Consider the following 72,089-nt stretch of genomic DNA (forward strand, 5'->3'; position numbering starts at 1 on the left):
AGGCTGAGTAGTGTGATGCCCCTGTAATTGGCACACACTCTCTGGTACCCCTTTTTAAATATGAGGACCACCACCCCAGTTTCCCACTCCTTAGGCGCTGTCCCAGACCTCAACGCAATCTTGAAGAGACGTCTAATCCAAGACAATCCCTCCACACTAATGAATACATTATATAAAACATGACAATAGATATGTTACAGCTATTGGGTCTCTTCAAATTACCAAACCATATTTAGACATGTACAAACTTGTTTATGAAATTTTTCCAGCTAAAAGCCTTAAAAGAGGACTGTATACAGGGTAACCAGACAATTCATAGACACGGACCATTCATAGACAAAAAAAAAAAAAGACCATTCATAGACAGATTTACTGAACAAAGTCAAGCCATACTTTAAGAGATCATACCTGTGTTACACGCGTTATAAATATTATGTATTCATTAGTCAGTATTTTATATATATATATATATATATATATATATATATATCCTAATATATTGTCTCTTCAAATTACTAAAATAGTTGACTTTACTGCCACTATCTGCCCTCCCTCCTTTGTATGTGTGTGTTTACAGTGTTTGCAAAATACCTGTCTACAGTCGAGGCTATATCAGAATATTTTATTACTGTTAATTCCAATATGCATCAATAGGCATTAGTCTTTAAATCAGTATGGTGCTGGAGCTAACACCATGGAATTGATGTTTTGTTTTAATAAATAATGAATAGTTCTTCATATGTCTCCGGATGGTCCTTGTCTATCAATAGTCTTTTTTTGTGTCTGCGAATGGTCCGTGAAGAACCATATACAGAGTTCTCTGCAGCTCTCGCCTTATTATAATACTAATTAATAATGCATTATATTTATATAGCGCTTTACAGAGTGCGAAAAGACACTTTACAGAACAGACAAAATAAAGAACAAAACAGCTTTATTATAGAAAGATAAAAAATAAAATAAGAATATAAAATCAAAACTTCACTGTGCCTTGTGATGGAATCACGACAATGACCGGTCCAAGATGGCGGCCCATTTCTTGTGCCTCAGTAACAAATGCGGCGTCTACTCTATAATGTCTATGTACGTCACCGCCCACTGAAGCAAAAGTGTCGCTCAGGATATGCTAACTGAAACTCTGAGGGAGTGTTGTTTCTTCATTGTTAGACGCGAAAGGTTGTCAGTGAGTATAGGTATCCTTTTCTATAAAGCCGAAATAATGTTATTAAAGCAGGTCGGTTGAAATTGTTTCGCAGCGTGAGTAAACCGAATAGTGTTAATTTTTCTGGCCTGCTACACGATAGCTTTTCATAGCTAACAGCTCGCCTGCTAGTTGAAATCGTGCTGCTTGCCGCCCCAAGAAGAGACGGGAAATGACACAGCATACAAGATAAATTATAAAGCAGAGGCATCTCTACAGTAAGTTTATTGTCCTGTTCTTTTGCTTTGTTTTAGCTGTTGGGCCACGAAATTCACGCAAGCTGTGGTGTGAACCAGTTGTGACGAGTTACACAAAGTACTGTAATGTTTTGCTTCTGGGTTTCAAATGCTTTCAATAGACGGGATGCATGTTTTCAGTAAGCTAATACAGGTCGGTTAAAGTTTTGACTAAATACTGAGGTGATGCAGCTTGAGGGGGAAATTTTGTCTTGAAGAAATACTTAAGGCCTACGTCTTTAAATGGAAGGAGTTGCTGCTTACCACGCCCCCTTTCGGACCTGTGCAGACCCCTTAGTATTGTGTCAGAAAAACAGGAGTCTACATAGGCTCTCCTTTTATATATGTTTTAAATGTGCTGTTTCAGGCTTTAAGGTTTGAGGACCTTTTAGGTTTTTTTCACAAAATTGACAAAGTTTATTAAATGCTGTAAACTAGTTATTTTACTGTATCTTTATTTTTCTTTATAGGCCGTTTCACGGATACCGCCATATTGAGTTTGGCATGGTGCAGAGATCATTTGGGGACAAACAAAGCATCGTCTGCCTACTCCGTGTTGTAGAAATCGTGATCCTCAGGTGTGATCTAGTAATTAAGCAACACAGAATCAAATCAACAGGTACGATCTGATAGACCAGTCATTGTAGCAGCACTTGTAAATTTGCAGCCACTAATAGTAACTCTTTCTACGTGTTAAATTCTGCTGTTTATGATTTCAGTCATATACCATAAAAATTCCAGCACCAAGCTTAGGTTGGGCTGTTACATTGTTTTTGAGTGTGCATAGTGGGAAAATGATACAACCCCAGTTCCAACGAAGCTGGGACATTGTGTGAAATGTAAATTAAAACAGAATACAATGATTTTCAAATCCTCTTCAACCTGTGTTCAATCGAGTATACCACAAAGACAAGATATTTAATATTCAAACTGACACTTTTTTTGTTTTGTGCAAATATTTGCTCATTTTGAAATGGATGTCTGCAACATGTTTCAAAAAAGCTGGGACAGGGCAACAAAAGGTTGGGAAAGTTGATGAATGCTCAAAGAACACCTGTTTAGAACATTCCATAGGTGAACAGGTTAATTGGAAACAGGTGAGTGTCATGATTGGGTATTAAAGGAGCATCTCCAAAAGTCTCAGCCGTTCACAAGCAAACATGGGGCAAGGATCACCACTTCGTGAACAGCTGCGTGCAAAAATAGTCCAACAGTTTAAGAACAATGTTTCTCAACATTCAGTTGCAAGGAATTTAAGGATTCCATCATCTACAGTCCATAATATAATCATAAGATTCAGAGAATCTGGAGGACTTTCTTCACGTAAGCGGCAAGGCCGAAAACCAACATTGAATGCCTGTGACCTTTGATCCCTCAGGCGGCACTGCATTAAGAACCGACATCATTGCGTAAATGATCTTACCGCACTTCAGAAAACCATTGTCAGTTAACACAGTTCATTGCTACATCTACAAGTGCAAGTTAAAACTCTACCATGCAAAGCGAAAGCCATACATCAACAACATCCAGAAACACCGCCGCCTTCTCTGGGCCCGAGCTCATTTGAAATGGACAGATGCAAAGTGGAAAAGTGTGCTGTTGTCTGATGAGTCCACATTTCAAATTGTTTTTGGAAATCATGGACGTCATGTCCTCCGGACAAAAAGAGGAAAGAGACCATCCAGATTGTTACCAGCACAAAGTTCAAAAGCCAGCATATGTGATGGTATGGGGGTGTGTTAGTGCCCATGGCATGGGCACCATACACATCTGTGATGGCACCATCAATGCTGAAAGGTGCATCATGCTGCCATCCAAGCAACGTCTTTTTCAGGGACGTCCCTGCAATGCCAAGCCACATTCTGCACTTTGTTTTCGGAAGTCTCCGCAGTTTACTGTGAATGCCTTATACTTTGAAACTGGTCACAGAAGTGTACAACGTAATCCCAGTGGATCATTGGATGGTCAGGAACAGCCTAAATCTAAATTATGATTTCAGTGCGACATGTCGTTTAATTACTAGATCACACCCGAGGATAACCACGTATACAACATGTCCGTGCGCATGGGATGCTTTGTTTGTCCCGCACCACGCCAAATCCAAAATGGAGGTATCCGTGTAATGGCTTATTGTAAATTTACCTTGAAATTTATTACTAGTAAATTATCAGTTGGGGGAAATCCACAGCAAATAGTGATTTCATTCTGAATGCCAACAGACGACATGAAGGAGGAAGTGCATGTGCAAGATTCACTGTTCAGGAGGGAAACTGGGAACTTGTAATTTCCAACTTATATCATTGATACATCCACTGATATTACACAGTGATGGTGTATGTACACATACATATTATCAGTTCACCACTTCACCTAACCTGCATGTCCTTGGAAATTAGATAGAACTTTATTAATCCTTTGGGAAGATGGGAGGAAGCTCGAGCATATGGATGGAACCCACACAAACACAGGGAGAACATGCAAACTCCACACACAAAGGACCGGGTGGGAAGTGAACGCTCAACCTTCTTACTGTAAGGGAACAATGTTAACCACTAAGCCAGTATGCTGCCTGTTTAGACTTACAGTGAGGGAAAAGTATTTATAGAATTGAGTAATAAAGTTTGACAAAAAGTTAGCCTCTGCACTGACCAATTTATTCAAACCAAATCAAAGCATTGTAATTCACATTAGTATTGTCAACTGATAAAGGAAACCTGTGAGTGTTGTTTTTCCTTTCCACCAGATAACCAGTAAAATTTGCATGTGTTATTTGTGTAGGTTCTTTGCAACGGGGTCTCTGGTGTCCTTGTTTGTTTTTGTTTAAGCTGTGCTTGTTCTTTGCAGGTTTAGTCATTGTTGAAGGTTTGTGTTTCTTCTGCTCTATGATGTTAGCATACAGTGCTCTGCAAAAGTATCAGAGCACTTGGTATTTCACACATTTGTATTTGTTTATACCATTTCAAATACAAAAATTAAAATTTCAAATTATCTTCCTTGCATTTCGTATTCCCAATTACACAGCTTCCTAATGAAGTGATATACGAGGTCTGTTAGAAAAGTAACGGACCTTTGTATTTTTTGCAAAAACTATATGGATTTGAATCATGTGATTGCATCAGCCAAGCTTGAACCTTCATGTGCATGCGTGAGTTTTTTCACACCTGTCGGTTGCGTCATTCGCCTGTGAGCACGCCTTGTGGGAGGAGTGGTCCAGCCCCCTCGTCGGAATATCATTGTCAGGAAATTGGCTGATCGACTGCTACTTTGCTTCATCAAAATTTTTTCAGAAAGTGTGAGAGACAGCCAAGTGGAAACCATTTGGAAAATTCAGATGGCTTTCGGTGAAGTTCTTATGGGGATCACACAGATTAAGGACAATTACAACTGGATTAAAGATGGCCCACAGCGGCCGATGGCGTGCCACGCACCGAGTGGCGATCGACAGGCTCAAATGACCAGATCATTTCCAAAATGAAAGCTTTGTTGATCCGGGACGTCGTCTGACTACCAGAGAAATGGCAAGACAGCTGGACATAGCACTTTTTCGTCACTTTTCCACTGTTACAGGAGTTTTTGTAATGGAAAGAGGAGCGGAGCAATTCGCCACGGAGCCGCTCATGGCGCGGGACGAAAGCACCTCCGTGTTGGTCTCACAGGACAAGCCCTAACATGCCCAGCTTGCACCATTTGGAAGATTCAGACGGCTGTCGGTGGCTTTTCAGTCTTGTGACTATCCGAGAAATTGTGGACAAGCTGGACATGCCACAACATGTCCTGTGAGGCTTCATCACGGCGTTGCTTTTTGTTCTGTGCCCTGCGCCTCCGTCCCGACGCGCGAATTCTCCGCACTTTCATGCCGAAAAAGTGCTGATGTCAAACTCTTCTGCCATTTCTGTGGTAGTCAGACGACGTCCCGGATCAACAAAGCGTTCACTTTGGAAATGATCTGGTCGTTTGTGCCTGTCGATCGCCGCTCGGTGCGTGGCGCGCCATCTGCCACTGTGGGCCGTCTTTAATCCAGTTGTAATTGTCCTTAATCTGTGTGATCCCCATAAGATCTTCACCGAAAGCCATCTGAATTTTCCAAATGGTTTCCACTTGGCTGTCTCTCACACTTTCTGAAAACATTTTGATGAAGCAAAGCAGCAGTCGATCAGCCAATTTCCTGACAATGAAAATCCGACAAGGGGGCTGGACCACTCCTCCCACAAGGCGTGCTCACAGGCGAATGACGCAACCGACAGGCGTGATAAAACCTTCATGCATGCACATGAAGGTTCAAGCTTGGCTGATGCAGTCACACATGATTCAAATCCATATAGTTTTTGCAAAAAATAAAAAGGTCCGTTACTTTTCTAAAAGACCTCGTAGAATAGGATTTTCTTAAAAAGGCCTGAAAGTTCAGCAGCAATTTGCCAGAAGGTACATCTGGGGAGTTGATGGTCTAGTGGTTAAACGTTGGGCTTGAGACCAGAGCATCCTTGGTTCAAATCCCAGCCTGACCAGAAAATCACGATGGGCCATTGGGCAAGGTCCTTAATCCCCCCGTTGCTCCCGGTGTGTCGTGGGTGCCTTGCATGGCAGCAGCCTGACATCGGGGTGAATGTGAGGCATTGATGTGTAAAGTGTCTGATGCAGATGGAAAAGCGCTATATACGTAAATGCAGTCCATTTACCATGATCTGAGATGCAAGCCTAGATTTGATGTTTAGGTGGAAGAAAATCCTCCTCTATACCCCTAATTGATGTAAATAAAGTCCAAGACATATTCAGTAACTTAGGGGGTGGATACATGAACATTCCCGACTTGTCTGAAGGAAACTGGCAATAAAACTGATTTACAAGTATTATACTAAAGTGTTCCATTACTTATGCAACTCATCATCTTGGGTTTTATATTTTTAATTAATTTATGTCAAGTTGTAGAGATTTGCTTTCCGTTTGAGTTTAAGGAAGATAATTTTAGACATTTTTATTTATTTTGGTATTTGAAATGGCAGAAAAAACTTATAAATAACAATATTTTTGGAGGGCATTGTATGTAGTATAGCCATGGCATTTACCCTTCAAATGGCATCAGTTCCCAGCATGCATCTAAAAAAAAGGAAAACGTAACAAATACAGTGGGGCAAAAATGTATTTAGTCAGTCCCTGATTGTTCTCCTACTTTGAAAGATGAGAGAGGTCTGTAATTTTCAAGTGTGAGAGACAAAATGAGGAAAAAAAATCCAGGAAATCACATTGTTGGATTTTTAAAGAATTTATTTGTAAATTATGGTGGAAAATAAGTATTTGGTCAATAACAAAGGTTTGTAAGTCTTCACCAGGTTTGCACACACTGTAGCTGGTATTTTGGCCTATTCCTCCATGCAGATCTCCTCTAGAGCAGTGATGTTTTGGGGCTGTCGCTGTGCAACATGGACTTTCAACTCCCTCCACAAATTTTCTATGGGGTTGAGGTTTGGAGACTGGCTCGGCCACTCCAGGACCTTGAAATGCCCTTTACGGAGCAACTCCTTCATTGCCTGAGCGGTGTGTTTGGGATCATTGTCATGCTGGAAGACCCAGCCACGTTGCATCTTCAATGCTCTCACTGATGGAAGGAGGTTTTGGCTTAAAATCTCATGATACATGGCCATGTTCATGCTTCCCTTAACACAGATCAGTCGTCCTGTCCCCTTTGCAGAAAAACAGCCACAAAGCATGATGTTTCCACCCCCATGCTTCACAGTAGATATGGTGTTCTTGGAATGCAACTCAGCATTCTTCTTCCTCCAAACACAACGAGTTGAGTTTTTACCAAAATGTTCTATTTTGGTTTCATCTGACAACATAATATTCTCCCAATCCTCTTCTGGATCATCAATATGCTCTCTGGCAAACTTCAGATGGGCCTAGACATGTACTGGCTTAAGCAGGGGGACACACCTGGCACTGCAGGATTTGAGTCCCTCTCTGCTTAGTGTGTAGCCTTTGTTACTTTGGTCCCAGCTCTCTGCAGGTCATTCATCAGGTCCCTCCATGTTGTTCTGGGATATTTGCTCACCGTTCTCATGATCATTTTGACCCCACGGGATGAGATCTTGCGTGGAGGCCCAGATCGAGGGAGATTTTCAATGGTTTTGTATGTCTTCTATTTTCTTACAATTGCTCCCACAGTTGATTTATTCACACCAACCTGCTTGACTATTGTAGATTCACTCTTCCCAGCCTGGTGCAGGTCTACAATGTTCTTCCTGGTGTTCTTCGACAGTTCTTTGGTCTTGGCCGTGGTTGAGTTTGGAGTCTGACTGTTTGAGGCTGTGGACAGGTGTCTTTTGTACAGATAAGTTCCAACAGGTGCCATTAATACAGGTAACAGGTGGAGGACAGAAGAGCTTCTTAAAGAAGAAGTTACAGGTTTGTGAGAGCCAGATATCTTGGTTATTTGTGGGTGACCAAATACTTATTTTCCACCATAATTTACAAATAAATTCTTTAAATATCCTACAATGTGATTTTCTGGATTTTTTTTTTTTCTCATTTTGTCTCTCATAGTTGAAGTGTACCTATGTTGAAAATTACAGACCTCTCTCATCTTTCTTAGTAGGAGAACTTGCACAATCAGTGACTGACCAAATACTTTTTTACCACACTGTATTTATGTACAGACAGTACAAGGAGACTTCCTTAATTGAGGATATTTTAAAGAAAAGAAATTAAAGGGACAGTGCATCAGATTATAGTTTCCCAACATACCTGAGGTCGTAATCCTCACCCTGTCATCTGTGCTCATGTCATGTTGGTCAAAATTCTAAATTGCTTCGTGACAAGGGGAGTGTTGATCATATTGCCAATATAAGATTGTGAATTCTTTATTTGAATACAAAGGAACAAAATTACACAAAAGAAAATACTTTAGATTTGTTTTTTTTTTGTTACCATTTAATTCATATAAAAAGGCACTACACCTTTATGTTTTCTCTAGTAGGACATTTTATATATACACGGTGACTTCTGGAACTTCATTGATGCTTAACATGAATGAAAACATTGTACGCAGTATATCTTCTGGATCGTAAACCAAAATTATACATTAAATTCACAAACAAAGGTGCTAATAGATTGAAGTGTTTGTTTTTTTAATAACAGACATGTATTTTTGTCAGGGATTAAAAAAAAAAGTTCCTGAGATATGATCGCATCTACGCATTGACTGACATCTCACAAAAATGGAGCTGTATTGGTACATGTGAGTATAAGCTGGTTACAGAGCTACTTTATATCTCACTGTGTTAGTTTTAAAACTGGTGTTAGTAATTGGTTGTTGATCAGCTGAAAGCAGCTTCTTTAATGTTTTAGCAATTGTGTTCAGAAACTTATAAAGCAGCACTTATTCTCTATTTCTGCAGTATTTCTTTGAATTTTTTACTTTGAATATTTGTAAGTCCATTATCCTGGTTTTGGCCTGTTTGTTGGACAAAAGATGCAGGCTCTGGCATGAGTTGCTTTTCATTTCTTAATATTGTCTGACATTTTATAGACAGATCAAAATGGGTTGTTGTTAATCAATGGTGAAAATAACATTGCACCCTCTGTTTTATAGAGTCGTCATCATATTCATCATCATCAAGATATTTTTCTATGTGTGCTGGTATCGTTCGCGACAGAGACAGCTGGCTGCATACCTGAGCAATCCACGGAATGCTCAGATAGTCATTGTGGGAGGAAGGGCGTACCTTCATCAGATGTGTGAGAGACAGAGTGTAAGTTTGGATCTTTGCACACAATAATTCAAAAGATTTTGTCAAGTACAATCTTTCTCTGATCTTGATAAGGATTTTGTGAATCTGCAACCCGGGTGAGACTAAAAGGGAACTATGCAACATTTTTGCCTTAATTTCACAGTTTCAGAGTACAGTAAAACTTGTATATAATGGATTCAGGTGGACCAGCAAATTTTGTCAAACATCATTGAAATCCGCTAAATGTGTAACATGGACAAAATCCGCTAAATGTTTAACACGGACAAAATCCGCTAAATTTTTTATTTTGGTGGACCATTTTCACTGTGTACAGAACGCTGATGAGTGGACTGGCTGTGGTAAACACTGCTGTGAATGAATGAAGTGCTGTCTCTTTAAATGTTGAAAGCACCGGCTGCTTCCTGATCAGCGGACCTGATCATCCGCTGATAAGGTCATCACAGACATGAATAATGAAACGCGGTGATGATTGAAACTTTTAAGCGCCCTTCGACCGCGATCAGGTGTGATCTGAATGAAATGCTGTGTGATCTGTCGGCATGGTGATCACCGACAGCGACGGTGCCTTAAATGTTTAAACAGCACATTAATCAGGTGTGATTAATGGGGCTGGCAGAGAGTTTTTATGACACTTTGGTGACATGTACTCTGAGCTGTAGGGGCAGCTCCGTAGAGAACAATGCAAGCCCCCGCCCAAGAAAAAGAGAGGGATACATAATACATTAACTATAGGAGGTTTTCATTTTGAAGCAGTACTCTTCACTTGACAAACTTGTCTTCACATAAGCATATGCTCATTTTCATGTTCTGCTTAGTTTCAGTTGACATAGCGTGTTTGTGTACTCTCTGATGCTTGCAACATTTTGTCAACTTTCAAACAGTAAAGGATTGTTGGGCAGTTTGCTCTGTCAGTTTTTGGTCTAAAAGTATGACTCGGTATGCAAGCTTGTAAAATTTCACCCAAGCATGTGAGATTTGTTTGTGAGAGAGAGGATATTGAAGGTGTATCGGGAGCTCGCCCCCATCCCTCAATGGTTCAACACACGTGTTAACTGCACATTAATTGCACAGTTTTACCAAAGTGTTATTTCATGTCTTTGACTTGTTTGTAAAGTGATAACTGTATTAATCTTGCTGGAATTATGGTAAAATCACAATCTGAGTGAAAGAAATGCAGTTGCTCCACACTCACATAGCCTGCTTAACCCTTTAATGTTCAGCTCAAGCTTTTGGAAGAGCATTATGAGTTTGGCTTCATTTTGTTGAAACATTTGACTTCATTAAAGGGCACATCTCAGTCCAGTCAACAGTAATTTTTGTATAATTCTATACTAGATTATAAATCACTTCTTCCATGTTTTTTACTTGTCCAGGCCCTGATATAGCTGCTAAAAATAAAATAAGCCAGAGTGCATCTGAAAAAATACAAGGCAGATCCACAGCCATTTTGTTTCAAAATTATTATGCAGCCTGGGGGATTGACTTCTAACTGCCTGAATGTCACTCTGCTTGCGGCCAGCTGTAGTCCGCTACATGCTCGGATTTATGCCAGTACACAGTCAGTCCAAGGTTGCTTTTTGTCTATAAATGTAATATGGCTTTAATTTGACTTTCCAGTCAACACAAGTATTTGACTCAAACACTTGTATTTTGCCAGTCAACATATTTATGTATCCTCCTCCTCTATAATCTGTGGTGTAGTCAGAAAAAAGAAAACAAAACAAAAAAGTATGGAAATAAGACTGAATACGCACAAACAAAGCAGTAATAATTCCCTGCACTGACAGGTGTATTTCTGTCAGTTGAGCTGCCAAAAGGCCATATAAGAGGTCAGTGCAGATCCATTGTGAATTTAAAAAAAAGTGTGTGTGGGGGGGGGTTCTTATTAGACCACTGATTGATTATGATCTGCAGCTTTACAGGTGATCATCCGTGTCTGTTTACGGTTGTTGAGATTGGTATTATCTTTTGGGTTTGTGAGCTTTTTGCCGTAATGTTCATTATATGCCCTGGTAATCCCATCCCCGTATTTACGACATATCAGCGTTTGATGCAGTGAGTCTGCTGTTCTGAAGAGCAGCATACCTGTAGTGTGTTTGACAAAGTCATTTTTACGCTGTTCTGTGCTGCTCTAAGTGTCGTCACTTTGGTTAAAACTAAAAACAGCTAAAGACCTGCAACGTGTTAAGCCCCTTTCACATTGGCGTATTCGTAGAGCTGCTCATTGTGGCATATCGTTTACGCCGAGTTGAACAGCTCTTCGCCCACTTTTAGCAGCTCTACATCGGGTTTTTTCTCCCTACGTAGCAGTATGTTGAGGGCTACGCACGTAGGACTGTAGAAATTAAACATGTTTAATTTTCTTCGGCGTATAGCGCTGGACACAGTTTTAGGCAGGTCTGTGCAGCACAGCGTTACTGCATGCAAGTCTGTGCAACACGGCGCTTCTGTACACAACCAAAAACTGAGTGCTGTATCCAGAGGAATCAGCTGAGAACATGATCACACAGCCCACAGCACCTGTGTGCTCAGAACAAGGAATCAAACCTCAACTCAGAAATCCAGAAACAGCAGGTCGGTCGCTCGCTTTCTCTCTCGCGCGCTGTCCCTCACTCTCACTCTGTCTCTCTCTCTCTCTCGCTCTGTCGCTCTCTCTCTCTCGCTCTGTCGCTCTCTCTCTCGCTCTGTCGCTCTCTCTCTCTCTCTCGCTCTGTCTCTCGGCCTCTCCAAATGAGCCTAAAATCTCTTTCTGAAGATGGCATGACGTAAAAGCACTGATAAATCTTTCTTACTTCTTAATTAGGTTGTGCTTTCCACATAAATACACAACTTCTCCATTCTACTTGCTTAGATACTGTAAACCAGGGGCGGATCCACACGGTTTGGGATGTCATCTGAACCAACTGCTTTTCCACTCTTGATCCTCTTTGTAGCTGCCCTCACTTCATCTTTATTGCACGTCTTGACTTACTCCGTCCACATCATCCAGCCTTTTTCTCCCTCTCAATTTCTTCATTCATCAGCTACTTGAAATATTCCCTCCACTTTCTCTAAACACTCTCCTCGCTTGTCAGCACATTACCATTTACATCCTTTATCGCCTGAACCTGCTGCACATCCTTTCCAGCTCGGTCCCTTTGTGTGGCCAATTGGTACAAGTTCTTTTTGTCCTTCCTTCATCTTTAACCTCTTGTGCAGCTCACTATATGCCTTTCACCTAGGCCTTGCTACTTCTCTTTTCATCTTACTCTGCATCTCCTTGTACTCCTGTCAACTTTCTTCATCACCCTGACTATCCCAATTCTTTTTCATCATCCTCTTTCTTCTCATGCTTTCCTGAACATCTTTGTTCCACCACCAAATCTCCGTATCTTCCTCCCACTGTCCCAATGCCACACCCAGCATCACACCCAACACCTTCCTCGCTTTCTCCCTCAACACATCTACAGTCCTTTTTCAGTTGTCCCAGCTACACTCTCCCCTTCCACCACCTTACGGTCTCCCAATTTACTTTAGGTTGCATCATTTTCAAAGAATGTTGTCCACCTGTGTATACTTGTCCCCATGGTTATGTCTCCCTGTGCTCCTCCTTTTTCTTAAAGTAGGTATTCACTACAGCCATTTGCATCCTTTTTGCAAAATCTATCATCTGTCCTTCCACATTCCAGTCCTTGATACCATATCTACCCATTACTTCCCCATCACCTCTGTTCCCTTCACCAACATGGCCATTGAAGTCTGCTCCAGTCACCACTCTTGCAACCTACCTGTGGCGTATATGCATATTTTTCCCTAATGGAATTCATGATTACCCCTTCAATTTCTAATTTCACACTTATCACTCTGTCAAACATTTGATTAACCTCTGATACACTATTAACATACTCTTCTTTTAAAATGACCCCACCACCATTTCTTTTTCCTTCCACACCATGATACACACAAGGTTATGCTGACAAGTGCAGACAAACACCAGAGGTTTGTGACATGTGGTTACCTTGACTTGCAGCGTCTACATATCTTTTACACGAAAATAAACAAATTAACATACCATCTGTAATGAAAGTAAATTCATCACATTAACTTCTTATGTAGATTTTTCACAGAAGACTGTGAGGCTTGTAGGATGACATGTTTGATTTTATTAAACTTGCTGTACAATCTGTTTCTGCCCTGTGACTATTGCACATGTGGACATTTTGATGACAATGCTGAAATGATGAATTGTGCAGACTGACTTTGTTATAATAGATCTGGCTGCTTTCTGTGAGTTTTTGATTTATTATATAGGATTTGTTACCTTCTCGTTAAAGTTACAGATCTGTCCCTGAATTGTAGGTCATCTATGGAAAAGAGTCTGAATAGTGCCAGTTTCACAGCTTGGTGTGAATTGGACTACTGCCTCTTGATTTGTGTGACATGCTGACGCATATCTCAGTAGTGTGTCTTGTGTAAACAGCTTCTCACCTTAGGTTTTCCTTGCTGGTCAGGTCTGCACAAATAATTGTAATTTATGCGGAAGTGCTTGGAGAATAAGCTATAAAAGAGGCTGAGCCAGTGTAGTGCCATTAAAAAAAAAAAAAAAAAAAAATCACGTGTTGACTGCTGTAATATTTCTGCTTGAATGTGTTTCAGATAGTCACTAAAGTGATGTGATACAAGGAGAACTCACTGAAAGAGCTGGATTATGTTTCTGTTATGGTTGGTGAGCGCTGCTGCTGCGTTCATGTACTGTCGGAAATTACGGGGCAAACTCAGCCTGTTTGCTTGGATTTTTTATTTTATTTTATTTTTTTTTTAATCTGGTTGGGGGGCCAGCTTCAATGGGCTCAGGCACCTTATATAGGCCAGAATTAATATTTTTTGTGGATACAATTAATTTGCCACAAGCAACTACTGAATTTGAAACAACAAAAATGTTGTATAACTTCCGACAGGAATTGAACGCAGTGTCAGCAGCAGCTCCTGTGTGCGCTTATTTTTTATTAAATATAACAATGAGTGTAGGAATGACAATCCAGCCCTTATGTACATGTGGCAACAGGTAGATCATTCAAATCATTATATAAGGAGCTGTTCTGGAAGGCAGAACAGCTGCATGTTGTGGAACAGCTTCATGTTGTGGATCAGCTGCAGCTGGTGGAAATAACCGCACATGGGGAGTCAATATGTGGCGTTCACCCGGACTTATCAGTTTACTGCTCTGATATAGTCAATCATCTTTACACTTATATTTATTCCCCCTTTTGACAGTTTTCTGTTATAAATCAATATATATGGTTTAGTAACGTAATACAGTCACAGAGCAGTGACCACGGCACACCAGAGGTTTTTTTTTTTTTTAATTGGAGAAAGACGGAGTGCGCAGCATGTCAACAAACAGTGAGGATTCTGATGATGAATGAATGAATGAAAACTGTTTATTTCAAACATTTGATACAACAACAATTACAAGATAGATCAGTAAAGACAAAACAAAAAAGTTCCTACTGTGTACCCAACATGTCCGAAAAGGGGTAGGGTGAAGCATCAGCTTATTTATCCCTACCCCTTCTTCCCCACAACCAGTAATACCCTTTGCCACATATACACATAGATTCCTACACACCTAAACCGATATCAATATATATATATACATATACACATACATATATACATACACACATCAACATACATACACATATACACACATATACATATATATACACATATATATATACACAAACATAAATATACACCTACACATACCTACTTACATACAAAATACTATATATTTACAAGCCGAAGCAAAAAACAAAAACACCCTAACCCTCATTACCCTTCCTCCTCCCTATACCTAGAAAAAAACATATTTTTGTACCGCTGTTTGAACTGGTTCATGCTTGGACATTGCTTGAGCCCCACTCCCAATCTGTTCCACATCCTCACCCCACAGACAGAAATACAGAAACCTTTTAATGTTGTTCGTGCCCACTGATGCTTTAAATTAAATTTCCCCCTCAGACTGTAATCCCCTGATCTGTTAAAAAACATATTTTTAATATTTGCTGGAAGTAAATTGTTTATTGCTTTATACACAATTTGTACTGTTTGAAAATGAACCAAGTCTGTGAATTTTAAGAATTTGGATTGTAAAAATAGTGGATTTGTATGATCTCTATAGCCAGTATTATGAATAATTCTTATAGCTCTTTTCTGCATTACTGATAGTGATTGTGTTGTACCTTTATAAGTATTACCCCATACCTCTGCACAGTACTGTAAATATGGTAAAACCAGTGAGCAGTAAAGAATGCGGAGTGAGTTGTGGTCCAGAATATGTTTCGCTTTGTTTAGAACTGAAATGCTTCTTGACAGTTTACTTTGTATATGCTTTATATGAGTCTTCCAGTTTATCTTATCATCTATTATCACCCCCAGAAACTTATTTTCATGTACCCTTTCAATATCTACCCCCTCGACTTGTAACTGAACCTGTATGTCTGTATTACAATAGCCAAATAACATGTATTTTGTTTTACTTAAGTTTAATGATAATTGGTTTCTGTCAAACCATATTTTCAGTTTTCCCATTTCTATACTGATCCTCCTCAGTAACTCCTGCAAATCCCCCCCTGAACAAAAAATGCTTGTGTCATCTGCAAATAATACTAATTTTAATATTTTGGAAACATTGACAATATCATTTATATAAATTAGAAACAGTTTTGGACCCAATACTGACCCCTGTGGGACGCCACAAGCATTGTCCAAGCATGATGATGTATATTCCCCCAACTTCACAAACTGTTTTCTGTTACTTAAGTAGCTTCTCACCCAGTGCAACACCAACCCCCTACTGTTCAAGTTTATTGATTAATATGTCATGATTGATTGTATCAAAAGCCTTTTTAAGGTCTATAAATATTCCAACTGAATGTAATTTGTGGTCTATGGCGTTTGTAATCTCCTCAACTGATTCTATTAATGCAAGTGATGTTGAACTATGTGCTCTGAATCCATATTGACTATCAGTAAGTAATTTATGTTTATTTATGAATTTGTCTAATCTATTATTGAATAACTTTTCTAATAATTTGGAAAATTGTGGAAGCAAAGAAACAGGTCTATAATTTGTGAAGTGGTGTCTATCCCCAGTCTTATACAGCGGCACATTTGATTGGGAAATTTACCGGTTTGAAATGATAAGTTACAGATGTATGTTAATGGTTCTACAATCCATGATGGAGATGATCCCTCTTTTGTTCTGGAACCAGAGCAGGTGGTCCACCGACATGCACACAGATCTCCACAGCGTCTGTTTGCAGTTTCTCCAGGACTCAGGTGCTATAAGCTGCGTCCCAGCGCTGAGTCCTGGAACTCAGAGATGCAGACACATGCTGCTCCAGCTCTGGCTCCAGGCGTGTTTCATTTAAAGCATTGAGATTGTTAGCTTCAGTCTCGTTTTGTTTCTCTTTCATCCCCTTTGCGCCTCATTCGCAGGCTAGTAAGTCCCTTCGGCTGCTCCCTTGTTTGCACTTGGGGTCGCCACAGCAAATCCAAGGTGGATCTGCATGTTGAATTGGCACAAGTTTTACGCCTGATGCCAGGGGTGGGATTTGAACCTGGAACCTTCTGAACTGAAACCAAACGCATTAACCACTTGGCCACCACCCCTGCTCTATTCGGGGATAAAGTTCTTTCGTTCACCTTTTCTCAATGAATTGTGACTTTTTAAAATTTTTTCCCTTTGTTCAGGAATCGTCGTATGCCGTGTGACTGGGGCGTTAGTGTTGTTAGGAGCACTGACATCTGTGCTGTTGATCTGACTTACACATTTATGAACTAAACCTCTTTCTCCTTTATGATTGTGTGTCAAGATTCATGGGTTCCTAATTTCTTCTATTTATGGCCTGTTGTTGTGCTTTTTGTGTCACTTCCTGTCCATGTCTCTTTGTAGCAAACCTCCGTCTGGCCCAGTTGGTACGGAGTCCAGGATGACCTGTCAACAGAAGAACCCTCCACAGCTCTTCCAAGAACTTCGTCCTTCTCTCGTCTAGATATGCCACCACCATATGACGCAGTCTCTGGAGGTAATACAGCCACTGGAGTGTCACTGGGGCTGCAAAGCATAGTTACAGTGCACGTCTCCTCACACCATTTGTGTTTGCTGTAATTCAGATTCCTCTTTTAAACAGGTATTGTTTGGTATATTAAATATTAACAACATATTAAAATTGATCAGATATTCATGATTAAACCTTCCTGCTGATCCATTTACAGTGCCTGTTTAGCTTCACAGAACATACAAGATTTATGGTAGATTGCAGTTTGCATATGATCTTTTGACTGATTTTGTAATTTATTATAAACTGGGTAATTCTGCATTAACTGAATTACAGGGGCAGAAAAATCTGGCCATATTTTAGCTTGGCATTAAATTTTGCTGTAACGTCAAATCCATTGTCCCGTTGTCAGTAACTACAGTTTAAGTGTGTTCACGAATACCTTTTGGGCATCATTTCCATTAGTCCTCGTTGGTAGATAAATTTGCAGATCATTCTGCGTAACAATGAAATGACAGATTGTGCTTGGCTATGATTGACCCTAAATGCAGTATGTACAGTGAAAATGGAAGAGGGCCAAGAATAGAACCCTGTGGCACTCCACAAGAAAGATAAGTTTTTGGTTAGCATTCAGAGATGCTCCTCTGCATAGCTTTGTTGTAAGAACTGGCTATTTGAGTTGCTGTTAACTTTCTGTCAGCTTGAACCAGTCTGTCCATTCTTCTCTGACCTCTGCCATCACCAAGGCATGTTCTCTCAGAGAACCAACAACCAGTGTCCATAAGTCACCTTTCTTCCCCATTCTGGTGCTTGCTTTGAAATTAAGTGGATCCTCTAGACCATGTTTCACACACATGATTGGCTGATAAGGTATTTGCTTTAATGAGCAGTTGAGTAGGCATACGTAATGAAGAGGCCGATGAGTGTATTACAGAACTGTGGGTCATGATGCCCACTGAACTTTTAATTATTTGGATGTTTAGTTACATCAGCTCTGTTTAGCATGTTTGACTTGTTGTTTGTTGTACTTTGTTTCTTTGATCTTTATTGTTACTATGGGCAGAACAATTGATCACACCTCTAAGTCTGGGCTGCTTGTGGTTTCTTCCTCAAAACATGCCCAATGGAATTTTTCTTTATCACAGTTGCATTATGTGTATGCTTGCTTGCTGAGGGGGGGTTGGTAAGGTTGGACTTTGCCTGTGTTAAGCACCTTGGAGTGACTTATCTTGTAATTTAGCACTGTATAAATTAAAAGTAAGTCCCTTCGGCTGCTCCCTTGTTTGCACTTGGGGTCGCCACAGTAAATCCATGGTGGATCTGCATGTTGAATTGGCACAGGTTTTACGCCGGATGCCCTTCCTGACGCAACTCCACATTACATGGAGAAATGTGGCAGGGGTGGGATTTGAACCCGGAACCTTCTGCACTGAAACCAAGCGCATTAACCACTTGGCCACCACCTATGTACAACCCCTGGCAAAAATTATGGAATCACTGGCCTTGGAGGATGTTCATTCAGTTGTTTAATTTTGTAGAAAAAAAGCAGATCACAGACATGACAAAACTACAGTCATTTCAAATGGCAACTTTCTGGCTTTAAGAAACACTATAAGAAATCAGGAAAAAAAATTGTGGCAGTCAGTAACGGTTACTTTTTTAGACCAAGCAGAGGGAAAAAAATATGGAATCACTCAATTCTGAGGAAAAAATTATGGAATCATGAAAAACAAAAGAATGCTCCAACACATCACTAGTATTTTGTTGCACCACCTCTGGATTTTATAACAGCTTGCAGTCTCTGAGGCATGGACTTAATGAGTGACAAACAGTACTCTTCATCAATCTGGCTCCAACTTTCTCTGATTGCTGTTGCCAGATCAGCTTTGCAGGTTGGAGCCTTGTCATGGACCATTTTCTTCAACTTCCACCAAAGATTTTCAATTGGATTAAGATCCGGACTATTTGCAGGCCATGACATTGACCCTATGTGTCTTTTTGCAAGGAATGTTTTCACAGTTTCTGCTCTATGGCTAGATGCGTTATCATCTAGAAAAATGATTTCATCATCCCCAAACATCCTTTCAATTGATGGGATAAGAAAAGTGTCCAAAAATCAACGTAAACTTGTGCATTTATTGATGATGTAATGACAGCCATCTCCCCAGTGCCTTTACCTGACATGCAGCCCCATATCATCAATGACTGTGGAAATTTACATGTTCTCTTCAGGCAGTCATCTTTATAAATCTCATTGGAATGGCACCAAACAAAAGTTCCAGCATCATCACCTTGCCCAATGCAGATTTGAGATTCATCACTGAATATGACTTTCATCCAGTCATCCACAGTCCACCATTGCTTTTCCTTAGCCCATTGTAACCTTGTTTTTTTCTGTTTAGGTGTTAATGATGGCTTTCGTTTAGCTTTTCTGTATGTAAATCCCATTTCCTTTAGGCGGTTTCTTACAGTTCGGTCACAGACGTTGACTCCAGTTTCCTCCCATTCGTTCCTCATTTGTTTTGTTGTGCATTTCCGATTTTTTAGACATACTGCTTTAAGTTTTCTGTCTTGACGCTTTGATGTCTTCCTTGGTCTACCAGTATGTTTGCCTTTAACAACCTTCCCATGTTGTTTGTATTTGGTCCAGAGTTTAGACACAGCTGACTGTGAACAACCAACATCTTTTGCAACATTGCGTGATGATTTACCCTCTTTTAAGAGTTTGATAATCCTCTCCTTTGTTTCAATTGACATCTCTCGTGTTGGAGCCATGATTCATGTCAGTCCATTTGGTGCAACAGCTCTCCAAGCTGTGATCACTCCTTTTTAGATGCAGACTAACGAGCAGATCTGATTTGATGCAGGTGTTAGTTTTGGGGATGAAAATTTACAGGGTGATTCCATAATTTTTTCCTCAGAATTGAGTGAGTCCATATTTTTTTTTCCCTCTGCTTGGTCTAAAAAAGTAACCGTTACTGACTGCCACAATTATTTTTCCTGATTTCTTATAGTGTTTCTTAAAGCCAGAAAGTTGCCATTTGAAATGACTTTAGTTTTGTGTCATGTCTGTGATCTGCTTTTTTCCTACAAAATTAAACAACTGAATGAACATCCTCCGAGGCCGGTGATTCCATAATTATTGCCAGGGGTTGTATAAACTGAATTCTTTTATTATTGCACGTTGACAAAGATTGTTGAATGTATTATGACATGTCAGTAAAGTTCAGTGTTTTTGTTTTGTTGACACAATAGCTCCTGAAAATGTGGAATAAGATTGTTTTTACTTTACACAACTTTTTCTAGCCTTGGATACAGTGCAGAATTGCCAGTTGATGACCTGTCAGGTGTTGCAGGTTTGTCTGTGTAACACCATTTTTTTTTTTTTTTTTTTACCTGTGTAAAGACTTTCTCAAATAAATATTTACAGCCCACCACAGCATTCAGGTTCAACTCAGGATCAAGAGTGTCTCGTATTACTAAGTTCAAAGAATTGTTTGTGAGCATTATGAGCTTGTAAATAATTTTGATTACAACCACCATCCTCCACTTTTTAAAATCTGGCAGACACGAGGATGTGGTTACATTTCAAAGTCTAAAGGTTTCATTTTTATTTAAATGGACTGCATTTATATGCTTTTCCATTTGCATCAGACGCTCAAAGCGCTTGACAATAATGCCTCACATTCACCCCGATGTCAGGGTGCTGCCATACATCTCATTCACTACACACAGGGAGCAACTAGGGGATTAAGGCCCAATGCTTGACCACTAGACCATCACCTCCCCTGCTTTCTTTTCATTATCTTTTTGTCAGCATTTTGGGATTTCATGTAGAAATGCATTGTAACAAAAATTGTGCAGATATTAACCAGTGCATCCAAGGTTAGACCTGCTCCTTAAAGGTCTGGTCACACGGCACTTAACGAAGGGCAACAAAGCCCAAACGAAACAAGAAATGTGGACCTTCGTTGGCATCATTTAACCTTCACACAGCTTCGCTCCTGCAGCTGGCGCTTCGTCAGGATTTTTAAGCTGTTGAAAAATTTGAACGAATACTGCGGAAAACCTCAATTCGTCTGTATTTCATTTTGCTGTAGTTCTTGGTTCTCAGTTTCTTATCGTTTGCTTAATTTTTGTAATGTTAGCGTTTAGTTTGACTTTGTTCAACCAGCTGGATGTTTTCACATAGTACAGAAACTGGTTCGTGAGTGCTTTTGTGGAGGAGAGATGCAGCTCCTTCATGCTGGTGTGTGGTGTGGGGCTTGTGCCGCTGCATGTCATGTGGTGAGTGTTGCTGTGGTCATGCTGTGGTGCTGGCCGGTCAGGTAGAATTTCTTGGCCTCCTCCGCCAGCGCACGGCACTTTGTGATCGTGATGTTGTTCAAGCTCTGCTTGCACCAGAGGACAGAGTTGTTGCACAAAATGTGCAGCCGGAGCTGCAGCATTCTGTCCATGAAATTTGAAGGGCTTGCTGTCCTTCAGCCTCTGCAGAGAGAAGAGCCTCCTGGCCCTTTTAGTCTGACTGTTCAAAGGTTTTGATGAAGTGATCCTTTATCGGTGGGTATTTGTTTGCAGCAGGGGGGCTTTGCAGGAGCACGATCAGCCTTGATTGTTTCTGTGTAGCTGAGGGCTGACACGATGTAATATTTTGTGTTGTCTGCTGTGATCTGTCAGAGCAAACTGCGCCTCAGTTTGTGCAAACCAGGCAGCAGTTTACGTCGAGACTGTGAGCATCAAGTGTGGAAAAAGTTCCAGCCAGCAGTGGATATTCGTGTGTGAACAGCTTTGATCCACAGGGGTGTGACATATGAAAACAGAAAACCCAGTGTGATTGCAAATGGCTTCATTCTTTTTTTGAACGTTTGAGTTGCTAAATCATGTACCAGGCAGTCCGTTTGTGCGCACGTGTATGTGTGCTACAACACATCGAAACGCTGAATGTATTCATCCAGAGTGAATCAGCTAGAGAGAAGGTGAAACGTGTGTGTCTGATCCACGTACGCAGACCCTGTGCGTCTGTGATCCGAACTGGTAATCGAACCCACGCGCGTGCGTGTGACTGACTTCATGATCACACAGCCGCAGCGCCGGTAATCAGAAACACCAGGGTTTTGGAAAAAAAAGACAGACAGACAGCGTCTCGCTCTCGCTCTCAGTGCTGAAACAAGAGACGGACAGCTTGTGAGTTTAAATGGAAATCTTTTATTTTTTTAAGGGACATGGAAGGACTCTGAACTTTGCCATTTGATCTTCCCAGCCCTGACAAGGAAGCAATGTGTCCCGCTGTACATCTTCAAACCTGAGTGCCGTTTGCGTTACCGTTTTGAGAACAGAGCGCATTTGTACAACCAGGGCTGGCATTGAGGCAATATGGCTAAGCCATGTTAAAAATTTTAAACAATCATTACCATCTTTGAGGTCAAGTGGTTTGTGTTTTACAATACAGATTTCTAAAGCAAAAATAAAATAACCACAAACAATGAAGCTATGAGAACTGTTATTTAATAAAACATAACAAACATCATCAGTACTGTAGTTAATCAGAACATCAGAGCAGTGTTTGTAATGAACTAAACTTTACAGACTAGAATATAAAATGGCTTTTCAATAACTTTCTTCATATGGATACACATATTTGACACCAGTGGTGTCAAAACATAGATAAAAAACATAAAATATTACTTACGGCAGTCAGCTGCACTGGTCAAAATCATATCCACTAAATAATCTCTTTCTTCAATTTGATCGCTTTGTCTAACAGGCGCCTGCAAAATGCTAAGAAAAGATTTTTGTTCTGATACAGATCGAGCCACATTAAAATACATTCAATGATTGGTTATCACATCGAGCTAGACCAATGAAAAATCGTGTTGTTAAACAAAGAACAGGGTATTTCGCGGCTCTTATTAAACAAAGAATCTGTATATTTCCCAGCGCTAAACGTCATTCGCGGACCATCCCCTCAAACTCTGTCATAATTGTTATAAACCAGTCACCATTTGTTTTATTATACATCTGTGTAATTAATAAAATTATCATCATGGCCGATTCATTCGCGTGCACGCACATGAACAAAAAGCAAAAAAAACACCGGCTGCTGCTGCACTTCCTCACTTTCTCCTCCTCAAACTGTCATCATTGTGTTATAAACCAGTCAACATTTGTTTTATTATACAGCTGTGTAATTAATAAAATTATCTTCACGGATGATTCGGTCGCGCGCTCACGTATGTGGACAACAAAAAAACACCGCCTGCTGCTGCACTTCCTCGCTTTCTCCCCCTCTAACTCTGTCATAATTGTGTTATAAACCAGTCACCATTTGTTTTATTATACATCTGTGTAATTAATAAAATTATCTTCACCGACGATTCGTTCGCGCACGCACGTGAACAAAAAAAAGCACCGCCTGCTGCTGCACTTCCTCACTTTCTCTCCTCAAACTCTGTCATAATTGTGTTAAATAAAAGACAAAAGAGACATAAGTCCTGCTCACATGCTGATTGCCAGAGACTGAACATGTGCACATCAAATATAAACTCCAGACAGACATCTCCACCTCACGACATATCCACAACGCGTCCTTCCATAGGGATTACATGGCAACCTGTCGCCTCCGCTGCATATATCCGGATCCAAAAGCCAGAAATACCAGGCATGACAACGCAAAAAAAAAAAAAAAAAAAAAAAAAAAACACAAGACAGAACGCATGCATTGAAAGCAAATATACACAGCTACAAGCAAATCTACAAATGCAGCGACAGTGAAAAACACTGAGTACACGCGCATTTATGGTGTACAGACACCGATTTAGAGTTTTGGTATTTGAGAGACTTGAGAAATATTTGGTGTGTTTGCAGTGTGTATTATTTTGGTGGAGTATTTAGCGTGTGTGGGTGGTGTGTTTTATTTTATTTTTGTAAAAATGAGGCATCTTATGAATGTTGAGCAAGCGCTTCAGGTTTTTTTTTTTTTTTTTTTTAATTGGAGCAAGACAGTGTGCACAGTGTGTCATCAGTCTGAACTAGACAGTGAGAATTCTGATGATGGAGATAATCCCTCTTTTGTTCTGGATGAGGAACCAGAGCAGGTGGATCGACCGGCGTGCACACAGATCTCCACAGTGGGTCGGATCACGCGCTTCTGTTTGCAGCTTCTGCAGGACTCAGGCATTACAGAGTTCCATCCCAGCGCCTAGTCCTGTAACGCAGAGATACAGACACACACTGCTCCAGCAGTGCCTCCAGGCATATTTCGTTTAAAGCGTAGAGCTTAGCATTAGCTTCGGCTTCATTTTGTTCCTCTGTCATTCCTTTTGTGCTCTTGATTCACAGGCTATGCTGTGATAAAGTTTGTTCGTCCACCTTTTCTCAACAGTGTGACTCCCCCCCCTTTGTTCAGGAATCATTGTATGCCATGTGACCAGGCCATAACTCTTGATGAGAACATATTGTTTATTGCATCAAATTCTGTTTACAGTTTAAAGTGTTCAACCATTTTTAATACTGATGAAGCAGATTACACATAACTCCTCCAGTTTCATTAGTGGAGTACAGAAAGTTCCTGTCCATGTACAGTGCAAAAGGGCAAAATTTGATTAATCTTTATGATGTGGAAAGTCATTTAGGAAAACTGTTAAAAGCCTACAAGTGTTCAAGTTGTCACACATCAAACAAAGAACTGACCTGCTAAAAATACAGTGGTATGTAAAAGTTTGTGCACCCCTGATGATTTCCATGGTTTTCCTTTATAAATCATTGGTTGTTTGGATCAGCAATTTCAGTTAAATATATCATATAGCAGACAAACAGTAATATTTGAGAACTGAAACGAAGTTTATAGGATTTACAAGGTCTATTAGACAATAAACCGACCCTTTTATTTATTTTTTTAAACTATATGGATTTGAATGACGTGCGATTCCACCAATCATGCTTGAACCCTCGTGCGCATGCGTGAGTTTTTTCACGCGTGTCGGTGACGTCATTTCCCTGTGGGCAGGCCTTGAGTGAGATGTGGTCCCACCCTCTCGGCTGAATTCCTTTGTTTCACACGCTGCTCGAGATGGCGCGCGTTGCTTTATCAGAATTTTTCTGGACCTGTGAGGAATATCCGAGTGGACACTATTCGAGAAATTAAGCTGGTTTTCGGTGAAAAGTTTAACGGCTGATGAGAGATTATGGGGTGTTTCTGTCGGTGTAAGGACTTCCCACAGAACGGGACGTCCTGCAGCGCTTCGTCGGCCTGTTTCGACCTGAAAACATCCTAATTTAAGGCTTAATTCACCCAGGACGTCGTGAGAGAACAGAAGATTCAGAAGAGGCTGGCATGAGGACTTTATGCAGACATTCCACTGTTTAAGGACATTTTGTAATGAAAGATGTGCGCGCAAATTCGCCGAGTCGTTTCCGTGACAACTCGGCGAATCTGTGTGCGCCGCGACAGGAAAAACACCTCCGTGTTGAAAACCATTTGTAAAATTCAGGCGGCTTTTGATGGCTTTCAACAAGTGAGTAACTGAGAAATTGTTTAACAGCTTGGGCATGTTCCAACTTTCCCATTAAGGTTTCCAACGGAGGTGTTTTTCCTGTCGCGACCCCCCGCGGTCGGGTCCGGCCCGACATGCTACTCTGCCCGCACGTTCTTTCATTACAAAATGTCCGTTAACAATGGAATGTCCGAATAAACTCCTCATGCCGACTTCTTCTGAAAGTTCTCTGTTCTCTGACGACTTCCTGGGTCAACAGAGCCTGAAATGTGGAAGTTTTAACTTGAAACGGCGAGACGCTGCCGCCTTGAAGCGCAGATCGCCGTCAGGCACCGTGGGCCATCCTTACGGCGACACTACCAGACCAAAATCTCTCATCAGCCGTTAAAATTTTTACCGAAAACGAGCTGAATTTATCGAATGGTGTCCACCCAGTTGTGCCTTACAGTTTTGAAAAAAATTTTATCAAACAAAGCAGCAGTCTCTGAGCCATTCCTAAATAATGAAAAAATCAAAGAGAGGGTGGGCCACTCCTCACTCAAAGACTGCCCACAGACGAATGACGTAACCGACAGGCGTGAAAAAACTCTTGCATGCCCACGAGGGTTCAAGCATGTCTGATGTAATCACACGTGATTCAAATCCATATGGTTTTTGAAAAAAATAATGTCAGATACTTTTCTAATAGACCTCGTACAGAAAGTGTGCAATAATTCTTTAAACAAAATTAGGCAGCTGCATAAATTTGGGCACCCCAACAGAAAAAAATACATCAGTGTTTAGTAGATCCTCTTTTTGCAGAAATAATAGCCTCTAAACTTGTCCTATAGCTTCCAATGAGAGCCTGGATTCTGCTTGAAGGTATTGTGGGCCATTCTTCTTTATAAAACATGTCAGGTTTGTTGGTTTCCGAGCATGGACAGCCTGATTAAAATCACACCACAGATTTTCAATAATATTCAGGTCTGGGGAATGAGATGGCCATTCCAGAATGTTGGACTTTTTCTTCTGCATGAATGCCTTAGTAGATTTTGAGCAGTGTTTAGTTGTCATTGTCTTGTTGAAAGATCCAGCCCCGGCTAAACTTCAACTTTGTCACTGATTCATGAACATTGTTCTCAAGAATCTGCTGATATTGACTGGAATCCATGTGACCCTCAACTTTCTTGGCCTGCCTCTTCGGGCCTCAACTAGTACTGTGCCTGTGGTCTTCCATTTCCTCACTATGTTCCTCACAGTGGAAACTGACAGCTGAAGTCTGAGATAGCTTTTTGTATCCTTCCCCTAAACCATGATGAACAATCTTTGTTTTCAGGTCATTGGGTTGTTTAGAGGCTCCCATGTTGCCACTCATTAGAATAGATGCAAAGAGGAGAAGCATTTGTAAATGGCCACCTTAAATACCCTTTCTCATGATTGGATTCACCTGTGTAAGGAGGTCAAGGGTCAATGAGCTTACCATACCAATTTTGTGTTCCAATAATTAGTGCTAAATGTATTCAAATCAATAAAATGACAAGGGTGCCCAAATTTATGCACCTGCCTAATTTGTTTAAATAATTATTGAACACTTTCTGTAAAGACTAGAAATTTCATTTCACTTCTCAAATAGCAGTGCTTGTCTGCTATATGATATATTTAACTGAAATTTCTGATTCAGACAATCAGAAAATCATGGAAGTTATCAGGGGTGCCCAAACCTTTGCATACAACTGTATTTTGTCCTGCATGGTTTTAGCTGGCACAGTTGCAGCTACAAAAAGCCAAGCTTAAATAAACTTTCCTTCCTAGCAGATCTCGTATCCTGTGCTGTTACACATCTTAATTCTCTTTTGGATGGCAATGTTAAGATGTGCTAAAGTCTGTTTTTAAAAAACATTGACTCAGTGTTCCGGTGTTCTCTAATCAAACGGCCAGAAATCTTCAACCCCAACTTGGAAAAAGTTATGACACTATGGAAAATGCAAATAAAAAAAGGCAGTGATTTATACTTTTGCTTTGACTTCTGTTTCATTGCAGACAATATGAACCCAAGTTGCTTCATGTATTGTGTGATCAACTTTAATTTCATGTTATTATACATCCATTGAAGGTCTGCAGCACATTCCAAAAAACAAGTTGGTTACGATGGAAGTTTATTCTCAATATAAGGATCAAATGGTCACGTTCACACCTACTTTTCTTGAGATCAGTCAGGGGATGGATACATCAACATTTCAAAGTCACTGAATATGTCTTTGACTAAATTGACATCAATCATTAAAAAATACATACAGTGTGGTGCTGTATGGTGGGTTCTCTCACTTGTATCCTAGCATTTTCACTCAGTTTTTGAGAACTGCCTATTTAAGGCAGATTTACTACACAGTGCCATACTGTTCATTTCTTCATGAATGATGTAAATGAATTCCAAGACATATTTGAAAATGTTCATGTATCCCCCTGACCTCTCCCAAGAAAACTGTCTGTAAAAATCATGAATTAATCCATATATTTAGCATAAATTGCCCCAGTCCAAATTTTTTTCACGAATGTGTTGCAGGCCTTAAATGTTGCAACTTTTTCTTTTTTTGATTTCTTGAATACATTTAGATTTTCTTTTAACAATATATTTGTTGACCTCTCTTCTCCACCCCTCCCCCCCATTTTTTTTTTTTTTTTTTTTTTTTAAGAGGATGACCTGAAGCCTCCGCCATACAGCGAGTGTGCTAGTGGTGATGAGACTGAAGCCCCTCGTCCATCTCACTGCACACCCCTCATATCTCACCAGGGAGACTCGATTGATGTGAATGAAGCCCCTCCCCCGTACACACCAAGTCCTTCCACAGCAGAAGGCCCTGCAAACCACACGGAGTCCCAGGCGGAGAGCAGGCCTGCCTAATCGATCCCTGATACCAGTTTGCCTTTCCATGAACTGCCTTCCTACATTCAACCTCAGTGATAGTCGCCAGCCTAACTCTCACATGAGAGCATACTTGTATCTGTGTGACTGCATATGCAGATGTCTGTGAGTTTTCAAAATCTTTGTCTTGTTGAACAAGTGAGTCATCTGATGAGTTAATTTAGCAAGCCCTTGTGCCTCAGGTTGGACCGCTGAGCCTGCCTCCCAGCTCCATCATGGATCCTGTTCTTGACCTCTGTGCCTGCAAAGCACACAGAGATATGTCACACTTGATCTCTGTTCTGTTTTACATAGCGTCTCAGTACTACATGCCCTATTTTGCCTTCTTTCATGTATGTAAACGGACAGCTGCATTGGGGAAGTTGTTCAGGAGCTACAAAAGAAAGAAAGAAGATACCATCGCTGTGATGTAGACAATCCTTGTAGAATTTTAGGTTTCTAACACACCTTATTTCTATTACTTTATAAGCCTTACTGTTGGTGAGACTTTTTAGAAAAATTGTGCTTAATGTTGCAACTATACTGAGCTATATAACAGTGCCTGTTTAATCTGTGGTTTGGAGTGAGAGGACAAGTGGAAAAAGTGAAATAGTTGATGAAATGAACTTCTTAATAACAGTGAGATAGTGGACTCCATCCCAATGTGTTCATGTCCTGTTTCAGTATATCACACCATGGTTTTGCCCAGTACTGTAATAATTGTTTCAGTTCCTTAAGAACTCACTATGTGGAACTGATTGATCATCCTTCCCTGTGTAAGGTAACACAAAGCTGTTATGAATTGCTTCACTTTAAATAAAGATATTAAGACACTCCCCGCGACCCAATCCCAAATACGCGGTTGGAGATGTATGTACAGTAGTGTTCAGAATAATAGTAGTGCTATGTGACTAAAAAGATTAATCCAGGTTTTGAGTATATTTCTTATTGTTACATGGGAAACAAGGTACCAATAGATTCTCACAAATCCAACAAGACCAAGCATTCATGATATGCACACTCTTAAGGCTATGAAACTGGGCTATTAGTTAAAAAAAAGTAGAAAAGGGGGTGTTCACAATAATAGTAGCATCTGCTGTTGACGCTACAAACTCAAAACTATTATGTACAAACTGCTTTTTTAGCAATCCTGTGAATCACTAAACTAGTATTTAGTTGTATTACCACAGTTTTTCATTTCTTCACATCTGCGAGGCATGGAGTCGACCAACTTGTGGCACCTTTCAGCTGTTATTCCACTCCAAGATTCTTTAACAACATTCCACAATTCATTCACATTTCTTAGTTTTGCTTCAGAAACAGCTTTTTTGATGTCACCCCACAAGTTCTCAATTGGATTTAGGTCCGGGGATTGGGCACGCCACTCCAAAACATTGTTTACTAGTGTGCTTGGGGTCATTGTCTTGTTGAAACACCCATTTCAAGGGCATGTCCTCTTCAGCATAAGGCAACATGACCTCTTCAAGTATTTTGACATATCCAAACTGATCCATGATACCTGGTATGCGATATATTGGCCCAACACCATAGTAGGAGAAACATGCCCATATCGTGATGCTTGCACCACCATGCTTCACTGTCTTCACTGTGAACTGTGGCTTGAATTCAGAGTTTTGGGGGTTGCCCTTGGACCCAAAAAGAACACTTTTACTCTCATCAGTCCACAAAATATTCCTCCATTTCTCTTTAGGCCAGTTGATGTGTTCTTTGGCAAATTGTAACCTCTTCTGCACATGTCTTTTATTTAACAGAGGGACTTTGCGGGGGATTCTTGCAAATAAATTAGCTTCACACAGGTGTCTTCTGTCACAGCACTTACAGGTAACTCCAGACTGTCTTTGATCATCCTGGAGCTGATCAATGGGTGAGCCTTTGCCATTCTGGTTATTCTATCCATTTTGATGGTTGTTTTCCATTTTCTTCCATGCGTCTGTTTTTTTTTTTTTTTTTTTCCCATTTTAAAGCATTGGAGATCATTGTAGATGAACAGCCTATAATTGTTTGCACCTGCGTATAAGTTTGCCCCTCTCCAATCAACGTTTTAATCAAACTACACTGTTCTTCTGAACAATGTCTTGAACGTCCCATTTTCTTCAGTCTTTCAAAGAGAAAAGCATGTTCAACAGGTGCTGGCTTCATCCTTACATAGGGGACACCTGATTCATACCTGTTTGTTCCACAAAATTGACGAACGCGGACTGAATGCCACACTACTATTATTGTGAACACCCTCTTTTCTATTTTTTTTTTTTTTTTTTACTAATAGCCCAGTTTCATAGCCTTAAGAGTGCATATCATAAATTCTTGGTCTTGTTGGATTTGTGAGAATCTACTGAATCTACTGGTACCTTGTTTCCCATTTAACAATAAGAAATATACTCAAAACCTGGATTAATCTTTTTAGTCACATAGCACTTCTATTATTCTGAACACTACTGTATGTCCAGACATTTAAGTATTTGGGGTAAACAGTTTGAAGTTCTGATTGTCTTTTCAGAAAGTAAGCAGTGATGGTTTTCTGGATTTCCACGTTTGGGGCACACCATTATTTATGCATTAGCACAGCATGTATGATTGATGACTGTGTTCAAGAAAATGCCAACAACCGTTGACATCTGTTGTGTATCTGTCACTGACAGCAGTTCCATTAATGTGAACCATGAAGGGTCAAATGTGCCATGTCGACGTGATAATGTCTGACATATATCAAACTTTGCCCCAAATCTGCGAATCCTGTAATTTCTGGAAAATGTTCATCACTGAGGATGATTAGGAGGAAGTGGAATTTAATGTGTATGTGTTGGCACGTGGCTGATGATAGCTTCACTTAATGAAATCGGTATCTATCCATTTATGTCTACTCCTTTGATGCAACATATTATTGCCTATTGGATGCAGATTTGTTGTTAAAACATAAAAATGAATTTTGTGTTTCCGAAAAGTTGGAGAACATACCCACCAACATATGGGTAAAAACATTTAATCATGATAGATCATGCAGTGTCGTTGAATATGCAAAATCATTTGCTATGTCAAAGAATATTGAGTTGAAAGCAGAACTCGTTTTTTTTTTTTTTTTTGTTTGTTTGTTTTTTACTTTTAGATGTTTTTAGGTTCCTCTTTTCACCCAAAATAAAAATGATTTTTCATTGAGTGGTAATTTTGAATGCAAACAGTCGTAGGCAAAAGAGATGTACAAGGTAATTGTTTGGGGCAAGGTAAAAACACTCATAGTAAACCCCTTGTAGCCATTAAATATGTGAAAATGTCAAATATCTGGTGGCATGTGGAGAATCCCAGTGGCGGTACATTTGTGCATGTTTAACTCAGTAAATATAAATAAAACCTTTATGTATAACCAGTTATACAGTTAGGAGCTTACTTTTGCCTCCTGGACTAGTTGATCCTGTTGGAAGCAGAAAAATTAATACTGAACTGATTAGAATCCTTTTTTTTTTTTTTTTTTTTGTCTTGAGTGAGAAGATGAACCTAAAAATCAAGCCTAAATTTAAAAAAAAAATGCTGGCGTTACATTTAAAGACTTGAACTATCTTCAAACAAAAATTGAGGCAAACAATACATACAGAAATGGTCAAAGGGCTGCTCGCTAAGACTCCACACATATCTGGAGCTGAAAGGCTATATTTATGCAGTGACTAAGAAGCAATTACGCAAACATAACTAATCAAAAACTGTATTTTTTGATGTGTTTGTATTAACTTGCAACATGCTGGAAAAGATCATACAGTCTTATGCCATCCCCAGCCTGCTGTGTTTTCTGTTGTAATCTTTAAGGAGGGGTTTTAATTGTATCATTCTTTGGTATCACTTTATTTCAGAGGAACCTGAACTGACTGTACTGTGATGCTCCAAACCGATCCATTTTATGTCATGTTGGTGTACACTTGTTTAATATAAAAGTGAAACAAAGCTACACTCAACAAAAATATAAACGCAACACTTTTGGTTTTGCTCCCATTTTGTATGAGATGAACTCAAAGATCTAAAACTTTTTCCACATACACAATATCACCATTTCCCTCAAATATTGTTCACAAACCAGTCTAAATCTGTGATAGTGAGCACTTCTCCTTTGCTGAAATAATCCATCCCACCTCACAGGTGTGCCATATCAAGATGCTGATTAGACATCATGATTAGTGCACAGGTGTGCCTTAGACTACCCACAATAAAAGGCCACTCTGAAAGGTGCAGTTTTGTTTTATTGGGGGGGGATACCAGTCAGTATCTGGTGTGACCACCATTTGCCTCATGCAGTGCAACACATCTCCTTCGCATAGAGCTGAAGAGAACACCTCTCCAACGTGCCAAACGCCAACGAAGGTGAGCATTTGCCCACTCAAGTCGGTTACGACAACGAACTGGAGTCAGGTCGAGACCCCGATGAGGACGACGAGCATGCAGATGAGCTTCCCTGAGACGGTTTCTGACAGTTTGTGCAGAAATTCTTTGGTTATGCAAACCGATTGTTTCAGCAGCTGTCCGAGTGGCTGGTCTCAGACGATCTTGGAGGTGAACATGCTGGATGTGGAGGTCCTGGGCTGGTGTGGTTACACGTGGTCTGCGGCTATGAGGCTGGTTGGATGTACTGCCAAATTCTCTGAAACGCCTTTGGAGACGGCTTATGGTAGAGACATGAACATTCAATACAGGAGCAACAGCTCTGGTTATCATTCCTGCTGTCAGCATGCCAATTGCACGCTCCCTCAAATCTTGTGACATCTGTGGCATTGTGCTGTGTGATAAAACTGCACCTTTCAGAGTGGCCTTTTATTGTGGGCAGTCTAAGGCACACCTGTGCACTAATCATGGTGTCTAATCAGCATCTTGGTATGGCACACCTGTGAGGTGGGATGGATTATCTCAGCAAAGGAGAAGTGCTCACTATCACAGATTTAGACTGGTTTTTGAACAATATTTGAGGGAAATGGTGATATTGTGTATGTGGAAAAAGTTTTAGATCTTTGAGTTCATCTCAAACAAAATGGGAGCAAAACCAAAAGTGTTGCGTTTATATTTTTGTTGAGTATATATAGCTATTTTTGGAGGCCTTCAAGAAAGCGCATGAGATTTTGCAAGAGAACCAATAACTTGAAATGTCTTTGATCAGACTTCTTTATATTGATATGAGAAATCTTCGAACATCTTTGATCACTTTTACCAAAAAAAAAAAAAAAACAATTTTAAATCACAGGAGCTGGAAAATATAAATCTGAATGTTGCTTTAAATCAGTGAACTTTTATTAATAATTTAATCACCTGATGACATTTTAAAAACAGGAAATGAATCAAAACGAGTATTGTAGTCTTCTGTAATTTAAATTGTTTGTTGACTGGACATTCATTTCTTTGGTGGTTGATTCATGATGTTTTCAGTTACTAGTTTTGTGAGTTATGGGGAATTAACTTGTTTTTCATTTGGGAAATAAATTTTCTTGTACAGTTGTTAATTTTTGTTGCTGTTGTCCTTGTTTTCCTTGTCATCAAATCATTGAAGGCAAACCTCAGCTATTGTCTGGTTACAAATAAACCTAGATTTGCTCAGGTCCTGTATTCCCTATTTTCTTTTGAAGCTTAAGTACATATTGAGATGTGTAGCTCAGATGTTGGATTTGTGTTTGCATGAGAAATTAAGTGTTCTAACAGATCAGCCATGAAGTTGGATTGTACATATCTAAAATGACAGAGTGAAATGCTACAGCCAGAGATTCCACTGGATTCTATCAAGAAAACTGAATTTTCATGTCATGTTCTACTGGGACATTTATTACTCATTGACTTTATTACGGAGGGCAGCACAGTGGCTTGGTTAGCACTGTTGCCTCACAGCAAAAAGATCATGGGCTCGCTTCCCACCTGGACCTTTCTGTGTGAAGTTTGCATGTTCACCCCGTGTTTTCCTGGCTTCCCTCCGAGTGCTCTGGCTTATACCCACTACCAAAAACATGCAGGTTAGGTGAATTGGTGACTCTGACTTGACCATGGGTGTGTGTGAATGTGTCTTTTATAGCGACACAATTGTGCCAAATTTAAGGAAAAGCAAAAAAAAAATAAATCAACTTTTCAAGTGTCACCACCACCCACTGTAAAGCAACCAAATGCAGCGCTCTGCACTCTTAAATCCAAAACGCAGTGACGCTTTTATGCACTTCTTCTTTGCAATGCCTCTCCGTGAAAATTTTAAATAAAACGAAACAGACACACTGGTCAGATTTGTCGGTACCGAAATGTGTATGTGCGTGTTTGGAGTTGAAAGCACAGATGGTTTTCATCCTCCACAGTCTCCTCTTACTCAGCGGGGCGCAGATTCAACCTGTCATCTTTTATTTTCATCTTTTAAACGTATTTTATGTCAAACACGACACTTGATGCTGCAGGGGGTGAAAGGTGCAGGGCTCCAGCTGAAGAGGATTGTATCTGCTGTGCTCCGGCTTCCTTTCACCTCTGCAAACAGGCATTGCCCAATTGAATTTCTTCTACTTTTATATTGTCGTAACAAGTAACAAAGATGGTTAAGGGAAATGTACTGCAGTAAAAGTATACATTTTATTGAGGAAATGTTAGTGGAGTAAAAGTGAAAGTCAGGAGAAATGTAAATAAAGTACAGATACATCAAAATTCTACTTAAGTACAATAAGTATTTCTACTTTGTTACATTACAACACTGCATGTAATTAATGCATCATGGAGATTTTGAATATTTCAAAATTTTCTTTGTGCACTTGCATGAAGCCACGCACAGTGTACAACGGTTTGCGAAGAGTTTACTCTCCTGCACGGAAGAGTGCGTACAAGTGCGCGGATCAAAGTTGTGCAGTGTCAGGGCACCTTAACAAAGTTGGGTCAGGTGCCCTGACACTTGCACGACTTTGCACAATCACTGTAAGTAGTACTGGTGTATAAGTCACAGGACCTCCCAAAGTAATAATAATAATAATAATAAAAACTTGACTTATACACCAGAACATTCAGTACTATGTCCTGATTAGTACTTGACTGGGTGATAGCTTTGAAAGACAACACCGCAGGGGGTGTGTGCTTTTCTATATGTACAACTGGAGTTCAGGAAGGGCATTCAGCATAAAACGTGTGCCAAATTCTAATGGGTTTGTACTGGATCCCCCACAAAGTGGGACCAGCCAAAAAACAAACATTTCACTGTTAAGCCCCTTTTCCACCAGGGCCAACATAGAATTGCAGATTTGGACATACCGTCTACACCGAGTTATGCAACTCTATACCCAGTTTAAGCAGCTCTACGTCAAGTTTTGCTCCCTATGCAGCAGTATGCTGAGGGCTACGCAAGGAGCACGCAAGAAGTTAAACATGTTTAATTTTTTTTTGGCGTTGAGCACTAGACGCAGAACGTATGCAATTTTTAAGCAAGTCTACACAACACATCGCACAACACTGTGCTACTTTACACCAAGCCTTCACAATTCTACACGCCAGGGTGACAAATTATTTTATCAGTAAGGATTGATAGATCCTTACTGATAAAAGCAATGATAGATTTTATTCATTCCACTGGACTTTGCTGGCAGTGAAACTTCAAAACCACGGAAGAAGAAGAGGCGAGCCAAGTTTCCACATTCAGAGGACATGTCCACGTCAGGTCCTCATGGACAGATCTCCAGCGGAAGACATTTCCTAGTCCACCATTCAGTTCTCATGCATGGATTGCGTGTGACATTCCTGCTGCAGCTCGCAGCTTTCTTTTATGTCCTCCAGTTCTTTCACGATTGCAGCAAGTTAAGTAAAGTCCATTAACTCCTGCTCAGGGACAAATCTCCAGCAGAAGGACATGTCCACCATCTGCTGTCACTTCTCACGTCAGATCGCGCGCAACTGCCACATGCACTCTGCTTTGCTTCGCTTTTTCATCTCCATTTCTCTCACAAATGCAGCAAGATAAATAAAATTTCTGCTTAATTCCTGCTCACGGACCGATCGCCAGCAGGACATTTCCACGTCCAGGTTAACTCCTAATCAAACTGGCGTGCACTTCCACAGAGGCACAGAATAGCAGCGATGTGGCAGTAATGCAGCTGTAGCAACACTAGGAATGCAAACACACACAATCACACACCAGCCCACACAGGGACTACATCAAATGTGCGCAATTTTCCAGAGTACTCCATACGCATCACAACACAACTGTATACAAGCCTGGTGTGAAAGGGGCTGCGTTTTTGGGTAGAGAATGAAATGTTATTTCATGTAAAAACACATTTAGTTGTAAGTCTGTACAACATACATGAAGAATTTTTTCAGACTTTTAGCAAAAGCGTATGTCCAAAATAAAAATATTAAAGCTGCAGATTCAATCTATACATTTGTACATAACATATCTTGTGGTCATGGTGCTGGGTCCAACACTAGGTGGCACTAGAAGATCATGCAAATGATCACATCAGTTTGCAAAAAGTAAACTCACTGAAATAAAATGGAAATGCAAAACATTTTATTGTTTCTTGTTTGCAGAGAGGATTGGATGTGTGTAACAGCATGGGCTTTTGCATTGCTTCCTTGTCCTATTGTGTATTTTGAATTTAATTCAGTTGTGTTCATATTGCAGAAACAAACAATATGTTCACATGGTGGCAAAATATCTGCTAAAGAGCCTGAATGAGGAGACTGACTGAGATTGAAGCAAAATAAACTTGCTATTATTACTATTCATAGATTTTGGGGGGTTTTTTTGTTGTTGTTTTTTTTTTGGGGGGGGGGGGTGCTTGACCTTTGACAAATCTTTTCCAGAAGTTAATTATTTGGAGACATGAAACCAAGTCATATTCTGGCTGTTTTGTAGTTGTTTTGTACACAAAGGCGCGCACCCACACGGAAGTGGTTTTGAGCCAGAGGGCAATATGCTGTTGAACTATGTGGTTTCTCCGATCACAGCCACAGAAGCCTGTAATTCCCTCTTTTTTTCCCCTCCAGTGAGTCAGAATTCAAATTTTGCATTCTGCTGAATACATGACTATTGTTGTCTGCTCAGGGACAATTAGCATCTAAACCCCTAATCAATGCAGAGCAAAAATGTAATTTTAAAAAGATGCTATTCTGCCACCATTTCTTAAGATTTCGCTTTTCACATTCCAATTTAATCTTGACTGCTTGCACAGTCATCTTCATTTCATAACATTTCCGAAGTGTGACACTGGAGGTTCAGTCAAAGCAAGTGCTGCTTCCGTATATTAAATGTCTTGCATCAAAATTGGAGAAAAAACCTTTGCTTTTAAATTCTGCTCCAGGTACCAACTTTATCTGCTTTGTTGAGCTTGCTTTTCCTCCTCTCACATCTGCCTCAAGGCACTTTACATGAGTCTAACTTTACCAACCCCTAAAGCAAGCACACAGGTGACAGTGGTAAACTCCCTCTGGTGATAATGAGGAAGAATCTTCAAGCAGACTAGACTCAGAGGGATGACCCACTGCTTAGGCCAGTCTAACAGTTACAAGGTTTTTACAAAGTATTACCAAGTTGAAGAAACAGGAAACAGAAAAACTAGAATAGCATAAAAACAAAGTGCATTTTTGAGATGCGCACGCAGATTAGATAAGTGTTAAGTCCAGCACCCTGAGGTACAAGGCCAACGTCCATCCATCACGTCATCAGTGGACCACAGCACAAGCTGTCCTCATGGAAGAGTATATTCCAAAAGCAGACTGCAGTGCGCTGCACCAGCTTCAGCCATGGCATCTCATGGTCATTCCAGTGACCTGTGGTGCACAGCCGTCAGCTTTGTGTGATGTCATCAGTGCCTCAGACAGAGAGATTTTTAGATTGTATTTGCTTGGAATTCTCAACAGTACTAATGCTACTGGAAAGCAAGCTTTACACCTGAATGAAAGCAGTACACTGATTCCCATGAAAGCTTGCACGAACAGGGTTCAAGCTCATGGGCCATCGGGTCAGTCCCAGGCTGTCTTCGTTGGGCAGTCATTTTCTCCTACCTTTATGAGCTCAGTTGTTAGTGCAGAGGGCTGAAGTGACAATTAGCAAGTATTTGTTAAGTTGCTAGTTCTAATCCAACTTGTTTTTTATTTCAAAAGGAGTGTTGGCCTGTGCCTTCTGTATAGTCTGTCAATGTTCGATTCCCATCTCAAGGTGTTAAAAAGGTGCAAAAAAAGATTGACTTCAACTTGTTCATAAACAAAACAAGTTTTCAGTACAATAAAAGCAGTACTTAAATCCAGACTCAGTAGACCATGAGTTACATAAAAATATATTGTAACCTATCCAGAGTCGCAGTCATAGGCAGGTCAGTCCAGTCTCACACTTTTTTTTTCATGCTCCCCTCATAAAATGAGTCACATTTTCGTGATGCTTTAAATGTACTATTTCTAACCTTACCCTTTCCCCTAACCCTGGAATTCCTAAGAGGATATCTGAGAAGTGGAGAGAATGTGTGCTGGTTCCTATTGTTAAGAACAAGGGTGATGTGCAGAGCTGCAGTAACTACAGAGGCATAAAGTTGGTCAGTCACAGCATAAATTATGGGAAACAGTAGTAGAAGCTAGGCTTAGAAAACAGGTGAAGCAGCAATATGGTTTCATGCCAAGAAAGAGCACTACAGATGCAATGTTTGCTCTGACAGCATTGATGGAGAAGTATAGAGAAGGCCAGAAGGACTTGCGTTGTGTGTTTGTGGCTTTAGAGAAAGCTTATGACAGGGTGCCAAGAGAAGAGTTGTGGTATTGTATGAGGAAGTATGGAGTGGCAGAGAAGATTGTGAATATGTGAGGGTATTATACATCTGTACGCTAATCACCTGTTTTTTTCTTAGTCCCACACCACTACATTATATTTATCACTGCAGATGACAATGTCATCCGCAGTGAGAGTAGAGAACAGGTTGAATCTAGCTTGGAAAGGTGGAGATATGCTCTGGAGAGCAGGAGAATGAAAGGCAATAGGAGCAAGACCTTCTACATGTGTGTGAATGAGAGGGAGCCCAGTGGAATAGTGCAGTTATAAGGAGGAGAGGTGGTGAAACTAGATGAGTTTAAATATTTGAGGTCAACTCTCCAAAGTAATGGAAAGTGTGGTAGAGAATTGATGAAGAGAGTGCAGGCAGAGTGGAGTGGGTGGAGAAAGGTGACAGTAGTGATATGTGACAGAAGAATATCTGCAAGAGTGAAGGGGAAAGTTTACAAAACAGTAGTGAGACCAGCTATACTGTACCGCTTAGAGATAGTGACTAACAAAAACACAGGAGGCAGAGCTGAAGATGTTGTGATTCTCTTTGGAAGTGATGAGAATGGACAGGATTAGGAATGAACATGTCAGAGGTACAGCTCAGGTGGAACAGTTTGGAGACAAAGTCAGAAAAGTGAGATTGAGATGGTTTGGACATGTGTACAGTAGGGTCCCATGCAAAACTGAAAATTCTGTATGTGAAGGGTGATTCAGCATTGGTGGATCACCGAACACACACATTCATCAGTTTGCTCAGTTACGCAATATTGAGACATTCTCAGCGCAAAACTGAAGTTGAGATCCACAAATATGTCAGTCGCTATTCACATGATTGGCAGAATTATTGGGGGGGCTTGGCTCATTATTGGGTGGGCTTAAGCCCCCCCCCTTGGCGCTGCCACTGGTCCCATGGTAGGGAGGAGGATGCTGAGGATGGAGCCACCAGGCAGGAGGAGAAGAGGGAGGCCAAAGAAGAGGTTTATGGAAGTGCTGAGGGAGGACATGCAGGTGGTTGGTGTGACAGAGGAAGATTCAGAGGACACGGTGAGATGGAAACGATTGATCTGCTGTGGTGACCTCTAACGGGAGCAGCCGAAAGAAGAACAAGAAGATTAATCCCTTTGAGTTTATGCTTGGTTTCTGCTCTGACATGCACTTTCAACTGCAGGACCTTATATGTAGACAGATATGTGCCTTTCCAGATCATGTCCAATCAGTTTGGAGTAAGGCTGCAACACAACAAAATGTGGAAAACGTGAAGCGCTGTGAATACTTTCCAGATGCACATTAACCCTAAATGCTTTAATTTCACTTCACATTATTCCCTCCTACACACACACACACACACACACACACACACAAACAAACAATGTTAAAATACACACTGTATTGTAGCGATGAATCATGGTCACTATGTTCAAGAAGTGGTATTTTTGCAAAATTCATAGGTTACACAATTTGTTTGTATGCAATAAAATATTTCTGTAATTGTTTTTAATGAAAGTGAAGTTTGTTTTGCACACTGCTTTTAAATTTCTGAGCATTTCACATTTTTCCACTCTCTGCGCCTTGTGATTTTTCTCTCAGTAACACTGGAATCTACAGGAAGCTTTTAAATTGGTCTTGTATATCTGCCCTATCAACCCCTTTAGAGTAATCATAGTCACACTGGAGGTACAGTGTGAACCATCTCCGGAGCTGATATGAGAATTTACTGTATTAGTAAATCACATGAACATCAGCACATGCTGCACATCAACAGAGCATGAGCAGCAAAGTAAAACTCATCTGCCTGCACTGGAAATGTGAACCAAATGTCCTTCCTTTACTATTAGCAAACTGTCAAAAGGCACAAAGGGTAGAAAAAAGCAATTCTGAAGACAAATGACAAGGAACTCAACATAACTTTGGATTTACTTCTTGTATTAGAGACGCGTGCAGTCACAGAACATCCTTATTCACTAATGTCACTGAATGGGAAAATGAGTACGCTTGGTGATCTAAGGTAAGTCACTGAAATGAACACAAATTTTACTGCTTTATTACCTAATTTGTTTTAGCTTTGTAATATAAATATAATACGAGCGAAGCACCGCAAGCTTGTTCATGGTACAGGGAGTCCCAAACAGGAAGTTCCAAATTTCACACAGTGAAACCAGAAATGCCAAATTTTCAGTCAACACTGAAACCTGAAATGTCAAATGGTGAACACTTCCTGGACCAACAGTACAGGAGATGAACCTGTTTTTCAGTTTTTGCTGTGGTATGTTTAATCTCTGGAAGGTTTTTGTGTAACTTTATTGTTTGCCTCAATTTAACAAAAAAGAAAACAAAATTTAAATAAAGAGGAGATCTTGCATGAATAAAAGAGATCTCACGGGAATTCAGTAGAAAGTCAACACTGAAACCGGAAATGACATATTTTCATTCAACACTGAAACCGGGAATGTTGAATGTTGAACACTTCCTGGAGCAATACTTCCTGGATTGACAATAGAGGAGATCTCATGGGATTTCATGGGAATTCAGTGACAAGTTCACACTGAAACAGGACATGCCAAATTTTGAGCCCACAGCGAAACAGGAAATGTCAAATGTTGAACACATCCTCGAGGTACAGCAGAGGATATTAACCTGTTTTTCATTATGTTGTTTTTCGCTGGTATGTTTATCCTCTGTAAGGTTTTTGTGTAACTTTTTGTTTGTCTCCATTAAAAAACTAAATAAAATAAAATAAAAAAGAGAAAAAGAGATCTTACATGAATAGAGGATACCTTATGGGAATTCAGTGGAAAGTCGACACTGAAACCGGAAATGCCAAATGCTGAACACTTCCTGGACCAACAGTGCAGGAGATTAACCTGTTTTTCAGTTTTTGCTGTGGTATGTTTAATCTCTGTAAGGCTTTTGTGTAACTTTATTGTTTGCCCCAATTTAACAAAAATAAAATAAAATTTAAATAAAGAGAAAGAAGAGATCTCGCATGAATAGAGGAGATCTCATGGGAATTCAGTGGAAAGTTGACCCTGAAACTGGAAATTCCATATTTTCATTCAACACTGAAACCAGAAATGTTGAATGTTAAACACTTCCTGGACCAACAGTACAAGAGATACTTGTTTTTCAGTTTTTGCTGGGGTATCTTTAATCTCTGTAAGTTTTTTGTGTAACTTTTTGTTTGTTTTAATAAAAAAAACAATTGATTAAAAAAATGACAAAGAGGAGATCTTGCACAACTGGCGGTGACCTTGCAGGAAGTCAGTACACAGTTGATACTGAAACAGGAAATGTTATATGTTGAGTTGACATTCAATCCAGGAACACTAAAGTGGGAGGTAGCGCACACCTTGACAGCTCATGAGGTCAGTCAGTGACTATTTAGTGTGTAAACTGCATGAACGTTTTTAGTCATGTTAATGCTGCCCAGAAGCATTTACTGAAAATAAAGCATGAAGGACCTAAATGAGATGGTGAGGACTTTCCAGGAATGTGAGACGCAAATAAAGAAAAATCCTTAAAATGGTCGGGGGTTAAGTGGGTCATAGTTAGTGGGTGTGGAGGCGAAGCTCCTCAGAAGCTGATGGTGTTTAGCCATGCTAATGCTCCCCAGAACCATTTACTAAAAAAAAAAGCCTGAAGGAGCTAAGTGACATTGATAGATTGTGAGGACTTTCCAGGCATGTGAGACGCAAATAAAGAAAAATGCTTAAAATGGCCAGAGGTTAAGAGGGTTGTCGTTGGGGGGTCTTGGGGGGGGGGGGTGAAGAGTTTTAGCCATGCTAATGCTCCCCAGAAGCATTTACTGAAAAAGAGTCAAAAAGACCTCGATGACATGGTGAGATGCTGAATAGCTTCACTCCTTCATGTCTGCAACATACATATTAGCAAATATCTAAATTTTATTCAGCTGAATGTTTATGTTCATCATAAGTCCTCTATAAACCCTGAGACTTAATGGAATGTTTAAGTCAGGTCAAGTTGAGGAGCATGCAGTGGCAGTGTGCATTGCTGCATCCACAGGGGAACAGAAGGATTTTACGAGAAAATGGAACAAATTTAGGATTGACACTCACACATGCATTCTTTAAAATGTACCTGTAATTTCATGTGTTCTCTTTAAAAATCATTCTCTGTTCTACTCCATGAAGCTGCAACTGGTGATGCAACAGACACAAGTAGCAATTCAGATTTCTGAAATTCACAGAAGCCTATACCTCCTTCAGAGTTGTCATGGGTGTCTTGATGGCTTCCCTAACGAGTATTCATTTTGCACATTCAGTTTTTGAGAATTTCTGAATCCAGACAGATTTATCATACGGTACCATACTGTTTGTACATGAAATCCAATGCATATTCAGTGACTTGAAATGTTCATGTATCCACTTCATCAATGGATATCAATAATGGATATCAATAATTGGCACTTTTTTTCTGTGTATTTCTCTTTTCACTACATGATAGCATTTTGTGTTGTTGTTTTCGTTCAGTATCTTTGGACATTATATTTAAAATTATAATACAAAATTGATTTGATTGCATTTATTTCTGGACATATTTTAAAATTTATACTTTAAATATTGGGTTTGACCAGAACTGTTCACAGGCAACTCCTTAGCTATATCAGCCTTTGAAGTCCTGAACAAGGAGGCAAATGCAAGATTTTGACTGTGCTCGAGACAACACACCACATTTCATAAGTATTCTTTTTGTCTAAACTGAGCAATCGGGGGGAGAAGAGCCTTAGTCAGGGAGGTGACCAACAACCTGATGGTCACTCTGTCAAAGCTCCAGCATTCCTCTGTGGAGAGAGGAAACCTTCCAGAAGGACAACCATCTCCACAGCAATCCACCAATCAGGGCTGTATGGCCAGACAGAAGCCACTCCTGAGTAAAAGGCACATGGCAACCCACCTGGAGTTTGCCTAAATACACCCAAAGGACTCTCAGACCATGAGAAACAAAATTCTCTGGTCTGAAAAGACAAAGATTGAACTTTTTGGTGTGAATGTCAGGCACATGTTTGGAGGAAACCAGGCACCATCCCTACAGTGAAGCATGGTGGTAGTAGCATCATGCTGTGAGGATGTTTTTCAGCTGCAGGAACTGAGAGACTGGTTGGGATTGAGAGAAAGATGAATGCAGCAATATACAGAGACATCCTGGATAAAAACCTGCTCCAGAGCGCTCCTGACCTCAGACTGGGGTGACAGTTCATCTTTCAGCAGGACAATGTCCCTCAGCACACAGCCAAGATATCAAAGGAGTGGCTTCAGGACAACTCTGTGAATGTCCTTGAGTGGCCCAGCCAGAGCCTGAATCCTATTTGAACATCTCTGGAGAGATCTGAAAATGGCTGTACACCGACACTCCCCATCCAACCTGGATGGGGCTGATGGAGCTTGAGAAGTGCTACAAAGAGGAATGGGCAAAACTGCCCAAAGATAGGTGCGCCAAGCTTGTGGCATCATATTCAAGAAGACTTGAGGCTGTATTTGCTGCCAAAGGTGCATCAATAAACTATTGAGCAAAGGGTGTGAATACTTATGTGCAAGTGATTTCTTAGTTTTTATATTTAATAAATTTGCAAAAATAAAAAAACCTTTTCATGTTGTCATTATTGGGTGTTGTGAATTTAGAATTTTGAGTGAAAAATTAATGTATTAATGTATTTAACGTATTATAAGGCTGTAACATAACATAAATGTGGAAAAACTGAAGCGCTGTGAATACTTTCCGGATGCAGCGTACATACACACGCACACACACACACACACACACATATATATATATATATATATATATATATATATATATATATATATATATATATATATATATATATATATATATTATGATCCAGATGAACTGGAAATTGAAATAGAATGAAAGTGTGAATGTACGTATTTGTCTGTCCGTTGGGACAGGCTCCAGCTCTCCTATGACCCTTACTTGGAATAAAAGGGTATTGAAAATGAATGAATGTGTAAAATTGTGCTGAGCTGTGCTGAACACAGTCAATGAGCCTTTTGTAGTACATGTTCACAACCTCAGCTTGTCTCCCCCTTGTTACACTTTCACACCATCAGCCAGTAATTAGTGAGAGGTAAGGTATTTTATTGAAGACGCTAAACTTGACTCTATCTGCAAGTTTTTAACAGTTTATAGAAAAGTGGGCAAACCAGTCTGAAAAACTTGCATTATGTAATAAACCATTAACAGCAAATTCTATTCAAGTTTGATTGTGTTGAAATGGCTCTCCCCTAATAATTTTATTTCTGTAACATGCTTCAATGTTAATCTAATTCAGTCCACTTTACATTACAAACATAAGCAAAAGGATAAGCATAAACATCTCTTCAACATGTAATATACAACTGGCATGTTGCCCGTGGGGATCCATGGGCTCTAGATTGGGTAGTGTTTATAAAATAGGTAGCTGACATTTTTTCAAGGGTGGTAATAAATTATGCAAAGTTTCTACAATGATTTGGAATTGCATGTGGGTCCAGAATATAATTATCGATGTCCATTGTTCACTATTGTTACATAATATCTGTAATTTCTTCAAAAATATGAGTCAGATCAATGTTCCATTTTGGTGGTGTTCATCCTTGACCCAAAATAGATAAGCATATCAAATGGCAAATTTCAGCTCTCCCCAGTTTCTCCGTGTTCAACGGTACATACATGTACACAGAGGGCACTTGGCTTTTAATATATACATGATTTACCACCACCTGCTAAAATGGCCTGTGACTCCAGAATGTAATTATCAACATCCATTGTTCACTGTTGTTACATAATATCCATAATTTGCGCAAAAATATTAGTCCTATCAACGTTCCATTTTGGCTGTGTTCATCCTTGACCCAAAATATGTAAGCATACCAAACAGCATATTTCAGCTCTCCCCTGTTTGTCTGTGTTCGAAGGTACACATACACGAAGGAATACACATACACAGAGGCCACTTCACTTTTAATATATAGAGGATTTATCGCCCCTTGCTGGAATAGTGTGTGAGTCCAGAATGTAATTATCAATGTCTGTTGTTAACTGGTGTTAGCTAATATCCCCAATTTCTATATTATTATTATTTGTATATTACTAGTCCTTTAACTTTCTGTTTTCTCAGTGTTCATCCTTGACCCAAAATATATTAGCATGCCAAAAGACAAATGTCAGCTCTCCCCAGTTTCTCTGTGATCAAAGCTACAGTATACACACATGCATACACGTACACAGAGCCCACTTGTCTTTGAATATTGTCAGGTTTTGGTTTAGGTTGTGTTCTGTTTTACTGTCTGGTTTGGTTTGTCTTTGTGTCTGTCTGTCTTTCTCTTGCTCTGTCTTTCTGCTGAGGTTTTCTCTGTCCTGCTCTTTCTTTTCTCTCTCTTGGCTCTTGGTGGTGGGCATTTCTCTCTGTCTGGCCACACCCTGGTTCTGGGAGCTTCTCCACACACCTGTTCTTGATTTGCAGTTAATCACCTGGGTGCTTTATAAGCCTCACTGGTTGCCTTTGTCCCTCACCAGATTGATGTGCCTTGTAGAGGTGGGCGATACCGGGAATTTTGGTATTGATCCGATACCAAGCAAATACAGGCCCAGTATTGCCGATATCGATACCGATACTTTTTCATATTTAAGCTTCATAGATCCAAAGGATCCAAAAGACCTAGGATAGAATTTCACCAAACATTGTACGTGACAACAAAATACTTTATTATCACAATCAACATTTTTGTTTAAAAAAATATCACTCAACACAACTTAAAACAAAATCTCCTGAGGTAGAGGGCTGACAAACCACAATACAAGGGTGCGCTGTTCCGGTTCCGTGTTGTGTGACAGCGCAGCGCTGCTCTTGCAGACAGACAGTAGACTTTGATGAATCTGTGTGTGCAGCAGTCAGTGTGTGCATGAGAGAAAAATGCTTGAGTATCGATCTTTTTACACAAGGATCATTCAATATCAGTATTAGCGCTGGTATCGATATTATCCATATTAGGATCGAGCCGCCCACCACTAGTGCCTTGTGCCTCTTTCCAGCTCAGTTCCTTGTGTTTCTGCCTTGCCTTGATTGCTTCGTGTTTTTTGATTACCTGCCTGTGTACCTCGACCACGCCTAAGCCTAATGATTTTGTTACTGTTGCTTCTTTTGGACTGCCTATCTGTGTACTGACCCCAGCTAACGAACCAAGTAAACACTTTTACTCCACTGAGCTGTGTACCTGTGTCCTGTATTTGTGTCCAGCCTGCTTCACCACCCAATCCTGATAAATATAGATATGTAGTATGCAATACTGCCATCATGTAGTCGTGAGTGGAACCGACACACCTCACATGTATTTTCCTGTGTACATACCCTTGATTTCTACAATGCAATGTGTTTTTGACACCCCCTGGTGGTGATTAATGCACCCAGGGCAGTAAAAAGTTTAAACAAGTGTTTGTTTTTTCTTTCTTTTTTAATTTACAAGAATTGAAAAGCGCTTCACTGACAGTTTCAAGTACAGACCCATTTTAATGTGAAATTCAGTAAGTCTATTCATAATCGCAAATCTGAACCCTATATTGGCCTCTTAAAAATCAAAATCTTCCATATAGTAATCACCTTTGAGGACTTTGGTCACTTCACTGTGCTTGTGAAGGCATAAGCTCCACCTTAGTGTAGAAACACAGGAACACCACAGAAGTGACCTTACTGAGAAAGAGCCATAAAAGCCATTTATTACTCTTTATAGCTGGAACACATTCACAATAAACCCAAGAACCAGGTAAAGTGCACATTGTGAAGCAACATTCTGCCTTAGCTGGAGGTTGTCGTCATGTCCAAGCTAAAAAATGAACCATTTGGAAAATAGAAAACATAAAGGAACTGAGCAGATGATGTTGCTGTTGATATCAATGTGTCTGCTGCCGGCCTTGTGTGTGGTGTTGACATCTGTGCCTGTCAGTGCATGTTCAACCGAACAGTTTTCCTGTGCTCAGGGGACATGTGTGCCTGAGGACAACTTGTGTGACTTCATCGACAACTGTGGCGATGGCAGCGACGAGGACGACTGTGAGTAAATTGTGGAAATGTACTGGAGAGAAAGTAAGGACAAAATAGATAGAATTGAGGGTGTGTGTTTGTGTTTCAATCAGTACAGTACATCCAGAAGGTATTCACAGCGCTGTACTTCTTCCACATTTTTTATGTTACAGCCTTATTTAAAATGGATGAAATTCATTTTTTCCTCAAAAATCTACACACAGTACCCCACAATGACAGTGTGATTTTTTTTAGACGGTAGCAAATTTATCAAAAATAAAAAATGAAGAAATCACAACAAAATTGAGCTCAGGTGCATTCTCTTTCCACTGATCATCCTTTAGATATTTCTACAGCTTAATTTGAGTCTAACTGGAATAAAATCAGTTGACTGGACATGATTTGGAAAGACACACACCTGTCTACATATAAGGTCCCACGGTTGACAGTGCATGTCAGAGCACAAACCAAGCATGAAGTCTGTACCACACCTCAGGAATTGTCTGTAGACCTCCGAGACAGAGGCACCTATGTGGTAAAGGGTACAGATACATTTCTGCTACTTTGAAGGTCCCAATGAGCACAGTGGCCTCCATCATCCATAAAAGGAAGAAGTTCAGGTCCACCAGGACTCATCCTAGAGCCGACTGCCTGTCTAAACTGAATGAATGGGGGATTAAACTCTTTGGCGTGAATGCCAAGTGTAAAGTTGGAAGGAAACCAGGCACCATCCCTACAGCATGGTGATTGTATCATTCTGTGGGGATGTTTTTCACTGGCAGGAACTGTGAGACTAGTCAGAATTTAGGGAAAGATGAATGCAGCAATGTACAGAGACATCCTGGATGAAAACCTGCTCCAGAGCACTCTTGACCTCAGACTGGGATGATGGTTTATCTTTCAGCAGGACAATGACCCTAAGCACACAGCCAAGCTATCAAAGGAGTGGCTTCAGGACAATTCTGTGAATGTCCTTGAGTGGCCCAGCCAGAGCCCAGACCTGAATCTGATTGAGCATCTCTGGAGAGATCTCAAAATGACTATGCTGCACTCCCAATCCAACCTGATGGAGCTTGAGAGGTGCTGCAAAGGGGAATGGACAAAACTGCTCAAAGATAGGTGCACCAAGCTTGTGGCATCATATTCAAGAAGACTTGAGGCTGTAATTGCTGCCAAAGGTGCATCAAGAACAATTTCAAAATCTTGTGAAGGAGGTGAGGGATCTGAAGAAAATGATAATGGAAAAAGACAAAAAAAAAAAAATTAATACTTGGAGAGGAGAGTTGATGATCTTGAACAGTATTCAAGAATCAATGATTTGGTAATTCAAGGATTGGACACAAGACATCGAACGTATGCCTGAACTGTAACAGCTGACAGGGATGGGGAGGATGTTTCTGCCAAAGAATTAGAAACTTTAGAGGAGTAAGTTGTGAAGTTTTTTTGAAAGTAAGAATATGAGCATTCAGAGCAGTTTCATTGAGGCTTGCCATACACTTCCCAGGAAAGATGTGACAGCCAAACCATCGGTAATTGTCAGATTCTGGAACAGAAAACAGAAAATTGAGCTGCTCAGACAAGCCAAAAAACTTAAAGGGTCAGGAGTGTTCCTGAATGAGCACCTGACACAGAGAAATGCTGAAATTGCAAGACAAGCTCGAATGTTGAAAAAACAAAATAAAATTCATGCGACCTGGACCAGAAATTGTAAAATAATGCTGAGACAAAGTGAAGAGTCCAGAGTTATGGTCATCAGTGAACAAAAAGATTTAGACAAATACAGATGAATCAGAAGATGACCTCATAGGACTTTAAAAGAAAAATCAGGTTAGTAAAATAAAATCATGCTAATGCTAAACAATATTTCACAAAAAATGTTAAAAAATAGCTCATATCAATATATGTAGTTTAAGAAACAAGTTAATTGAAATTGAAAATTTAAGTGCTGAACAAAATTTTCCAATACTGGCAGTGTCAGAAACTCACTTAGATTCGACTTTGCTTGGCTAGCGGGGAATTCCCCTTTGGCTGACCTGGTAGAGTTTTAGTCTTCAGTTTGAGCAGCCTGGTGTTCAAATCTCACTGCCGTCCCAGCCACAAAGATAGGTCCTCCAGTCACAAACTGGCGTTGTCGGCAGGATGTGAGTAGTCACAGAACATGCTTAAATGCACCTGTGACTTCGGGACAAAGTCAAAAATGGTGGGGAAATATGTAGCAAGGTGAAGTCCAGCTTGAAAAGATGTTCCTGCTAGGCCTTCCCCTTTGGGTAATTCCCCTTTGGCTGACCTGGTAGAGTTTTGGTCTTAAGTTCGAGCAGTCCAGTATTAAAATCCCACCGCTATCCCAGCCACAAAGATAGGTCCTCCGGTTACACAGTGTATATACAGGTGAAAATTTTATATTTATACTTTAAATGTAGGATTTTCCCAACTGATCCATTCCTTCTTTAATTTCCATTTAACAGCAAAATACTCTGTAACAATCACATACTCGTATTTGTTTCTAAAATGGAAACAGACACACAAATATCTATCTATCTATCTACACGAGGGGCTACTGATTGAGCCTCAGGGTACTGGACTTTGGGTGGAAGCCTCCATGCATTGTGAGGAGTTTTCATGTCTTGACATCAGTGGCATCTATCTCCTCCTGTGGCCATCTTATTATCCCAACTGGGTATGTGATGACTGGTAGGGTGTATGTATTGATGGCTCAGATCTTATTTCTATCACTGAGCTGGCTTCTGAGCACCCATCTTATCTTCTAGAGGTATTTGGCTGTGGCTGACCTTCTTGCAGCTTCATGGTTCCCATTGGCTTGTGGGATTCCCAGGTACTTGTAGCTGTCCTGTATGTCTGCTTATCCTGCCTTCTGGCAACTCCACCCCCTCAGTCCAGATCACCTTCCCTCTCTTTGCCACCATTAGGCCACACTTATCCAATCCGAATGACATCCTGATATCCTCACTGTAGAGGTGGGGTGGATCAGTGACTCAGTGTCTCACTCACTCTTGGCATACAGTTTGATGTCATCCATTTCCAGGAGGTGGCTGATGTTTACTCTATTCCTGAATCGATATCCGCAGCCGCTCTTTGTGATCAGTTGGCTGAGGGGTTGAGGCCTACAGAACAGCAGCGGGGACAGTGTGTTAACTTGTTGGCACTTGATGGTGACTTGTGCGATTGTCTTGGAATTCACCTCCAGTGACATCTTCTACAGTCCCACTGAATTCCTGATGAAGATTATCAGTGCATTGTTAGCCTTTGATAGTGCTAATCACTCCAGTATCCATGTGTGAGGCATCGAGTCATAGGTCTTCCTGTAGTCAATCCAGGCTATGCTCAGGTTGGTCTGCCTGGTCTTTGAGTGTACTGCTCGGTCAACCAGTAGCTGGTGCTTCGACCCTCTGGTATTGTTTCCAATGCCCTGTGCTCATGTGTTGACTCATGTGCCTACTCAACTTGGTTGCTATGATGCCTAATAGGAGTTTCCATGTTGTGGAGAGGCAGGAAGTCTGAGTGTGTCATACCCTTGTGGGGGTCATTCCTGATCAGCATTGTCTTGCCCTGTGTTAGCCAGTCTGGGTGAGTACCTGATCTTAGAAGTCCACCCATTTGTACTACCAGGTGCAGACGGAGTGCTGTTAGCTTCTTCAGTCAATACATGTGGATAATATCAGGTCCTGGTGCTGTCCAGCTCTTCATCCCTGAGACTTGATGTTGGATGTCTGTCTTTGTGATGTTGATTGGTTTTGGTTCTGGGATGTGGCTATGATGTGCTCTTAGGTCCACCAGCCACTTGGCTTTGGTGCTGTGTGATGCCTCTTTCTCCCAGATGTTCTTCCAGTATTGCTCAGTCTCAGTTCTGGGTGGGACTGTTCATATACTACTGTTTTCCCCTTTCAGCTGGAAGTACACCCTGGATGGATCATTGAAGAACAGGCCATTTATTTTCGTGGCCTCTGCATCTCTGGTGTATCTCTTCAGCTGAGGAGCCAGAGCTGTGAGCATTTGTTTGGCAGTTTCCAGGGCCTCAGATATACAGTGGGGAAAATAAGTATTTGACCCCCTGTCAGTTTTGCAGGTTTTGCATGCATTGTTACCACCAGGGAGAAGAAGATTGGAGGCTCAAATCCGGAAAGCCCTCAAAGATGTTAGCCAACTAACAGAGGTACAGAAGGGCATCATGAGACACAGGTCCTGGATGGATAAGAAGTACAACGAGATGTCTACAGTGGGGAAAATAAGTATTTGACCCCCTGTCAGTTTTGCAAATTTTCGCACCTACAAAGAATAGAGAGGTCTGTAATTTTTATCATAGGTACACTTCAACTGTGAGAGACAGAATCTAAAAAAAACAAACAAACAAACAAAACAAAAAAATCCAGAAAATCACATTGTATGATTTTTAAATAATTAATGTGCATTTTATTGCATAAAATAAGTATTTTACCCCCCCCCCCACCAACCAGCAAGAATTTTGGCTCTCACAGACCTGTTAATTTTTCTTTAAGAAGCCCTCTTATTCTCCACTCTTTACCTGTATTAATTGCACCTGTTTGAACTTGTTACCTGTATAAAAGACAACTGTTGACACACTCAGTCAATCACACTCCAACCTGTCCACCATAGCCAAGACCAAAGAGCTGTCTAAGGACACCAGAGACAAAACTGTAGACCTGCACAAGGCTGGGATGGACTACAGGACAACAGGCAAGCAGCTTGGTAGAAGACAACAACTGTTATGATTATTTATTAGAAAGTGGAAGAAACACAAGATGACTGTCAGTCTCCCTCAGTCTGGGATTCCATGCAAGATCGCACTTTGTGGGGTAAGGATGATTCTGAGAAAGCTCAGAATTACACAGGAGGACCTGGTCAATGACCTGAAGAGAGCTGGGACCACAGTCTCAAAGATTACATTTGTAACACATGATGCTGTCATGGTTTAAAATCCTGCAGGGCAGCAAGGTCCCCCTGTTCAAGCCAGCACATGTCCAGGCCTGTTTGAAGTTCACCAGTGACCATCTGGATGATCCAGAGGTGGCATGGGAGAAAGTCATGTGGTCAGATGAGACCAGAATATAGCTTTTTGGAATCAACTCCACTTACCATGTTTAGAGGATGAGAACAACCCCAAGAAAACCATCCCAACAGTTAAGCATGGGGGTGGAAACATCATACGCTGGGGGTGCCCTTCTGCAAAGGGGACAGGATGACTGCACCGTATTGAAGGGAGGATGGATAGGGTCATGTATTGTGAGATTTTGGCAAACAACCTCCTTCCCTTAGTAAAAGCATTGAAGATGGGTCATGGCTGGGTCTTCCAGTATGACAATGACCCCAAACACACAGCCAGGGCAACTAAGGAGGGGCTCCATAAGAATCATTTCAAGGTCCTGGAGTGGCCTGGCCAGTCTCCAGACCTGAACTCAATAGAAAATCTTGGGATGGAGCTGAAACTCCAAAGCTGAAAGATTTGGAGAAGATCTGTATGGAGAAGTGGACCAAAATCCCCGTTGCAGTGTATGAAAACTTGGTCAAGAACTACAGGAAACGTCTGACCTCTGTAATGGCAGACAAATGTTTCTGTACCAATTGTTAAGCTCTGTTTTTCTAGGGGGTCAAATACTTATTTTATGCAGTAAAATGCAAATTAATTATTTAAAAATCATACGATGTGATTTAGTGGATTTTTTATTTATTTATTTATTTTGGATTCTGTCTCTCACAGTTGAAGTGTACCGATGATAAAAATTACAGACCTCTCCATTCTTTGTAGGTGGGAAAACCTGCAAAACTGACAGGGGGTCAAATACTTATTTTCCCAACTGTAGACATCTTGTTGTACTTCTTATCCATCCAGGACCTGTGTCTCATGATGCCCTTCTGTACCTCTGTTAGTTGGCTAACATCTTTCTGGGCTTTCCGGATTTGAGCCTCCAATCTTCTTCTCTCTGGTGGTAACAAGAAAGCATGTGTGTGTGTGTGTGTATATATATATATCTATATATATATATCTATATATATATATGTATATATATATATATATGTATATATATACACAACACATTTTTATTGCACACAGCTACAGAGGTAATCAAATTAAAATACAAAATGTTCTAGCACGTGTCATAAATTCTTCAAACTGTGGTTGTGTCATTGCTCACAAAATTACACTCTCCAAGTATTGGTGTTAATGGTTTTGCAGTCCCTTGCTGTGCATTAAGCAATAAATTAATATAAAAAAAACCTGAGATGACTGCTGAGTACATGGATCTTTATAGTGTGTAGAACCCACACAGCTAAAAACCAAAACACTGAATCCTTGTAATAATAAAACATATTCCAGTGTGGCATTACTGAAAAGAAAGGCGATTCATTTTAAACCTTTGGACTTGTTTTCATATGCAGGTTCCCGATATCAACGTTGTAACTTTGAAGAGGGCTTCTGTGACCTGATTGAAAGCTCAAACATGATTTCTGGATGGACAAGAACCAGCAAGGCCCCGGGACTCGTACATGAGCACACCAATAATCAATCAGGTTGGAGCATCTGACATTACAGTTAGAGTCTGGTGTGTGTGTGTGTAATAATTAGATATTGTAACTGGATACCAAAAGTAATTATTTTAACACCTGAATTTGAAAAAGTGTTTTGGAACAACTCCTTTCCTATATGGCAATCAAATGCCCACATGAGCTTCTCAGATTTGTCTGAGTGGGGAAAAAAAACATCTTGGGAGAAAGCAATCTAATACTTTTCAACAAGGGATTCAGGTGAATCATTTTAGAGATTTTTTTTTTGTCAGAATCACGCAGGGACTTCTGTAATTTCAAATTCAGAGGTTAGAAACATGTTGATCCCATGGAAAAGCTCATATAGACTATGGATTTATTGTTTCTTGGATTATTTTAAAGGTAATTTAACTGACAAAGTTATATTTTTTCCATGGTAGTGGCTTAGCTAGTTTTTAGCTGCTGGTTTTAGTCTTCAAAGTAGCTAATGTAAAAGTGTCAACAAAATTAGTTTCAGAGGTTAGAACACAGAGGTTTGGGATGATTCTCTGGAGCTTTTTCTTGTTTTGCTTTCTCCTTTCAAACTCACCTCATATCGACTGGGTCCTTGCTGCTGACTGTCCTGATTGTGTTGTATGCACATCTATATCACGGTCTGTGCCTTCCTGGGGTTCAGTTCCTTTTCTTGTACAGTGTTTGTCTTCATCCTGGTGTTGGTTGCCTGTCTGGATGTCTATCTGTTCTCTGGCTCCCCCTGGTGATGGTTCCTAGAGTTGTCTGTGTTCAAGTGTCTGTGAGCCGTCATATCTGTTCGATTTGTTTGCCCTCTCCTGTCTTTGGTTATTTTTGCAGTCTTGTTTCCTGTAGTCTTTGTAGTCTGATTTTATTTGTGTTCCATTCCTATGTTTATTTTATTGTGGTTGCATTTCTATTTTTGTGGTAGTGAAGACTTCCTGTTTTATATTGATGATCTTGGTTCGCTTGTATGTTTGGTTACTCCCCAGGTGTTCATTTTTTCCCACACCTGTCAGTCATTTGTTCATTAGTCCCTCTGTGTATTTAAGTCTGTGTTTTCCCATGTTAATTTGCTGGTTTTTACATTAATTCATGTTTGTTACTTCTGGTTATTCCAAGACTTGTGAGTATGTTTTACATTGCTGCCCCTCTAGTTCTGTCACTGTTCGTATTTGTAAGTCATAGTTAAAGTTTGTCTTTACCGTGTGTGGTTTTGGATACTTGTTTTGAGTTAACTCTCTAGTTTCCCCTCCTCGTCTGCACTGGGATTGTTGGACCATTTTTTCATGGCTGTTAAATATATCACCATTGTTTGCACCTACTTCCTCTTGTTAGTAACTGCTGTGCATATTGGGTTCAATCTGACTTTTGTTGAAAACCATAAAAAACTGTCAGTCAGACCTCCCGCTATTTCCCGAACATAACAACACATAAATAATCATCACTTATAACACAATGTTCATTATTAAGCCTGCATGACAACCATAGAAAATAATATGCATATGTTGTGGACATGAATGAGCAAAGCTCGTCAGCATCTCACCATGTCATTTAGGTCCTTCAGACTTTATTTTGAGGAAATGCTTCAGCAGAGCATTGGCATAGCAAAAACCACTTCCCACCTCTTTAAGCATTTTTCTTTTTTTGCTCTTCAGCTTACTCCCCTAATTACAGGCCTCTTTAACTCCCTGCCACTTTAAACATTTTTTTTAATGTAGATTAATATTCAATTTTCAGCTAGTTGACAGTAGGGCTGTACAATATGGCCAAATTATTGTATCTCAATATTATCAGTTATCAAGTTGTTCACCAATGAATATGGCTTTATACACCCTGAAGGAATCCATACATGGTATGGTTTTCTGAAGAGTGTAAAAAGCCATATTCACTGGTAAAACAACTTGATAATGATTTTATCATATAACTATAAATGATAAATGTTGTATGGTTTTCTGAAGGGTGTAAAAAGCCATATTCATTGGTGAACAACTTGATAACGATTTTATCATATACAGTGGTCCCTCGTTTATCGCAGGAGTTACGTTCTAAAAATAACCCACGATAGGCGAAATCCATGAAGTACTCAGCGTTATTTTTTACAATTATTATAGATGTTTTAAGGCTGTAAAACCCCTCACTACACACTTTATACACTTTTCTCAAACAGGCATTAACATTTTCTCACTTTTCTCTCCTGTGTAAACACTCAAAGTTCAAACCTTAGTAGAAAAAAAAATAGAACGTTTTCCTATGAATAATTATGATGGCTTTTAGAACTAACGAATTTAATTTTAATGATCAACCTACGAGGTTGGACACGTAAGAAATTATTAATAGTGACTCACCAGTATTTCACAGTTCCTCTGACCGCGCCTTCGTCGTGGCGCCGCTTCGCTGTCCGGATTGGCTGATTACTCGGGTGGTATGAAAAATATTACCCGTCCATGAAAATGGTGTATTGCTATTTAGTATTCTTTAGTGTTTTATCCAATCATATTGGCGTATCATTTATAGGTATATGATGTAAGTCCCTTCGGCTGCTCCCTTGTTTGCACTTGGGGTCGCCACAGCAAATCCAAGGTGGATCTGCATGTTGAATTGGCACAAGTTTTACGCCGGATGCCCTTCCTGACACAACTCCACATTACATGGAGAAATGTGGCAGGGGTGGGATTTGAACCCAGAACCTTCTGAACTGAAACCAAGCGCATTAACCACTTGGCCACCACCCCTGCTTTTTATAGGTATATGATAATGTCATATAAATTGTCATGTAAATGTCACTTATATACATGCTGTCCATATTCTTGAGCCGCTTAGGTGGGTAAGGAGAGTTCCCATGTGATAAAAAAGCTTTTCAACCTACCATCCCTGGTTCTCAAGACCAGGCACCTAAGTGGCTCTACTCTCTCTCTCCCCCTCTCTCTCTCTCTCTCTCTCTCTCTCTTTCTCTCTCTTTTTTTAAGGTACACCTAAAGATATTTAGGTGTACCTTAGTAAACACTAGTAGAGTTCCTCCTTAGATTTGGAATGTGTAATAGAAGATATACCTTATTGAATTTATATCACGATATGACGATATGACTTCATATCACGATCATATACGATATGACTATGATTTGATGCAAAGTGCAGCAACAGTGACAATTAACAATTCTTAAACAAAACAGTAATAATACCACACTCATTTTGCACTCATCATAAGGTTAGGATACTGTGCCCCCCAAAAGTATTGGAACACTTGGAATTTCACACATTTTCATTTGTTTATGCCATTTTTAAACACAAGAAAAACAAAAAATTAAGAATAAAAATGTCTAAAATTATCTTCCTCAAACTCAACTGAAAGCAAATCTCTAAAACTTGATAAAACCTGTAAATAATAATCAGTTTTATTGCCAGTTTTCTTTAGACAAGTCAGGAGATGGAAACATGATAAGTAATAAGAATGACAAATGATAAGGATGGTGACAAAGGTCAGTTTCAGTTTGTACAGGGGTCAAAAGTTAAAGTTGCTCCATTAATTTGCTCCAGCTGTACTTGTGCTGAATTTGATGCTTGTATCACCATTTGAAGGATTGTTTCAGTTATCTGCTGCAATAATAAGCCAACAGAGAACCAGCTGTGTCTGTTAGTTTAAACATGTTTATATAAGGCAACCAGAATTAAACAACCTGGACCTCATTTGTGGTATAAAGTACGTTTGTTTACTCACCAATATAGGTTTGGTGTGATTAGAAGTCCATAGTTCAAACGACATGTTCAGTTCAAATCTGGAGCAAACATTATTCTTCTTCTACTAAGGTGGATTAGAACTTTTTGTGGTACACACCACAAACTACTGGACAGGAGGAACCGAGCAGTCAATGTGACTCACTGATTTGAAAATGCAGGTCTTTCAAACAGACGTGTAGTGCCGTGACATGTCAATCATCTCTGTCCAATCAGATTTCAGGAAAGTCCAGTGAAACCCCGGCCTCCGCTCTAGCTCCACCCATGCCAGGAAGTGTTCAACATGTCCTGTTTCACTGTGACTGAGAATTCGGCACTTCCTGTTTGAGTGTGTTCCCACAAGATTCCATGGGATCTCGTCTGTCAACCCAGGAAGTGTTTGACATTTGAACATTTCCTGTTTTACTGTGGACTTTAATTTTGGCACTTCCTGTTTAGGATGCCCTGTACCATGAGTGAGCTTTGCGCCGCTGCGCGACGCTTCGCTCATATAACTTGCATTATCGTTGCTACATCCTCATTCTTGCATTTCAACTTACTTTATTTTTTTAACCAAAAAAGTGACACGCCCCCTAGCTGCTTGATCATGTTGACTCTATGAATGAAATCTAATCTGCATTCAATAAAGTACTCATACCCTTGGACGAATGGAATTTCTCAGCCTTTAAACGTATGTTTTTTTATATTTTTCAATTACCTAGAAAGGTGAAATTCCTCAGTTTCTGAGTGAAAACTAACAGGGTGCCTGCCTATTATAAAAGCTAACATCAAAAGACCAAACTACCACACAGACATATGGATCTAGGGCTGTAATTTTTACTTTACATTATTATATCTGCCAAGGACATAATAGTTTTTTTGTCTGTCTGTTAACAGGATTACGTCAAAACTACTGCACAGATTTGGACAAAATCTTCATGACAGATAGATAATGGGCCATATCCATTAAATTTTGAAGTTGATCTGGATTCTGGCTCAAGTTTCACTTTATATACGCTTTGAAGGATTACTGTCAGCAGGATTATGTCAAAACTACTTCATGAATTCTCACCAAATTTGCATTACAGATACATATTAGGCCATGGAAGACTCCATTAAATTTTGGAAGTGATCTGAATCCGGATTCTAGATCAAGATTTCACTTTATATACATTTTAAAGGATTAAAGATAAATTCCTTGTCATCCTGCCAGCACTGTGAGCTTCCAACATCAGACATGTGCTGGCTGGAAAAGGCTCGTCCACCACATAATATATATCCCATATGACGTACCATCTCGCGGTGCAACATGCCCCATCCAGCCCACATTCTAAGTGGTTGTATGGCATTTGTACATGGCCGTCCACCTGTCTGTCCCTTCTGACTGTGTCTTGAAGTTTGCTTTTTCCCCCATTCGGCTTCATCCATGTTTGTTCGTGCTAAGTGTGATGGGGCCTTTAATAGTGCACTTGTTTTTTGTGTACATTGCATTTATGATATCATGTGTTTTTCTAACAGTTTTTGTTTATTTGGTTGTAAATCAGAGTGCTGAGGGTGAAAATATGGTGTGTTGTACAGTAATTTGGTAAAAAGACCATTTGGGATTTGCTGAAGGCATTGTTTTCAGTAAGGAAGAGTATGAGTCTGTGGTTGATTATCATGCAGAAGATTTTTCTGAGGTTGCTCCACGGTAGTTATTAGGGTCAAGTTTGTCGCCGCTTTTGTGGAGCGGCATTATCACTCCCTTGGTTCCAAATATTGGGGAAGATCCCGGAGCTAAGGATAATGTTAAAAAGCTTTAATATGGCCAGTTGGAATTTGGGATCTATGAATTTGATCATTTCATTTAGGATGTTGTCAACACCAATGGCCTTCTTGGTTTCAATTCATTTTATTTTGTCCTGCAGTTCTTTTAGGGTAATGGGGTAATCTAGTGGGTTCTGGTAATCTTTTATGACTGACTCTATGCTTTGTAGTGTAGCCCGGTGGGAAATTAGGGTTATGGATGAAAGTTAGGAAATGTGTGAATTTTTTCCTATTGAGGTAAATAGTATATATGCATTAAAGTAGGATTATTCGCTCTGTTAATAATGTTTCTGCCATTAGCGAAAAGATCTGATTGAAATATTGTGACAAGGGTTGCATAAGTAATGGACCCTTTGGTATAATACCCGTAAATCTGTTTTATTGCCAGTATTCTTCAAACAAGTCAGGGGATGGATACATGAGCATTTCAAAGTCACTGAATATGTTTTGGACTTTACTGACATCAGTTATGAAGAAATACAAACAGTATGACATTCTGTGTGGAGTAGACAGTTATCAAAAACCGAGTGACTGTGCAAGAAGGAAAAGAGTGAGGAAAGCCACCCAGACAACCCAGAAGAAATTATAGGCTTCTGTGACTGGAGAAATTGTGCATAGTGTATGTTTTGCATTTTGTATCCCCAGCTTCATGATGAAGTGCTATAGAGGAGGATTTTCTTTCACCAAGACATCAAATCTAGGTGTACATTCTGGCAAATTGTAGCTGAACTTTCAGGTCTTCCTTTTAAGAAAAGCCTCATATTCAGTGACTTGGAAATGCTCATGTATCCATCCACTGACTTATCTGAAGAAAACTGGCAATAAAATATTGGCTCTTATATTTTTAATTAATTTATATCAAGCTGTAGAGATTTGCTTTGAGTTAAAGAAAGAAAGAATTTTAATATTGAGAAGACTGATTTACTTTTCATATTTGAAATGGCATAAATTAAAATGTGTGAAATATCAAGGGCCTTGTGACCAGCTAAGCGCGTGAATTGGCTCACTAGATTGAGTTGCTTTGAAGTACATGGGGAAATCTATTTGCACCCCCCAATTTATTAAGTAGAATTTCAATAGACTCTTATCAAGATCCATATACATATTATGGCTCAAACTTTTTTCCAGTGCAAAGCCCGTTCTCGATACTGATGACTATACTTTTGTTTGTATTGATATGATTTCATACTTTGTTTTCTAAATGTCTAAAACGTCTCACCCTCAGCTCATTTTTTGATGCTTTTACCTGTGGAAAGACAAAGAACGGTGGCAGAACTGAAGAGTCCCATGTTCCAGCCGAGTCAGACCTGCCAGGTTGGTCAGACATTTTTTACAAATTTCAAAATAAAGTCAGACAAAACATATGTGACAGTGGCAGTTGGTGATTTTCAGTGTATTTTCTTTCAACAGATGAGTTTCTATCATTATGTTGGGGCAAAACATGGAGAGCTTCAGGTCCTAATCCAAACTCATGTAATGGGTCAGAGCATAGTATGGAAGCGCTCACAAACACAGCTGGAAACGTGGCTGCGGACAGTGATTCCGTTATCCAGTGTGAACACTTTTCAGGTCTGTAACACAGACAGTTAGGATTATGAAAATTTATGTCATAAATGTGGGCATGACAGATATCATCACTTTACGTGCTGTATTAGCTGGGTCGCATGCTATGATATGGTGATGGTCTAACTAGCTAGCAACTTAGATTTGCCAGCTTATACCATTAGTCAAAATCTGCACTATAATGTCTGTTATTTGTGAGTAACAGACTTATTACCTCCCCCAATGAAGTCAAGTGAGGTTATGTTCTCATCCCTGTTTGTTTGTGAACAGCCTGGAACCCACAATTTTTCATATATCATGAAATTTTTGAAGATTCATAGCATGATAGCCAAGAACCGATTCAATTTTCAAGGTCAAAGGCATCCCTATTCTTTAACATTGAACAAATTTTCAAAAATTCATAACTGTCCAAAAAAGATGAAATTTCTTTCATATTTGAGAGCATTATGTAGGATTGTATCCTTTATCAACTGACAGTTTTCCTCCGCCAACAAAGCTGGACGGAGGTTACAATTTCTCCTGTTTGTCTGTGAACAGCCTGTAACCCACAATTTTTCATATCATAATGGCATTTTCAGAGGATTCATAACCTGATAGGCAATAACTAATTCAGTTTTCAAGGTCATTGTGGCAGTTTCGACCATCAGCCCATTTGGCCTTGTTTTTGAGTTTGTGTCTTATTTTGGGGTTTATCATTTGTCAGTTTCCTGTTCTCTGGTGTGGGCATGTTCCTTGTGTCCTTCATGTGGGCCTTGGTCCTCTCTCCCTGTGTCCGTCGTGTGCACCTGCGTGTGTGTGTGTGTGTGTGTGTGTGTGTGTTGTTTCCTCCTTGGTGTCTTTTGGATGAATGGGTGTGGGTGTCCTGTCTGTGTGTGAGTGGGCTGTCAGCTCACTCCTCTGGTGTGTGTCAGTCTTTCAACTCCTGCATGTGTGGGCTTGTGTGATCTCTGCCCCTCACCTCTGGGTTGTAGATGCATGCCATGTGTCACTCCCATGCCAGGTGTATGTTCTGCCCCTTGTGTGTGGTTTTTGATTTCTCTCTGATTCTGTGTCCTTGATTTAGCTTTATCACACGGACATTATTTGTAACTCCACTTATTATCTCTTGGTATTTTGAAGTGTGGTTGTTGTCTTTATTTTTATACTGATTCTCATTTAGGTTAATCACTGTTGTTGCTTTTATGGTGCTTCTCATTCATGTTGATTCTACTGCACTCACCTTTTAGTGTCAGTTTATTTCCGTGTGGGTATTTTTCTTATGACTCTTTGGTGTAGGGTTTGTTATTGATTTGCCGCTCACTTTTGATTGTCTGTCTGTTATTTTATGATCACTAGTTTTGTCCATTTAGTTCTGCCACTTGCTGCTACTTAATTTCCCACATGCGGTTTTGTTTCCTCACACCTGTCTCATTTAGTTGTTTCCGTATTTAAGCACTCTGGTTGAGTTGCTTGGTGGCGGTTTGTTACTCGACTTTGCTCGACACTGTCTTAGTTTTTCTCCTGTCTGCCCCGCTCCTGATGTTGTGAGTATTCAGATTATTTCCTGGACATTCCCTGACTCTTTCTGGTTTTCAGTTCATTGTTGATCTCCTTGCTGTTTATTGTATTTTTGCCTCCACTTAGTTAATTTTTTGGTATTCCCTGTGGTGCTCACTGACCGTTGTACGTTTTGTTTCCCCTGGACTTAAGTATTAAATCACAGAATCATAATCACTTCCATTGGATTGTTTCTTTCTGCATATTTGGGTTCAACATACCCCCAACCACAACAGTCATAGGTCAAAGTCAATACCAAAAGAGAATTTCAACACAGCAGCTTTAAACAGCAGGAAACAAGCCTTTCTTGTGCCTAGCATATTGGCACATTATGTTACTATGCATTTTACTTTTGTACTGTGCTTTTTTAATCTTTTAATTCATTTTAATTTGTTTTCTGAATTGTTTCGTGTGAAGTGCCTTGAGGTGACTCTGTTGTCATTTGGCGCTATATATACAGTAGTGTTCAGAATAATAGTAGTGCTATGTGACTAAAAAAGATTAATCCAGGTTTTGAGTATATTTCTTATTGTTACATGGGAAACAAGGTACCAGTAGATTCAGTAGATTCTCACAAATCCAACAAGACCAAGCATTCATAATATGCACACTCTTAAGGCTATGAAATTGGGCTATTAGTAAAAAAGTAGAAAAGAGGGTGTTCACAATAATAGTAGTGTGGCATTCAGTCAGTGAGTTCGTCAATTTTCTGTGTATCAACAGAAAATCACATTTGACATGTCTAAACATTAATTTTCCAGCCCAAAATTTTATGTTTTTTTTTCTATGTAATTAAAGAAAATAATAAATAGCCAATTTAAAAACATAAATATTGTTGGTGCCTGAAAATGACAACAGAAAGACAGCTGGCAAACAAACTGTGGGAGATCACATGAATTGTAATTTTATCACCTAAAAATGTGTGTTATGTGGAAAAATGGTCACACATTTTAGTTATTTCTAAAACCTGGATAATTACCAGCTTTTTCATCCTGGGTGACAACCACCCAAACTGACAACTGGTCCATCTCCTCATCGAAAGGTCTTGACAGCCAGATGCTTTTCTTCTACCTTTACCAGGTTGGAACTGGGAACAACTTTGGTTTTACTGTTTTACTCAATCACTCTGTAACATACAGGAGTAGTGAGTGATCGAGCCACCGACCTTTCGGTTTGCAGGGAGCTGACATTTATCTGTGACAGTGAGTGCCAAACCTCAGCTCAGAATACAGAGACAAAAAAGGTCAATAAATTGCTCCGTAATTACTTTTGTACACTGGTGTACGCTGCAACAAAACACAAAACCTCAAATTGCTGCTGGGTTCAACTTGATTAATTGATTGAATGAGTTTAATGATTATTTTTCGAAGGTGGGATCAAATCTGGTGGGAAATAAACCAATAGTAGAAGATAAATTAAATACTATTGTAAATACGGTCAATAGTATTTTCCTTGACAATGTGGAAAAAGATGAAATAAGGAATATTGTAAAAAACTGTGTAAGCAAAAGATCAACTGACTATGAAGATTTAGACATGATGACTGTAAAAAGTATAATAGAAACTGTTATTGAACCATTCACTTACATTTGTAATCTGTCTCTGTCAACAGGAATTTTTCCAGAAGAAATGAAAATTGCCAAGGTAGTCCCATTATATAAAAATGGAGACAAACATAATGTTTCAAATTACAGGCCAGTGTCATTGCTTCCACAGTTTTCTATAATTATGGAAAAGGTTTTTGTGACAAGGTTGGATAAATTCATTGAGAAACATCATATTTTAAAGAATGCTCAGTATGGATTTAGAACAAAACATTCGACAACTATGGCAATTATGGAATTAACAGAGAAAATATCAACAGCAATAGATAATAAGGATTATTTTGTAAGTGTTTTTATTGATTTGAAAAAAGCTTTTGATGTTATCGATCATTCAAGATTGCTTCATAAGTTACAACAATATGGAATAAGAGGGATTGCACATCAGTGGGTAAAAAGCTACTTAGAAAATAGAAAACAGTTTGTTCAGATAAATGATACTAAATCAGAATTGTGTAATATTATGTGTGGAGTACCACAAGGATCGTACTTGGACCTAAACTGTTCATTTTGTATATTAATGATTTTGTGAATGTGTCAAAGGTACTTGGTAGCATTTTATTTGCTGACGATACAACATTATTTTACTCTGGATCAGATATACAGGAAGTAGTACAGGTGATAAATACAGAGTTGGAAAAAGTTAAATATTGGTTTGATACAAACAGATTGTCACTTAATCTTAATAAAACAAACTTCATATTGTTTAACGACAGAGTAAAAAAAAAAAGAGGTGTCAATAAAAATAGATGGAATGGACATTCAAAGGGTAAAAGAAATGAAATTTCTAGGAGTTATGATTGATGAGGATTTTGCATGGAAGTCACATATAAACTACATAAAAGGAAAGATAGTGAAAGCCATTGCTGTTTTGCATAAAGTTAAATATTAATTAAATAATTATGGATTATTAACATTGTACAATTCATTGATTGTTCCATATTTGACTTATTGTGTAGAAATCTGGGGATCAACATGTATAACTTATACACAACCTTTATTTATTTTGCAGAAAAGCGCTTTAAAAGTGATTAGCAACAGTCGATTTAGAGATCCATCTAGTCCATTGTTCGTTAAGTATAGGGTACTTAAATTTCATGATTTAGTTGATTTGAAATTATTACAAACAATGTACAAAGCGAATAACAATACCTTACCAATAAACACTCAAAATATGTTTGAAAAAAGAGTAAGTAGTTATAATTTGAAGGACATAGAAGTCTTTAAGAAAGCAAGATACAGAACCAAGATAAAGGAACGGAGTATTGCAGTCAGTGGTGTAAAATTATGGAACAACCTCAGCAAAGAAATCAAAGAATCAAGGTCGCTTAAATTATTTAAAAAAACGTATTAAACTTGATGTATTTCAAAAGTATGAAACTATGAAATAGGTCAGTGGACTGTGACAAAGCTAAAATGTAAGCTGTTAATGTTTAGAATGTTTGAAGTTTAAAATGTAATCTGTTAGGGGTGTAATCTTATAAATAATGGTTAAAATTAGGAAATAAGTTGGTGGCATGTGACAAAATCATAGAAATGTAATTATTCGTGTGTCGATTGATGATGCTTTGTGAGATTGTATTGTAAAAAAGGGGGCAGAGTATATAAGACTTGTTCTTCTAAACTGCTCCTTTTCATTCAGTGGTTTGTGGTGTTTTGTTGATTCTGCTTTTCTGTTTTTTATTTTATTTTAAATGATGAAATAAATGAAAAATGAAATTAAAAACTGCAGTAGAAGAGCAGCTGTCTCCAAAAAATCTTGGCTAAAACAATTAAAAAGAAGTAGGAGGGACAAAATCCATTCAAACCCTCTCACAAAAGTGAGAAATATGATATATTAGTTAGTAATATTCACTTCAGATCATTTGAATTATTATTTGTTGAGAAAAATAAGTAATACTATTGAGCCAAATGTATTTTACTGATTATGATTGACATATTACCTACACATAAATAGATTTAAACAAAGTATGTGAATTGATAACCAAAGTTTTATACTGTGAAATCACAATGAATAAAAATCTGAAGTGGCTACATTACAAATACAGAGTGAAAATAATTGGTAAATGGAATCTGGGGTGGACAAACAGACAAAAACGCAGTCCATCCGGGACACTGTAATTTAAGTTTCCTTCAAGATGATAAAATGTTTACTGCAGACCGGAGACCTTATGTACAGCGAGAAGGTATTGACCCAGCTTGACTCCTCGGGGGCCATCTGGACTCCTGCTGTTTGTGTCCTTTCAAAATCTTCAGACAATGTCAGTATTTTCAGTCGCTCCTCTCTGTCTAAATTCAGATGTTTCATCTCATGACTGCCCGGTGCTATGATAAACAGAGGTCACATTCTGTGCAAACATTCACTTTCTCATCATTAATTCATTATCTTTTGAGTGGACACTTTCGGTAATAGGTTTTTTTTTTAACAGAGTGATGGCTTTATTTCAGTTTGAGTCCATTTGGTTAATTATGTGCATGGTTTTCGGTCTGACTGGTTGCCATCCAGCGCCCAAGGTGGTTCCATGGTGTGGTAGATGCCGCGATGGACAGCACCAGCTCAACCTTACCTTTGTCAAAGAGCAAAGGTGCATTATCTGTATCATAGCATTGTCTGTCCCCCTATTGTCAACAAAACAGCTCTGACCCTTCAACACATGGACTGTAGGAAGGTATGCTGTGGTATCTGGCACCAGATATTAGCAGCAGATCCTTCTGTTAGCTCATACCACATGGGCCAACCTTTGTTCCTAACCACATCAGTGGACAGTGGCTGTACTTTTATTAGGTACTGACTACTACAGATGGTGAACATCCCAGAAGAGCAGCAGTTTTGGAGATGCTGTTGTCCACTCATCTAGCCATCACAATTTGGTCCTTGTCAAAGTCAATCAAAGGCTTTATGCATTGTGATTATAACGCATCGACATTGAGGACAAAATGTTAACTTGTGGACAAATGTGTCCCATCCATTGTAATGAGATAATCAGTGTTGTTCACCTGTTAGTGGTCAGAATGTTATGGCTGATCGGTGTAGATTATTATAGCAGTAAGAGCCCCAAAGCTCAGTTTTAGAAAATATAAATTATGCATTTGAGTTGATTTTCCCAACATTCATGATAACATAAGTTATAATTAGTTTAGAATAGGTTTGTATTGCTGGTCATAAAAGCCCATTGGAGTAGATAAAGCTGTTCTGTTGACTTTGGTCAGGGCAGCTTAGATATTATTTTGATAGCATTATAACAGTGAAAGTATGGTGAATTTATTAACCCCACCCTGAGAAGGTACATATTTTCACATAATAAATATATCAAAAACCAATGGGGGGTGCATGCAGGAAAAAAATACACATTATGAACGATGGACAGCACAGTGGCTTAGTGGTTAACACTGTTCCGTCACAGCAATAAGGTCATGGGATCGATTCCCGCCTGTGGTCTTTCTGTGTGGAGTTTGTGTGGGTTCTCTCTCTGTGCTCCGGTTTCCTCCCACATCCAAACAAATGCAGGTTAGGTGAATCGTAAACTTTAAATAGTCCGTAGGTGTGCATGTGTGGGTGCGAATGTGTTTGTTTGTCTATATGTGGCCCTGCAACAGACCGGTGTCCTGTCCAGGACACCAGTCACACCCTATGACTGCTGGGATAGGCTCCAGCTCCCCCCTCCCCGTGACCCTTAATTGGAGTTAGCAGCTATAGAAAATGAATGGATTATGAGGGATGATACATAAGTTGATGGGGTGGTGGGGTGGTTGCTGTTTCAACAAACCAAAGCAGCCTGTGTGAGGACAGGGATGATTTTTTTAATTTGACATATTTCTTCATCCACACCAAATTACAAATGATCACCAGCATTGATTTTATACATATATCGTTTTTTTTCATTGTGATCCATGTATTATTTGAATAAATGATAAAAGTGCAATGTTATTAATATATATATATATATATATATATATATATATATATATATATATATATATATATATATATATATATATATATATATATATATATATATATATATATATATATATATATATATATATATATATATATCCTGCACTGACACTGAGTCCATTCATTCTTTAAATCTAATCTCCCAATCCCTTCTCATGCCCTAAATCTCTGCACATTTTCACTAAATTCTGTTTAGACCTTTTTTGAGATATGGTACAGATAAAAAAAAAATGCCAATGGAAACATAACCTCCTTAGTAGAGTAATGATTGTTTTCTGTATCATCCCTAGGTGGTCATTCGGGGGGAACTCTCCGCCTACAGTGAAGCCTTGGATGTCCTGGCCATCGATGACCTGTCCTTCAGTCACAGCTGTGTGACAGTATCAAGTACTGCTCTCATTAATATGTCACAACAGTGAGATATTGTAATATTACAGAAAATTCAGACACTGACATTTTGAAATATGTTAGTGAATAAACCGACAACCTCAAACGTGATTTGCATTTGATAAAGGTACTAAAGCACCCTCGAAGCACAGTCAGAACAAAGATTCCCAACAGATAAATGGTTAAACAGCCCAACACTGTGTACGGCCCACAGGAAATGCAACACTTTGTGGGTATATTTACAGCTGCTTTAGTGTATCTTGATGAATGTGGTCAGGCTCATCATAATGAAACCTTATCATTATGGACAGCTTTTTGACATGTTACCTTACTGATACTTCAGCCAGAAGCACCACAGCGTCTCGACAGATCATCATCCAGTCTGATCCCCTCTGCTTCTTCCCCAGTTCCAAATAATTTGACTGGTGGAACACGTAAGCAATTCAGGAAAAAAAACAGCATAGAGTCAGTTTAGCCTCTGGAATATTCAGGCAGTGCTTTAGTATTTGTCACAGTGAAAGAACTCTACTGGAGAAATGGCCAATATCATTAAACTTGATGGACCAATAACCCTTTAGTACACAAGCAAAGGTTAATGTGCACATGACATCTATACAGCCTGGTGCATGTGAAGCCAGAAATGATCTGTATATAATTTAGATATCTCATATCTAATATTGCTCATGACTTGTGATTACACACACAAAGAGGATTCTTCATGTTCATTGTCCTTCATTATTCAGATGTTCTGCCATTAGCTTAGAAAGTAATTACACTGAATTATGAGTTCACAGCAGCTATGAAGTCTGATTAAATACACTGTCAAAAATAATGATGCGGCGACTGTTAAATATGGGCCTGAAACAAAACAGACACAGAGCTGGAAAAAAGAAACACAAAAACATTATTTTTTTATTTTTCTATTTTAGCTAAAATGTCCCAACATTATGCAACCAACCAACATAAATCATAGCATCACCACAGGTGTACCTACCTGAGAGTATTTGTATGACAAGGAGCAGAATATCATTTAACTTATGGGTTTTTTTTTGTTTGTTTGTTTTTTTAAATGAGTCTAACTGATGCTGCTGTGTCTCTGGTCTCGTTTGGCCTAACTGTGAGACGCTGTAGACTGCCTTCACCACTTTAACAGACATTTTGTTTGCTGTAAAGATCCACAAGTATAATAACAACAAGCATGGTGACTTAGTGGTTAGCACTGTTGCCTCACAGCAAGAAAACTGTGGGTTTGATTCCCACCTGAAGCCTTTCTTAGATACCAGCTCCCCATCACCTTTTATTGGAGTAAGCGGATATAAAAAATAGTCGCAGGTTGTCAACAAGACATCTTAGAAATTAATTGATGGATTGTAGTCAAAATTGGTAGAAGGCCAAATGGGAATTACTAGAATGACAAATCAGGAATGGATTGCCACTGTGCTCCCTTTTGTTACTGTTGTTGGATACTTTACCTCTCTGGAAGACTGTCAAATGCTCAGCCTGGTTAGGTGAAAGAACACTGACAAACCTATTTAATTTGATCAAATTAGTTAGAATAACAAATACAAAGTTCAACAGCAAGTTCACTTGTTTTTGGGAACCCTACACTGGACTGGTCTGAGTATTTCAGACAGTGCTGATCTGATGGACTCTTTATGGATAACCTTCTCTGGAGTCCACTGAGAATAGCCTGAAAAAGTCCTGTGTGAAAAGACGGTCAGACTGGTATGAGTTGATGTCATTGTGAAACCCAGGATCTGTTTGGCTGAAGATAATAACAGTGCAGTACAGTTTGGTGTACTAAGTGTGTAATTGGTGAAATGTTCCTTGCTCAAGAACTTGAGTGTTGTATTGTATTTGATACTGTTCCTTTCCAAAATGTAAATGAGGCCTAATATAGCTGTAAATGGTTAACTTTATCTGTGAAACTGCTGATTTTGAGAAGGACATGAAATGATTATTGTGAAATTGTAGTAATTTTCTGACTGTTCATTTGAATGCCTGTACTGGACAGGCAGGGAAATCTATTGGCACACCAGCTTCAAGAAGATTTTTTTTTTTTCACCAGCTGTCACTGCCATCTACTTTGGCCACACAATTGAATGAAACAAAAGTACAACACAGAATTGTCAAAACATCTGTTGATAGAAATGTTGCAACTCACAAACGATATGTAATCCAGCATTCACAATGACAGCTGACCGAACAATATTCCTGAAGCGATGAACAGAGTCCTGGTCATTGCTGGCTGTCTGAGTGGTGTCCAAAAAATGAGGTGGGCTTCATAGATAATTGGCAAAGCTTCTGGGGAAAACCTGGTCTTGTTAGGAGAGACGGCATCCATCCCACTTTGGATGGAGCAGCTCTCATTTGTAGAAATCTGGCCAATTTTATTAAATCCTCCAAACTGTGACTATCCAGGGTTGGGACCAGGAAGCAGAGTTGTAGTCTTACACACCTCTCTGCAGCTTCTCTCCCCCTGCCATCCCCTCATTACCCCATCCCCGTAGAGACGGTGCCTGCTCCTAGACCACCTATAACCAGCAAAAATCTATTTAAGCATAAAAATTAAAAAAGAAAAAATAATATAGCACCTTCAACTGCACCACAGAC

The 72,089-nt window shown here is 39.6% G+C and overlaps 2 protein-coding genes across 5 annotated transcripts in view; both read left to right on the forward strand.

Moving 5' to 3' along the window:
- Nucleotides 1–1,111: 1,111 nt before the first annotated feature.
- Nucleotides 1,112–29,199, forward strand: si:dkey-118j18.2. 4 transcript variants are annotated; one of them, XM_034170501.1, is made up of 6 exons: nt 1,112–1,419; nt 1,908–2,056; nt 8,586–8,668; nt 9,023–9,182; nt 17,122–17,254; nt 28,392–29,199. In XM_034170501.1, exons 3-6 carry the CDS (start codon nt 8,649–8,651, stop codon nt 28,598–28,600), a joined length of 522 nt encoding a protein of 173 aa, XP_034026392.1. In that variant the 5' UTR covers nt 1,112–1,419; nt 1,908–2,056; nt 8,586–8,648; the 3' UTR covers nt 28,601–29,199. The 4 variants fall into 4 exon arrangements, with proteins under 4 accessions (XP_034026392.1, XP_034026401.1, XP_034026385.1 ...); XM_034170510.1 differs by lacking the exon at nt 1,908–2,056 and having other exon boundaries at nt 1,112–1,420; nt 8,591–8,668; XM_034170494.1 differs by lacking the exon at nt 1,908–2,056 and having other exon boundaries at nt 8,569–8,668.
- Nucleotides 29,200–48,228: 19,029 nt separating this feature from the next.
- malrd1 (MAM and LDL receptor class A domain containing 1) overlaps nt 48,229–72,089 on the forward strand; it is a 244,722-nt gene continuing 220,861 nt past the window's right edge. Inside the window, exons 1-5 of the mRNA XM_034170522.1 lie at nt 48,229–48,411; nt 54,796–54,927; nt 61,658–61,746; nt 61,843–62,001; nt 69,380–69,476. Of these exons, the coding sequence (XP_034026413.1) occupies nt 48,234–48,411; nt 54,796–54,927; nt 61,658–61,746; nt 61,843–62,001; nt 69,380–69,476 (655 nt within the window). The 5' untranslated portion in view covers nt 48,229–48,233. The remainder of the gene's footprint in view (nt 48,412–54,795; nt 54,928–61,657; nt 61,747–61,842; nt 62,002–69,379; nt 69,477–72,089) is intronic.

Source organism: Thalassophryne amazonica, chromosome 1, assembly GCF_902500255.1.
Source record: "Thalassophryne amazonica chromosome 1, fThaAma1.1, whole genome shotgun sequence".
Classification (NCBI taxonomy): Eukaryota; Metazoa; Chordata; class Actinopteri; order Batrachoidiformes; family Batrachoididae; genus Thalassophryne; species Thalassophryne amazonica.

Bases quoted from the DNA above. Each gene is read 5' to 3' on its own strand.
- si:dkey-118j18.2 (XM_034170510.1), top strand. From the start codon at position 8,649: ATGGAGCTGTATTGGTACAT. The intron at 9,183-17,121 runs GTAAGTTTGGAT...GTCTCTTTGTAG, and splicing joins AGATGTGTGAGAGACAGAGT to CAAACCTCCGTCTGGCCCAG. The intron at 17,255-28,391 runs GTAATACAGCCA...TTTTTTTTTAAG, and splicing joins ATATGACGCAGTCTCTGGAG to AGGATGACCTGAAGCCTCCG.